This window comes from Chaetodon auriga, chromosome 3 (genome assembly GCF_051107435.1).
Source record: "Chaetodon auriga isolate fChaAug3 chromosome 3, fChaAug3.hap1, whole genome shotgun sequence".
Taxonomy (NCBI): Eukaryota; Metazoa; Chordata; class Actinopteri; order Chaetodontiformes; family Chaetodontidae; genus Chaetodon; species Chaetodon auriga.
The window spans coordinates 27,800,339-27,872,427 of NC_135076.1; the positions used below are offsets into that span (position 1 = coordinate 27,800,339).

General features: G+C 43.3%; 2 protein-coding genes across 2 annotated transcripts; both read left to right on the top strand.

The window, feature by feature from the left end:
• Positions 1–2,720: 2,720 nt before the first annotated feature.
• On the top strand, positions 2,721–13,313 carry lrrc8c (leucine rich repeat containing 8 VRAC subunit C). Its single transcript, XM_076727248.1, has 3 exons — positions 2,721–2,957; positions 6,908–7,050; positions 9,945–13,313. Exons 2-3 carry the CDS (start codon positions 6,913–6,915, stop codon positions 12,192–12,194), a joined length of 2,388 nt encoding a protein of 795 aa, XP_076583363.1. The 5' UTR covers positions 2,721–2,957; positions 6,908–6,912; the 3' UTR covers positions 12,195–13,313.
• A 1,111-nt stretch (positions 13,314–14,424) lies between these two features.
• On the top strand, positions 14,425–20,403 carry lrrc8db (leucine rich repeat containing 8 VRAC subunit Db). The gene is made up of 2 exons (XM_076726972.1): positions 14,425–14,857; positions 16,494–20,403. Exon 2 carries the CDS (start codon positions 16,496–16,498, stop codon positions 19,049–19,051), a length of 2,556 nt encoding a protein of 851 aa, XP_076583087.1. The 5' UTR covers positions 14,425–14,857; positions 16,494–16,495; the 3' UTR covers positions 19,052–20,403.
• Positions 20,404–72,089: the final 51,686 nt, after the last annotated feature.

A 72,089-nucleotide genomic window follows, 5' to 3' on the forward strand; every position in this document is an offset into this window, starting at 1 on the left:
TTTAATTTTATTCTTATTCTTATAATTGTTTAGACAAAGTCAACAATAGCCGTTTGAACCACAACATCCGGTCTGAGAGCGTTCTCCTCTCATCATATCAACAACTTAACAGTCACATAACGACACATTATTTAGATTTTGTACATCTAACCGTGAAGGCAGCATTGTCCCAGCCCGGATGGATCGTCTGTGAAGTGTTCGCTTCGCGCAGCTTGGAGAAAGACCTGGTTTTACAAACTACTAATTAGAGAAGTGATCTTATTCTTGTAACCCCCTGATTCAGATTAATGTAAAACAAACAGTCCCACCCCCATCGAGCATCCATCCAACCAAACAGCCCCGAATGCACTGTTGACATGACAGCATGATCAGGTGAGACAGGTGTGCTGAAAGGATTTTATCATTCTGTAAAGAGGCAATGCTCTTTAGCCTTGCATGTCTGCATTTATGGAATGAATGTAATTCTGCACAGGCACATGTTAGCACCATAGGCCTGTTGATTTTTTTTTTTATTGTTATCAAAATAGCTGATCACAACAGGCTACAGACACCCGCACACATTTACCCACAGCTTGTGAGATAAACGAACTGTTACTTTGGGTACAAACAGTTACCTTTTGAATCACTTCCTTTTTATGACTTGTCATTACTTACTGGGCTGGACTAACAACACAGATGTCCTGTACAAGAAGGGCCAAAATCATCTCCATCTGCGGAGAAGACTGAGGTCCTTTGGAGTGTGTAGGACACTGTTAAGAACATTTTATAACACTGTGGTGGCATCTGCATGTTCTTCACAGTGGTCTGCTGGGGCTGTGGGAGCTCCGAGAGGGACAGAAAAAGACTAAACAAACTGGTCAGGAGAGCTGGCTCTGTCCTGGACTGCCCCTGGACACCAGCAAGGAGGTGATGGGGGATGCTAGCCAAGCTGACATCAGTCAGGGAAAACCCATCTCACCCCCTGCATGACACAGTGGGGGCCTTAAGCAGCTCATTCAGCAACAGACTGCTGCATCCACTGTGTAAGACGAAACGCTGCCACAGGTCCTTCATGTCAGCAACTGTCAGACTGTTTATCTCCAGCATCATTTAATGTGGCACTGTGTTGATGCTGTTTCACATCAAAAAACTATGTTTTGCACTACTCCATTATTTATATGGACATTTGCTAGATTTTAAGGTTTAAACTGGGGTACAAGAATGAATAAGTTCTACCTGAGTTGAGTTCTTACAGTTACTTAACAGCATTGTGGCTTTTCACAAAATGTTGTGTCTAAGTGTCCAAGTTTATGTCCAAATGTCTTCTGTGAAAAGGACAGTTGCTGGCAAAAAAAGATACCCTCATTGACCTAAATGGGACAAAATATTAGAGACAGTGCAATGCAATTGGATTCAACAGAGCCACAAGCAGCAGTACCAGCGTTAAGGAAGGGCTGTTGCAATAGATTAGTTTTACCTGGGTGTACCTAATAAACTGGCAACTAGGTGTACGCTTGCGATTAACAAATACATACATATATTCCAGTATGTAGAATGATTTGCTGAGTGAGTGGAGTACTCCAAACAGCTGATCAGCCCTCTAAGTTCTACCACTTCCATTAAAGAGACGCTGTGATGGAAAGTAAAAGACCAGTGCCGTTCACTTACAGTGTACATTATTAATGTGACATACTGGACCAGCACCACTATCCCTCTGTCGAGCAGCAGCAAAAGAAATCTTCTCATGTCATTGCGATAGCTCTTAGGACATAAAGTCTGACAGTCCCAAACAGCTGTACGAGCTGACAGGGCTCAGAACAGCTCGAAAGACTTCCTGCAGAGGAGCAGATGGGAAAGTGTGAAGGAGAAATCCCAAACTTTAGTCAAATGATTAACAAAGCACCAGATTTACAGTATAACAGAAAAATTTACTTTATTGCTGTACTTAAGTACCATTTTGATGCACATCGTGTGCTCGGTTCTTTTTTTCTGTTACTTAATGTTTTCATACATTTCGGAGAAAAAGATTTACACTCCAGTTGATTTCACAGCTATACAGTGATTACTTTTCAGATCTAGGTTTTATATTAAAATAACATATGATGAGCTTATAAAATACATTGCTAAAGGTTAAACCAGTGTGTGTTTATTAATATAATGGAAAGCCACCTTTACTGCTCTTTTTAATTAATTAGAAAAACACAGAATTGATATAAAGAGTTGCTGTATACTGTAATATGTAATATATGCTAATACATGACAAGCGGTGTCTCCCTGTATCAGTCAAACTGTCCCACCGAACCTTTAACAGCTTGTTTGGTTTGAGAGTCTATAACTCTTAAACAATAACACATTTGCTCCTAATTTGACACGAGTATTTAAGACCAGTTGTACCTTTTCCTAAAAACAGTTTGTGTTTGTTATGGTCCTGCTGAACCCACCCAACAACAGTCACAGGGGGCAATGAGTACTGATGGTACTTCTGCACTTAGGTGGGTAGATTTTGAATAAAGTACTAATGGAGTACTTTTACATTGGTGTATTGGCACATTTAAGTACAGAAGATGAGTACTTCTTCCACCACCGGCGTAAAAACCCATTTCATATTATAAACTAAGAAACTCCTTTTATTCGCCAGGCTGAAAAGGCACGTGAAGCCATGCATTAGTTAAAAAACATACAGGATAATGGCACTGTTGTTGTTTCTGGGAGTATTCTGGGAAGCGAGCTGCAGCAGCTTTGGCCTTTCCCCCTCGGCTGTCTCATAAACAACATACATCTCGAACGGTGAAGTCTCAGCCTGGGCTTCCTCACCAGTCCACGCCCCTGTGGCTGACAGTGCATGCCTGCACGGTCTGGCCCAGGATCCAGGAAGGTTAGCGCACACGAAAGGAGGACCGCGCACATCATGATCCGAACCCTCAACGCATGAAAGCAGAGCTCTCAGATCCGGAACCGCAGCTCTCATCTGAAGGAAGGTAAATCACTGACTCTGTTATGATGTGGACGTGCTAGAGAGCTCATCGGTCCGGTACAGATAGAGTAATGTGGAGGCGGCGGAGCGTCTCACAAACTAGTTCCCACTGACTGACCGTTATTTTACCTGCTTTCCTCCACCAGCTGCGGTCGTGACCGGCTGCGCGTTAGTTTGCGCATCGCAGCCTAAAGACGCGTTCAAAGCGTTGCGCTCTCATCGTGGCACAGCTCAGATTCCTCCTCAGTATTTTAACGGAGAGCTCAAGCTCCTAACCGGATGACTTATTGATGGTTTGTGCTGATCACAGGATGAATCGCAGCTCCTCTGACTATATTCGCACTTTTTTTCAGGAGCTTCCGTCCAAGTCCACAGGAGAAGTGTTCCTCATTAATAACACCCGAGATATTTTTCTGCAATGCGGGTAGTTTTTTTCCACGTCCTTAACGAGACAGGACTTTTTGTGTGCCTGTGGCTGGGTGTGTTCCAAACATGTCTATTTTTGGATATCTGGGATTCAGACAAATTTCCTGTCAGGAAGGGACAGGATATGGCCTGGTCAGCTCAACTCAATGGCTGACTCATCCAGTGGAAAGACAGGATTTTTCCTAAGTAGCTAATACAAACTACAGGCTTCAGCTAGTGACCCAAAAGCCTCGTCAGCCCCATTTCTCTGTGGTATTTATTTCATTTTTTTCCCATGAATCCACCCTATTATTGAAAGCCTTCAAGGACTGAACAGTCAAAACCAAATTTTCTCACTCACCACTTTTGGAAGCTGGCCATCTAATTTGATTTTATTATCCAGAGTTTTAAGAAATAAGCCTCTGAACCGTATACCTTAATACAGTGAGGGAATTAGTTTGGGATGCTCCTAAAAATCTGTAGTCTGCAACTTTGGCTAGTCCCACAAAACACCAGTAGTAGAGGAAGTAAACAGATATTTTAGTCACACAAAGTAAAAGTTAAAGTTTAATACCAGTATAAAATACTCAGGTGCAAGTTAAAGCCATGCTCTGAAAAGTCCTGCATCAGACTGTGTTTAAAGTACCAAAAGTAAAAGTACACATCACGCTGAAAGCTCTGTTCAGAGTGTTGTACTGTATGTTATGTTTTTGGATTATTAGCACTGATGCACTGACATTTTGTTGTTGTAACTGATTCAGACGGTGCTAAGTTCAAGCACTTATATAGCACTGGGTTGTCTCATCTACTAGTTTTATGAGCCAGAGGTGCCAAGCTCGAGGCTGCAGGCCGGTCCTGAGCTTCAGAGCATTTGCATAAGGGACACAAGGGAATATATAGAGAACAAAGAATATCATTATATAACTCGGCTATTATAGGCTATTTCTGCAGTAATTACTTTGCAGTCTGTGCTGCAATTTTCTTTATCAGTCACTGTCACACCCCTCACAAAAATACACTGATTTTGAGCTAAAGTAGGTCATCAGAATGCAAGATAAGCAGTCTGTCATCAGCACCTTCCAGCATTCAGCAGCCTCAGAGACCTGAGAGGACACTGCACGAGTGTGGCCGAGGGGTCGAGACATTGTTGATAGAAAAGGTTTGGAACCTTTCATAGAAACTTATGTTTTGTGTGTAAAATCTCAATCTTTAAACTGACTCCTAATGAGAGCTGTCAAACAGATTTAACAAGCTAAAAAGACCAGTTTTACACTCTGACATGCTGCGGAGTAGAAGTATAAAATAGAATGAAGTAGAAATATTTGAAGTTCAAGTGTCTCCAAATTGTACTTAACTACAGGAGTTAGTGAATGTACTTGGTTACATGCTATAGAACACACTGTTGACACTTTTCATGGGGGCTATTTCTTCTGTCAAATGAAAACTGTTCACTGCGAGGTCTGTGGAGGATCCAGAATAAATAATTTAATAAACATTTTTCAGTACTAGAAACAAAATTCCACCGAGATAAATATCTGAAACCTTGGAACATCAAACTAATGGCTGTATACAAATCGGGCTAAGTGAGAAAAATGGCCCCTGTGATTTGGCTGAACTGGCCCTTTAAAGTCAACCGTCAGTAATCAGTTCAGTGTAAACATCCCCGGCACGGCTCTCCATCCCTCCTGTTGTTATGACACTGAGATGGAAGAATCGATGCAAGACATTTTGTGTTGAAAAACTTAACTGAAATATCAAAAATGTGATCTCTGAAAGCCCCCAGGCTTTTAGCAACCTATTCACTGATACCTTACAGCTAAACTCATTAATAATGAACTATAGTCTGAGTGTAGATGAGCATTCAGCTATTGACAGCGCCTGTCTTTTTGGCACTGTGGAGCTGCAGATGATATAAAACTGCAGATTATGTTCTGGCACCCTGTCGAATTTTCATTATACCTGCTTGGACTTTTAGACATACACAGCATGTTTGTACTTGGACACTATTTCACTTTTTTTTTTTTTTCCACCAGCTTCCACCAGCCTATCAAACACATCATGATGATAAAATCATGCTAAATATGTTTCACACTGAGATGTTTGACTATACAAACCACCAGTGCTTATGATTCTCATCCACGAGGCCTTTTAGTTTTCAATGACACTGCAGCCAAACTACTGCAAGACAAATTGGAAATAGGACACTTGCAGCTGTAGTAAGCACTTTACAGAAGGTGACCACAGAGAGTGTGAGCAGAAAGCAGCATCAGGCACGCTCCACTCTTCATCACTCTGCTGTTAACAAAGGCAGCTTTTTAATAGTCTCTTAAGAGATTAATAGCTTGCTGTGTGCAAACGACCAAAGGGCTGAGATCTGGTTTGATTCAGATGAAACCAAATCAGTTCTGTCAGTCACTGTGAAGCACTTTATTAATCCCGTTTGGGGAAATTTAATTGGAATTTTTTTCACACATAGGCCCAAAATGCACACACATCCACACGCCTGTAGACATCCATTAGTGGAGAGATGTCAGAGCGATGAGGCCGCCACATCGTCTGTGATCCAGGCAGTTAAGGGTTCGGTGCCTTGCTCAAGGGCACCTCAGTGGCCAACAACAACTATGACGTTAATGTCCAATCACTGTCACAAGCTCTGCAAAATTACATGTTTATTTAGTCTTTTGTGAGCACAGACTTTTAAATAATTACATTTCTAATGTGCATTTGTATAATGCTGAAGCTCCATTAGAGAAGGGTGATGCTTTAGCTACATGCTAACATAAGCATGCCAATATACTCTCAAGAGAATGCTAACCTGCTCACATTTAGCAGGTGTGTTTACTATTCTCGCCTTCTTAGTTTAGCATGCTATGCTTGCCTTTGCTCATTAGCACTACACAAAGTGCATTGAGGCTGACTGGAATTTCATTAGTTTTGGTATGAAGTCACTGTTAGTCATCATCATTTGTCATGGCAGCCGTGAGGAAAACACTGGAAATTCACATTACAAATCCAAATAAGTGCAGAGTGCCATGCTGGATGACGACATGCAGCAAAAGTTGGGGCCCCCATTTGGCACCTCCACTGTGTCGATGGACTGACTCCATTCAGATCAGTGTTGTTTTTCACACAGAGCTGCTGTCAGTCTGAACAGCAGCTCTGTGAGGCTGAATGTAGACACAGCAGTGCTTTGAGCTAAATGCTAATAGCATGCTAACATGCTTACAAAAATGCTGGACTAAAAAACACTGCTGAATTACTGATGCTAAGAAGGTATGTTTGACAATTTCACCATGTTAGTTTAGCTTGTTAGCATGCTAACATTGGCTGAACACAAAGTACAGCCTGATGGTGGCACTAGATGAAAGATTTCGCCGGTTATTAGAATTCACCTTGGGTCACTTGAATGAAGGTCAAGAGCTGTTGTGAATTGTTCTAAACCGGTGTGTCCTTCATACTATAATTGTTTCACCCGTCTATGGCCAAACCATTTTTCCCATTGTATGTCCTGAAAGTCCTGGGGGATAATTTTCCATTCTTTTCTTACAGGCATCATGATTCCTGTGATGGAATTCCGGCAGTTCTCTGAACAACAGCCAGCGTTCAGAGTCCTGAAGCCGTGGTGGGATGTGTTCACTGACTACCTGTCTGTAATCATGCTGATGATCGGTGTCTTTGGATGCACTCTTCAGGTCAGTAACAGTGCCTCAATGTGATGTCTCTTTGTTGTTGCATAAGTCTCATAATGGCTTGTGCTGCTTGTGTCTCTTCTTTTCAGCCATAACCGTCTCTTTGAAAGTGAAGGACAAATGTAGCTAATGCACAATAAGGTAACATGAGCTTGTTTATGAGATAAAATGAGTTGCCCTTCTTTTTTCCCATTAAATCTAGAGTAATTTAATTTGCTAGAGCAAGCCTTTAGACTCTCTGATACAACCTTACTGCTCTGCCTCCTGCTTTGGCACCAACTCAGAAGCACTAATTCCCTGGTTTTACAACCTGGAGTGTGTGCAGCAAAGGAAGCATTCAGCCCGTCAGGAGTTTACCAGTGGAAACATTCACCCACCCAGCCCCTCTTAGTAAACATACGATTCTGAACTCCATTGGCCGGGCCCTTAATGTCTCTGTTTGTGTGGAATAGGAACCATTTTTGGCTCCTGCAGAACTCTGTAGTGTAAATCCTGGAAATTATACCAAAACATTAAAAAGAAATGTTAACAGGATATTTATCAGGGTGTGAGCCGCTATTGTTTCCCACTCTTATTATAACAGTGTTTAGACATGATATAATAGTTAGTAAAACAAGTGGATAATTAATTACGTAGCTAAGTTTACTTTGTAAGTCAGAGTATTATCAACATGCCGTTTTGTGTAATTACTTCATTGCCTCACACAATAATCCCTGTATTCAGACTTAGAGGGGGAAATACAAAACAATCCTGAGTTTGCAAAATGCTGCAAATCAGCTCTTCAGAGATCACAGCAGACCTGACTTTGCATTTTAATCTGTGATGTGCTGCAGCACAGCTGCATTGCTCTTACTATAGCAATAATGTCATTTTGATTATTCATAAGTGGAGTTTGTTTGCATTTGTGCACTGTAATAGTCTCAGATCATGTTTTACTATAACGTGCTGAGTTGAGTATCAAACAGTTCAGACCTGCCAACCTTGAATTAAAGTGGCCATTTCCTGTTATTAGCATCACGGGCTGAAGCAGCCGCTTTTCATTATTTACGTTACAAGTAAACATTAACGGAATTTGTTGTTCACTGATGTCAACCTCTGGCCAGTGTTCAGTATGTTTGCATGCACTCAGTAAAGCAGTTACTCAGAGAAATCAGGTTTGCCATCAGCACAGGTGCAGAATACAAACATGCTCTCGCTCAGCTCCCTCAGTCCAAAAATAAGAAACAAAGAAGGCAAGAAGAAGAAGAAGAAGAAGAGGCAGAAAAGACACAAGGGTCAGACACTGAGTTAAAAAAAAGCCAAGAATGAAGAAAAAGTACAGAAATACAAGATAGAGGTACATTGAAATGCAGTATATACAGTGTCTGTGGTGTATGTCTGTACTTGTTGTGGTACAGGTTTCACCAGCAGGTCTGTTGCATGATGACTAAACACGGGCTGTTAACTACCTTACTTACCTATCTAACATCATGTGTGGGTCAGTGTGTTTGGGCCGAAGGCAGTCTGAGAGCACAGCATCTCCTCACAGCACAAATGTAGTATCCAAATGTACCGGTCAAATGCTTCTGTGGGCTACTTTGTTTTGGTTTCAGTTGAAGTCAGACCTTTAAAAGCGAAACGTATGCTGATCTCTCCTTTCATAACACTGCTGTCCTGTCACAGCTATCCTTTTCCTCTCTGGAGACTTTTTATTTAAACATAAAAAGCCGATTAGAAACCTGTTTTTCACATGGCCAGGAAATTGTCTTTCTTCAGCTGAAATCTAGCTGAGAAAATCAGGTTTCTATAAGTGCTCTCAAGACTGAAAACAGCCCTGCATTAAAATAATGCAAGGTGCTGCAATGGGGGGCACTGGTGAGGTGATGAAATACTATCCAGGACATCCAGTTCAGGAAATTGATCCTCAGGTCTGAAGGCTTATCACTCAGAAAATACTGTAAACCTGTTAAGAATATTATCAGAAAGGATTTTAGTGCTCTGGAAAGTTATCACGGCAGCAATCATGTTATCTTACACAACGGTCATGAATTAAACAGTAGAAATATGGCATCCATGCGACAAAATAACCTACCAGGAATGTCAGCTTAGACATATTTGATTGACCAACAAAGCACCTTACAGGATGAGGTTCACCTTTTTTATACTGCTGTTTTTGGCTGCATCGACACTCGTGCTGCATCAAGAGAGTGGCCTCATTCCAGTGAGCGAGAGGTGGCTTTCTCAAGCAGGGCCAATGTCAGTCTGAACACAGCCTAATCCCCTACCATGATTGAAGTATGGGCGATGAGGCCCCCATATCGTCTGTGATTCAAGCAGTTAAGGGTTTGGTGCCTTGCTTAAGGGCACCTCAGCAGTGCCCAGGAGCATGGTTTGTGCTGGGCTTGTATAATATTGAATATTCATTGGAGAGGGATGATGCTTTAGCTAAATGCTAACATAAGCATGCTAACATACTCTTAATGACAATGCTAACCTGCTCTTGTTTAGCAGGTATGTTTACCGTGTTTACGTTCTTAGTTTAGCATGCTAGGCTAGCCTTTGCTGATTAGTACTACACAAAGTACGCTGAGGCTGACTGGAATTCCATTAGTTTTGGTATTAGGTCATTGCCCGTCGTCATCATCATCGTTTGTCGTTGATGTCACAAAGTAGTCTAAATGAGTGCACTGCACCTTGCTGAATGAAGATATGCATTTTAATGCAGGGCTGGTTGGACTAACCTGATTTTCTCAGCTAGATTTCAGCTGGAAACTGGCTTGTTTACATTACATGCACAAAATCATCGTACTTGAGAAAGCTGACTCAAACGGGGTTACTTAAGTGCATGTAAACACGCTGATCTGCAAGTGTCTGAATGTCGCCTTTAAATAATATTCTTTTTTTTCATTTTGTTTTAGGTAATGCAGGATAAAATCATATGTCTTCCCCAGAGAATATCATCGCCTTCAGAAAACACAAGTGACGTGGAAGTGAAGTCACTGTTACACCTGCAATCCAATATTTCAGTGGTACCAAGAGAAATGACAGGCCTGAAAACCGATCTGGATCTTCAACAGTACAGTTTCATCAATCAGATGTGTTACGAGAAGGCTCTGCACTGGTATGCCAAGTACTTTCCTTATTTGGTTCTAATACACACTCTAGTCTTCATGGTGTGCAGCAACTTCTGGTTCAAATTCCCTGGCTCGAGCTCCAAAATAGAGCATTTTATCTCTATGCTTGGCAAGTGTTTTGACTCTCCCTGGACCACACGAGCTTTGTCTGAGGTGTCTGGAGAAAACCCCGAAGAAAAGGACCATAAAAAGAGCGGCACTCCCAGGTCCAACATCGCCTTGTCTCCCGGAGAAGGAAGTCTGGAGAAGACGCAGTCTCTCCGGTCTATCCCGGAAAAGATTGTAGTTGACAAGCCATCAGCAAGCGTTTTGGATAAAAAAGAGGGCGAACAAGCTAAAGCTCTTTTTGAAAAGGTGAAGAAGTTCCGTTTGCACGTCGAGGAAGGAGACATCCTCTATCTCATGTATGTTCGCCAGACAGTGTTCAAAGTGTTTAAATTCCTCCTCATCATTGCCTATAATAGTTCTCTGGTGAACAAAGTGCGGAATAGAGTACGTTGTGAAGTTGAGATCCAGGACATGACAGGCTACAAAGACTTTGAATGTAATCACACCATGGCGCATCTGTTTTCTAAGCTCTCTTACTGTTACCTGTGTTTGGTGGCTGTCTATGGATTAACAAGCCTTTACACCTCTTACTGGCTGTTTTACCGCTCGCTGAAAGAGTACTCCTTTGAGTATGTGCGGCAGGAAACGGGCATCAATGACATCCCCGACGTCAAGAACGACTTTGCTTTCATGCTGCACATGATCGATCAGTACGACCCGCTGTATTCTAAACGATTTGCAGTTTTTCTATCCGAGGTCAGCGAGAACAAACTGAAACAGCTCAACCTCAACCATGAGTGGACTGCTGAGAAACTGCGTCAAAGACTCCAGACTAACACCAACAACAGACTTGAACTTCAGCTGTTCATGCTCCCCGGGTTACCCGACACTGTCTTTGAGTTGACGGAGCTGCAATCACTCAAGCTAGAGATCATCAACAATGTCACCATCCCTGCTTCAATCTCTCAGCTGGAAGACCTTCAGGAGCTGTCTCTTTACCAATGCTCTTTGAAGTTGCACACAACAGCTACCTCCTTCCTCAAAGAGAACCTGAAAGTGCTTCGTGTGAAGTTTGATGATAACAGGGAACTTCCGAACTGGATGTATGGTCTGCGCAACTTAGAGGAGCTTTATCTCACTGGCTCTCTAAGCCCTGATACTTCCAAAAATATAGTTTTTGAGTCCCTGCGGGAGATGAAGTGTTTGAAAACTCTCTCCCTTAAGAGTAATTTGACCAAGATACCCCAGTCTATCGTGGATGTTTCCAGCCATCTGCAGCGGCTGTACTTACACAATGATGGCACTAAGCTAGTAATGCTCAACAACCTGAAAAAGATGTCCAATCTGATTGAGCTGGAGTTGGTGCGTTGTGATCTGGAGCGCATCCCACATGCAATCTTCAGCCTGACAAATCTGCAAGAGCTTGACCTGAAAGAGAATAACCTCCGCTCAATTGAGGAGATTATCAGCTTCCAGCATCTTCGAAAACTCACTTGCCTCAAACTTTGGTACAACGGTATCATGTATATCCCGGAGCATATCAAGAAGCTTGGTAGCCTGGAGCGCCTCTACTTCAGCCACAACAAGATCGAGATATTGCCTTCACACCTGTTCCTGTGCAACAAGCTGCGCTACCTGGACCTGTCCAACAATGACATCCGATTCATCCCTCCAGAAATTGGAGTCCTCCAGAGTCTACAGTATTTCTCTGTCACCTGTAACAAAATCGAAAATCTACCCGATGAACTCTTCTTTTGCAAGAAGCTCAAAACGCTAAAGCTTGGCAAGAACTCGCTGTCCATACTCTCACCAAAGATTTCCTACCTAGCTCTACTGACATACCTGGACCTCAAAGGCAACCACTTTGAGGTTCTGCCACAAGAACTTGGTTGCTGTCGTGCTTTGAAGCGCAGTGGCCTTATTGTGGAAGAGACACTGTTTGAAACTCTGCCTTCAGACGTCAGGGACCAAATGAAGGCTGAGTGAAATGCCACAGGATTGTAGCCACAGTGCCTGCTGTTTGTTCTGTCCACCAATTCAGAGCATTTGTTTTGTAGAAACTCATTACCATACTTAGGTATTATACTACTGTTAAGAAGGTTAAGAATTCTTCCTCCAGTTTCCTTGACGGAGGGAAAAATGACATATTCATATGCTGTATTGTCACATAGAGTGGCTGCAACAGGGATGCTTGCTCTGTTATTAACTTTTCACGTTATACAGCCACAAATCCTTCTTTGCTTTCTTGCTGAGGCTGAAATCAAAGGATTGGCCTCGATCTCATCTCTGTATGTTAAACATGAAGCAACAGTCAGAAGGTCATTAGCTTATCTTAGCACAAAGGCCGGAAGAGGGAGGAAATACCAAGCCTGGCTCTGTCCAGAAGCAACAAAATACAACTACCAGCACCTCTGAAGCTAATTAATTAACACATTATCACACATATAAAACTTGGTTGTTTAAGCTATAAGAAAGAATTAAATGTAAACAAAAAAAAAAAAAAAAAAAAAAGAGTTATGGCTTTACGGGGAGCTTTTTTGGCTTGGTGCAGTGCCTGGAGTCTCTTAATTGGTGCTGGTAGGTGGACATTATTGATAATGATTGATAGAGCCATGCTAGCTGTTTGCAACTGCTTCTCATCTTCATGCTAAGCTAAGTGTCTGCTGGCTTTAGCTTCATATTTTATGCCCAGACACGAGAGTGAAACCAACCCTCTCTTCAAAATCTCAGCAAGACAGAAAATCTGTTGTTTTTTCCAAATTATTTTTAAGTACATGTCCTGTCACTGCTACATAAAAGACATCTGAGTACTGAATGTAAATCTAAACTGAAGACCTCACTGAAGTTTAGGCCAGTAGCCTTACATATGCTGTATTTTATATATTTTATGTTGCTCTTATGAAGCTTTTGATTTTCTTAAAGAGACTGTTAGTTCACATGGGGCATACCAGGGAAAATGCAAAAAACAAAGGAATATCCTACATAAGTACATGTAATACTAAACAGTTGTGTATTATGGAAAGATGACGTTTTGAAGTGCATTAAACTTGAAGGACGATGTCATGCTGGTGTTTTTCTTCGGCTCTTGAAATGTGCATAAGAAGTTTGCAGCCAATTACAAAAATGTATTTTTATAAACAGTATGTTTATGTTGCTGACCAATAAAAACTCATTTGTGTAAATGTCATTTCTTAAGTTGGAATTTCTGAAAATTTTAACAGCACAAAATCCACTATTTAAAAAGCATGAACAGATTTGACACGAAAATTCAGTCTCTGGTGGTACTTTATAGCTGAAAGGGTAACTGGACAATGTCTGTTCTAAATTGTGTTGTGGGATATCACCTGCTGGCTGGTGAGGATTAATAAGCAAAGAAGATTAGTCTATTATTATCTATACACGAGGCACTGATGGAAAAATAAAGTTGGTCTTTAAAGTGTACAACAGCAATTTTAAAAGTTATTTTGGTAAAGACAAAGAGCTCATTTGGACACATTTCATTATTTTTCCTCCAAAATTGAAGAGATTGTGGCTGCAATAGGATCAGTTATTTAAAAAAAAATCTGAATTTTCCTCACCAATATGCATACACTAAGGAGAGTAAAATTAGGGAACTTAAGAGTCACATGTAATAAAAGCAATGCTAACTACACAGTGACATATACTAATATAGAATTAATAACTGAATTTGCAAAGGAAGCTGGGTTATACTAGCCAACTAAATATACTACAATTATTATTTTTCAGTTTTTATTTTTGTGTTGTAGTTTTCACTGGGGCAGTGTTATTGATGAACGCCGCTGTTAATGTACCATGTCGGTCAAATGGCTAATTGTCAGCTGTTGTTCCTAAGATTGGAATTTAGGCTGCATTATGTGCAAAGATATCAAGAACAAAACAAAACAAAACAAAAAAAAGGTGGTTTGAAGCATCTGTGGCAACATGAAATAACAAAGCTATTGAGGAAAACAGCAGAAAGTGTTCATTGGGTTATATAACATGTTAAAAGTTAGTATGAAGTGTTTCTGGTGACAAACAGGCTTTTCCCCTCATACATGTGATATTTAAATATAGAAATACATGGATGCACTGTGAGAGTTTCATGAGCAGTTCATCTGTTGAGTGGTTTCATGTGATGTTTTGACATAATGAAGGAAAGCTGTGATGTAACTTAAAAATTGCATCTTTTGCACTTTTACGACGGTCCCTAACTTGAGTGGGTCATCTGCCTCTCTGCTGTCAATCCGTGAGGGGTTTCAAAGCGCTTTATCCGCGCATCATAGCAGCCCCTGATGTGAACTTTAGGAGAGATTTCCCTGCACAGCACATCGGCAGTGTTGCCGGCCGATGGTCCTGATGAATCGTCAGGAGGATCAGCCTCAGCCACTGTGTGAATAACATCGAACCCGGCGCTCCCCCAGCAGCTGGTGCTGCCGCGCCGGCTGGGCTGCCAGTCAGAGGCGAAGGACCCGACCATCTGAGGCGGAGTGGGGGTAGTCGGCTAAGCTGCTTACAGCCCGGCCAGCAGGCCCACGGTTGAACAGATGCGAAGAATGGACGGCTTCATCACTGCAGCGGAACATGGCGTGTAAAAGGAGGCGTTGTTCGGTTCTGCTGGCATCGACATAAGTGGATCAGACCTCCAGAAGGTGCGTATCTGTGCCGGAGCTCATCTGCTGATATCCAAGATCTGCTAATAAAAGCGCTATGCTCCGGCCCAGCAGTGTTAGCAGGCTTTGTGGTGGAAGTGGAAGGAATCCGCGGGGTTGGGACTGTTTAAATGAGCCTGCAGTGGATTTGGTGCTCTGGTGAAATGTGAACGAGCCATGGTTTTGCTGCACGGAGCCCGTGTTTCGGTGCTGCGTTTAAAGGCTTCATGGACATCAGGTCCACCTCCTGTTTTGTGTGCGTGGATGCGCCTTGCTGCTGGAGCCGGTCTCAGCCTGCTCTGCAGCCTCATTGAAAACAGCGTGACCTTCATGTTTTCAACACACACAATAGAAATTAGTCGCAGGTCTGTTCTTTCTCTTATTATTGAACGTATTTTTATAATAACCTGCACAGAAAGCACTTTGCTGTGTAAGCTGAGTTTTATTCAGGCCTGAACTGACAGTATTTACAGTCAGCATGTCAAAGCCTCACCGGTATGATAGTGTCTCTGTGTGAGTGCTGGCAGGGTTCATGATTGTAAACTCTGAAGAGGGAGGCTCATCTGGAGGGAGTTTGTATGCACAGGAAAGCATGCTGCAGAGAACACTAATGGAAAGGGGGTCTTGTGCATAATTCAGACTATATTTAGGTTTGCAGAATTTGTGTTGCACATGGCATCTCTGCTGACAACTGTGCTGTGTCCCAGTTCAAGGGCAGCGTCGTCTCTAAATCCATAACAGTCTGACAAGGCTGTTCTCTCCGAGCCTCCTCCACATGGGCCCGGGAAATGTGGCCTAAAACCGGAGGACGAAACTAGTGTATCCTTCCAGTCCTCAGTCGCCCATAATCCATCACATGCTGTGACCACTATGGTCCTCATCAGATAGAAACGCTTCAAAATAGGCTGTAATTTCTGTCAGGTGTGATATACGAGTGACCAGAAAAATAGAAACACCTTCCCAGTGTAATTCAAAGCGACACAGTAGACTTACGTAAATGCCACCTTCCTGAAATGTTCCGTACTTGTCGAGACTTCCACTTCAGTTGTTCTCTCATGGACATTTTGAGGCTGTGCTTTGTCTTTGTGTTGTATTTGTAATGCGTTGCCAGTGACTGCTGGCAGTGACTTGGAGTAGAAACTAAATATTAGAAAGACATTACAGTTTAAGTAGAACAACATCACAATGTACAGTCACCTGAGAGGGTCTCAACGTGTCTCAGAAGGCATCATTTTATCTGAGACTGTTGGATTGCATTGGATTACAGGACCTGTGCACTTTGTTTCTGGTTTCTTTGTTCTGGTCACTCGGTGCATCTACTGAGCCAATGAACAAACCACTGTTAGCAGATTGGATATGTCCCGCTTCACCACATAGCCTGCAAAAATAATTAAAATATGAGGTTATATCTTTATATTAATCATGAAACTGGTGCATTTTTTGCGCTTCTCTATCATGTATTTAAGTGAAAAGTCACAACTCTTTAAATTCAGCTAATATGTAGTTTTTATGATGATCATAATGAAAGAAAGAATATATGGAAAAGACTGCAAAACTCTGCTGGGAAAATAATCTCATATTATGTATACTTCTTGCAATAATCAAGCTTCATGTTTATTCTTATTCTCTGTTTCAGGAATGTTCACCCTCACAGAAGTAGCATCCCTGAATGACATCCAGCCAACTTATCGAATACTGAAACCATGGTGGGATGTCTTCATGGATTATCTGGGTATTGTCATGTTGATGTTGGCCATATTCTCTGGAACGATGCAGTTAACTAAGGACCAAGTGGTTTGTCTTCCGATTCTGGAACAGACTCCAGAGGGGGCTGGGGGCTTCTTGGGACCCCAGCCACCGGAGACAGCTGATAGCTTGTGGAACAAAGAAAGCGCCATCGGAGAGCAAGCAGCTCCTTTAATGGCTAAAAGGCCTCCTGATAGCATCGCCCCTACGATTCACTTCACACAGTCGGGCACTTTGGGGCAGCCTCAGCCTACAGGTGTGAGGACCAAGCTGGATTTTCAGCAGTATGTTTTTGTCAACCAGATGTGCTACCATGTTGCTCTTCCTTGGTATTCCAAATATTTCCCGTACCTCGCTCTAATCCACACCATCGTATTGATGGTCAGTAGCAACTTCTGGTTCAAGTACCCAAAGACAAGCTCCAAAATCGAACATTTTGTTTCCATCCTGGGAAAATGTTTTGAGTCGCCGTGGACTACCAAAGCGCTGTCTGAGACCGCATGCGAGGACTCGGAGGAGAACAAGCAGAGACTGGCTGGTGCCTCCTCCCTCCTGAAGCATCTGTCCACCAGCAGCGAGGAGGGGAGTCCAAACCAGTCCGCCCCAATACTGACTAAATCTGGGGTCACGTTTTCTGTCGAGAAGCTTGTGAGCGAAGTTCCCTCCATGACCATACTGGACAAGAAAGATGGCGAGCAAGCGAAAGCCCTGTTCGAAAAAGTCCGTAAATTCCGCGCCCACGTGGAAGACAGTGACTTGATTTACAGGCTGTACGCCATTCAGACCGTCATCAAAACGGTCAAATTCATTTTGATCCTGTGCTACACGATGACTTTTGTTGCCTCTATAGATTTTGACCACGTGTGTGAGCCTGAAATAAAGCATCTGACCGGATACGCCAAGTTCCACTGTACACACAACATGGCGTTCATGTTAAAGAAACTCCTTGTTAGTTATATCGCTCTCATATGTGTTTATGGCATCATCTGCATTTACACACTGTTCTGGCTTTTTCGGCGACCACTGAAGGAGTATTCCTTTGAGAAAGTCAGAGAGGAGAGCAGCTTCAGCGACATTCCAGATGTTAAGAATGACTTTGCGTTCCTCCTCCACATGGTCGATCAGTACGATCAGCTGTATTCGAAGCGTTTTGGTGTTTTTCTCTCTGAGGTGAGTGAGAACAAACTTCGGGAGATCAGCCTGAACCACGAGTGGACCTACGAGAAGTTGCGGCAGCATGTGACCCGCAATCCTCAAGAAAAGCTGGAACTCCATCTTTTTATGCTCTCCGGGGTGCCAGATGCTGTGTTCGATCTCACCGATTTGGAAATCCTGAAGCTAGAATTGATCCCAGAGGCCAGAATAACAGCTAAGATCTCACAGATGATAAACCTCCAGGAGCTGCACTTCTATCACTGTCCCGCCAAAGTTGAACAGACTGCTTTCATTTTTCTCCGCGATCACCTCCGGTGCCTTCATGTCAAGTTCACAGATGTCGCTGAGATTCCTAGCTGGGTATACTTGTTGAAAAGTTTAAGGGAACTGTACTTGGTCGGTAACCTGAACTCTGAAAACAACAAAATGATCGGACTCGAGTCTCTGCGAGACCTCAGGCACTTAAAGATTCTGCATCTCAAAAGCAACCTCACAAAGATCCCGACAAACATAACGGATCTGTCTCCACATCTGGTCAAGCTGGTCGTTCATAACGATGGCACGAAGCTCTTAGTGCTGAACAGTCTGAAGAAAATAATGAATCTCGCTGAACTGGAGCTTCTGAACTGTGAGCTGGAGAGAATCCCCCATGCTATCTTCAGTTTGAACAACCTTCAGGAGCTGGACTTAAAATCCAACAACATTCGTACCATCGAGGAGATCATCAGCTTTCAGCACCTTAAGAGACTGACGTGCCTCAAGCTCTGGCACAATAAGATCATCACCATTCCACTGTCAATTAGCCACGTCAAAAACCTTGAGTCGCTTTACCTCTCACACAACAAGCTCGAGTCTCTACCCTCGTCGTTATTCACCCTTCTCAAGTTGAGGTACCTCGATGTTAGCCACAACTCCATCGCCGTAATACCGCTGGAGGTGGGCTTTCTGCAGAACCTCCAACATTTTGCCATTACCGGCAACAAAGTCGAGGTGGTTCCCAAGCAACTGTTCAAGTGCACCAAACTGAGGACCTTATGTCTCGGCCACAACTGCGTCACCTCCATTCCCGAGAAGATCGGCCAGCTGTCGCAGCTGACACATCTGGAACTGAAGGGAAACTGTCTGGACCGTCTCCCGGCTCAGCTCGGCCAGTGCTGCCTCCTGCGCAGGAGCTGCCTGATTGTGGAGGATCACCTCTTTGACTCGCTCCCCATGGAGGTCAAAGAGAGCATCAATCAGGAATCTAGTGTTTCTTTTGCAAATGGGTGTAAGTGTCTAAGCGACGGGCGGTAGTCACGTCTTACATTGCATCAAATGTCGTGCATTTAATCGTAGATGTAAAGAAGTCTTTTTTTTTCTAAAATCACGTCATTAGAAACCGTAGTTCAGGGTTCAGTAGCGGTACGCTCCGTGATGTTTTAGCAAATTATAAAGTGAACACACTGCAGCACATGCAGGGTTGGTACCACAGGAGAGATTTTAAATGAACTCTAGAGTTGATCATGGCTTACGTCATGCCTGTATATATTATTTTTTATTTTTCCATTTTATTTTTGGTTAACGTAGATGCATAGTAGCAGTTAAATCACTTTGCTCATATTTTTTACCTTTTGTATGCAGAAAAATCTTATAGTGGATCTACGGAAATTTGTATCATTTTAAACAATCCACCTTTTTATCTCTGTGATTTCACTTGGTTTTCTTCAGATTAACAGGACACACTTGAATGACCTCGATTTAAAGAGACGGTTCACTCAAATTACGTAAAACACATCTCACTTTCCTGTAATGGAATCCAGCCGCGGAGGCAGTTTCACTTTCATTGACCCAAGTTTTGACTCTGAGGTTTCTGCCTGGATGCAAATAGACTCGCAACAATAAAATGTGATGTTTGAAAACTCAGCAGCTTCATTTTCTTTCCAGAAACAGTGTCCACAGCAGCCTGGATAAGGCCTTGCAGTTTACACCCACATTTGATCAAAGAAGAGTTGTTAGTCGAACCTGTTTACAGCTTGCTGATTATCCAGAGTGACCAGGACACGACTGCCGGAACGAGACGTTGCTGCTGAAATCTTTAAAGCTGTAAACACCAGAAATAAAATGAAACTCCCTCACATTGTTTTGGGAATGAGGCAGAAATCTCACATAAACTTGAGCAAATAAAACCAAAACTATCTGCCTGACTAGATGCTACGATGACCCTTTAAAAACTTTGGCTTATTTATGTAAATCTTTGCTGCACGAATTGAAGAACTGTTTCGATATAACTGAGTATTATTCACCGTATGCATTCCAATACTTGTAATACATTTTCAAATTATGCACCAAAACGATGAAGGTGATCCTTTTCTCCACTCGGTGAAACGTTCTGAATCATGCCGTTGTTTTTGATACAGCTGTTTTTTCAGACAGTAGACTGTTTTCTCTCGCGTGCGGCCGACCCACAATGACGTTTCTCATTCGCTGTACTTTTGCTCTCATGTTTTATTACGTTTTATTCTTGTAAACAGTATATTTATCACGTATTTTGTGTGTTCTTTGTATGTATTTATTATCTCATTGTGTTTTACCTGTTCTCCTCTCTGCACAGCACTTTGTAAGTCTGGTTTTAAAATGTGCTATATAAATAAAGGAATTACTAATTATACTGTTATTATTACTGTTATTTAAAGCTAGAATTTAAGCTAAAATTGCACAAAGTAAAAAAAATTATTGTACAATTGAACCTTGATTCCTGAAATACCAGAAATCCCATAAACTTAACTGTGAAATGAATGTATTCATTGTTAAAACAGGGAACATGCAGCCTTTTTCTGAGTGACTGTTTTAAACACGGTGGATTCAGCTCAGGTCAGACTCATCTCCTCTCATGAGATCCTTTAAATTTGATGAGGTTTCTAAACATCGTGAACACTGTTGTATACACGTTAGATTTGTAGAAATGTTAATGAACAATAATGATATAATAAGACAGTAATAGATGTAATTTACTACAATTATGTCATTTACAACAGATTATATTTATAAAGTTAGTGTTTTGAAGTTGTACAAACACTTAAAATACATGAAGCAGTATGACACAGAGGTTCGATACTGTGGGCCAGTTCATTCAATATAACACCTGTGAGTGACATCATTTTTCTGGAATATAAGCGAAGGACCACTCGGCCATCGGTACGGTGTTATGTTTCACAAAACATTAAATTCACTTCATCACTGCTTTGAGTTCTAACCAGCTCGAACTTCAGAGTTTAGTTTTTTGTGAGTATTCTCACCTGAACTTGAACCTGAATGATACAGAGCTCACAGCTAATTTATGTCACTAACACATAACTTTCAGGTTTTCATTTTAGTTTGTTGAAACATGAAACATGACCTTAATACGATCCTTCGTATTTCCTGTGAACAAGTTGATAGTGCATGCTCTCTTTGGTCGTGAGCAGTTCAGATAAATTCCAGCAGTAATGTTTTCCAGAGGTTTCAGAGTTCCTCTATCAGTGAACTAGATTATTGCAGTATTACTACAGTATTTGTATGCAGTACTTACTATCATATGAATTCTCTCCACAGTAACGACAAACTGGGTTTTCTCTCACAGGAAGTCGTTGTCTTCTCTTTCTCCTCTTTGTCGTTTCTCCTTGATGGAGGTTAAAACTGGAACACTGACATTGAACATGTTAAACCTGAAGTCAAACACCTCAATACTTTGTACACTTGCTAAAAAAGAGACTGAAAATGAATATATGTGTAGTTTAAACTGTATTTGGTCCAAGACATGATAAAACCTGGTCTCATCAGTGACAGCTGTGGATGTGGCAGCAGAGACTTCATGCAGAACTGAACGCATTTCTTAGGTGGTGTCGCCCTCTGGTGGAGACAAACTGTTACTACACTCATTTTGCTCCTGACATTCTTTTGGACTCAGGCTAAATCTTAGCTTTCACCTGCCGACCAGACAGTTATTTTGTGCAGGCAATTGTTAGTAATTAAGTGACCTTTTGGTGTCCTCTAATTGGGAACTTAATTAGGTGAAGCAGCTATTTGTGGGTGTTTTCAGACTCAGACTTTCAGATATCATTTGACATAGATTATTTTAACTGAGAAAATCAAATCACATAATATTGTGTTATATCATACTGAGGGTTACAAAGGAAAATATCTCTGGTATTACACAGTTATTAGAATTATTACTGTTATCAGCTCTATTGATCCTTAAAGGAACGTAAAGTATTATGCCCTATTTTTTAATAACATTTGTAAGGTAGGATTCAATACCATAGATGAGAAATGTATAATAACCATCAATTTTCAACCACCTCCTGTGAGTTGGGATGTGCTCCAGGATGGATGGATGGGTGGATGGATGGATGGATGGATGGATGGATGGATGGATGGGTGGATGGATGGGTGAATAGGCCGATATCACAGGTGGTGATCAAAGGGCATTAGAGTTCAGAGTTAGAGTTTATTTAAAACTAATCTCTATACACAGATACTGTTGGCAAGAGGCAAAGTTTTGCCATTGGAAGTGTTCTGGTGTGTGTTTGTTGTCAGTGACCAATCACGTTTGAGTGTTGCTTTGTATGCAAACAGCAACGTCTGGGGCTGAAAAATGAAGCTGATGTGCCAAAAGCTGCAGAGTGACCACTTGAAACTGGCTCCAAAAAAGCGAGTCAGTCCACACAGATCCCGATATGACCCTCACAGACCCCATCGAAGGCTTGATAACACAATATAACATAGTTCTAATAATGTCTAATTATATTGGAGTATACTGACATTAAATAAGAGTTTTAACTGTTGACAACTCCACTGAAAAGCACTTAGAACTTTAATCTAAGTTTAAACCTGCTCTTAAATCTACACTGATGTGTTTTAAGTTTTAAATTATGAGGTTAGAAATGTCAAAAACTTCCACTTTATTTATTTATAACTTTATTCCAATGGCTCACTTCAGCCTCCATTCAAAGGTATTGACCTTCTCGTGTAGCTTCATCATGCTAATGTTATTGTGCTGCCAACCTGTGCAGTGCTGTAGGCTCATGTGATAAATGATTCCCCTCATCTGATTGGTCGAATGTATTTCACTGCTGGTGGGCTTTCTGTTGTAGCCTAGCATGCTTTTAGCCCGGTCTGCCCAGCGTACACACATGTAAACAAACACGCTCTGAGTTACGGGCAGGGCATGCATCATCAAACCGGACTCCATTGTGACCATTGTGCCGTTTGGCTCCTCGGCTCTGGGCTGCGAGGAATAAACACATGTCGTGACAACAGTGGATGAGCGGCGGAGAGGGAGGCTGCGTGACTTTAAGCCGGCCTGACACTGGGTTGTTAGAAGTCTGCCATCAGGTGGATGAAGAAAACACACCGCCTGCAGTCCAGCCTTCATTACTTCCTTGGAATCAAGCAATGGCCTCAGCGCTCGTCACAAACAGTTAGCATGCACTTTCCCTCACCGCCAGCCATGTGTGTATGAAGTGGTCATCATAGAAGCAATGGCCATCAACCCGCACTGCAACCTGGGGACAGAGCTAACATGATGTCAATTTAAAAGCTCCACTGGCTCCTCAATCTGTTTTCCAGAGCCGGCACATCAGCCGAGGAGACAAGTTATTGCTCTAACGACCCGCCGTGTGTTCTGTGCTGCTGGTTTGATGAGCGCTGCCTGCTTCGTCCTTGGCAGACAACATATTTTTAAGAAATTCAGGTGTTTATGGAGGATAATAAGCACTCGATTTAACAGCACGACAAAATCATTTGAATTTGGGCCGTTGAGGCTAATTTGTTTTCTTCCTGGTATTTCTGGTGATAAGACGAGAGCATTTATTTTGAGTAAGCACGGCTGTGCTGGGAGTTTTGGGTCCGTATGTGGCCCTCTGCTCCGCTGGCGCCCCGAGGACGGCGGCAGATCTTCAGCGACAGCACTTTGTGAGCACTTGCACAGCTGATGAGCTGTAATTATGTTTTAATTATTTCTGTAGGGCATCATTCTCTCCCGACGTGAACCCCCCCCTCGCTGCAAATTAAGACGTTCAGTATTTTGAAAACATTTGGTGATGAAACTCTCCTCAGTGAAGTCCACTAATTACTGCACAGCCTCATGTCAGCACCCATAGAAGGCAGCTTTGATGTCTGCTGCCCAGGATGATAATCAAGGGCACAGATCGCATGTGATTGGCTGTAATTGGGACAAGTTGTTTAAAAAAAGGGCACCGCATGACTTTGACGGCTGCTTTGCACAGCCACCGCTCCGAGACACTAACCCCACCCTCCCCCATCCTGTGCCCACGGGTTAGGAAGCCTTGTCACTTATTAAGCAGGCTGTTGCCATGAAGTGACAGATGTCCTGATGTGATCTGTCTGCATCTTTGGCCTCCATCTGTCTTGTTAGTACAAATAGTTAAGGATGGTGTGAGGAGAGAGCTGTTGTTCTTTCATATATGTTAAATGTATTGGAAGCTCTTGTTTTGTGGGAGCTGAATCGAGCCTCCCTGGCAATCCCTCCTCAGCAGTCTCCCAGCTCGTCTTTTCCACCCCTTGTTTTTCAAGGTTTCTCTGCCTCCTCCACCACTTCTGCAGGCCCTGATGTTTCGGGTTCAGTGCCACTGAACCATATCTGAATCTCCATTTTTGCTCTGCTTTGCTCCCTGCTTGGCAGAGAAAGATTAGGGGCTCGGGTCCTGAGGTGCGTATCCCACCCTCTCTCTGGTCCTCACACCCTCCCTCTCTTCACCCATCCTCCGAGATTCAAATCCTTTTAGCTTCTTCCTCAGGTAAAATTGCCAAGGACCTTGTGAGCCCTAGGTTCCCCTGGAGGTAAAATCTATAATGGAGTTTTGATTTGAGCAAGAACAGCCTTGAAAATGGACTTCTTTAACCAGGTAGCTGCCTCGCAGAAGGTCAACAGTACTCCAGGTGGACACAACATGCCACAACCGTGTTAGAAAAAGGCAGAACAAAGGAACAGTTTTATTCCAAAGAAAGTGACCTGTAGACACTGTTGTAAATAAAAAATCAAAGTGATGTGTTGCTTTGGTAAAAAAAAAAAAAAATAAATAAAAAAAATAAAAAAAAAATAATAAAAAAAATCCAAACTGAATTATTCACTTACAGTCTCAGCATCAGGTTATACACAAATCTCTTATTCAGCCTCATGTCCATCATAGATTCATGGCTGTACTTCAGAAAAAAAGAGTAAATATAACCACAAATGAATCCAAATGAATGAAATTGCAGAGAAACAGTTGATCAGTTTACATTTAGTCAATAATGTTTTTTTCTTTTTGCCATCTTGTCTCAAAGATAGAGGGCACCAGAGCCTCAGTTTTGGAAAGAAGCTGTTGAAACATCAGCACCGAAGATTTGAAGTGCTTTGTGTATTTAGTGTTTAGTGTATTTTGTAATTTCATACCAACTCTAACAGCTAGCCAGAGGGTTTGGACAAAGGTTAGAGTCAAGAGGTTTTCTATTTTGGATGAAACAGCTTTGTATCATGACAAAATAATTCTCTGACATGAAAAAACAGGTGCTAATAATAATAATAATAATAATAATAATAATAATAATAATAATAACAATAATAATAATAATAATAATGATTAGCTGTAGCTGCAGTCACAGTAATGGTATTAATGCTGTTGATGTTATTATTCAGTCTCGTTTTTTCCTTTTGGATTATTTGTGCTCATATTTGAAAAGGTGCTATTTAATAATAATCAAATAAACGTACACGAAGCTTCATCATAACACCAGATGTTATAGAAGAGTGACAGAGTTTCAGGATTAGAAATTTCACACAAATATGCTTCATTACCACTTTATTGATGTACCCTCTGCTGACTTTCAATTATTCATCAGCCACTCAAAAAAACTGTTTGCTCTGCCTCAATTTATGCCCGGTATCAAAACAGAAATCACATCCCTGCTGCAGCTATAATCTTAGTTAATCAGCATCATTTAATGCACTTAGCCGCAGTGTTTCAAATTCAAATGAAACACTTGTGCAAAAGCAATCGCCGTCTGCCCTAGTTCTCATCGATGGTGGGTTTGTCAAAATGATGCAATTGGTCATTACCTCACATCAGACGCCACGGAGACATAATTCTGCCTGACAGTTGGATTCCAGCTTTGACAGCCTCAAACTTGTTGAGTTTTCTCTAAATACTTGCCATTGCAATGAGTTAAACATCCCCCGGAGGCACCGCGGAGTTTTCCTTTTGAACAAACACCCGAGGGACGCCAAGCTGGGACTGCACGAGGAACTGGAGGTCTTACGGAGAGGGCTGTTTGGGTTTATCTAATGGTACAATGGGTAATTTCTTCTGCCACTGCAGAGGGAGGGGAATAAAAGAGGGATGAAAAGAGAGAAGAGAGTATGTTTAAGAGAGAATCTTTATCTGGGCTTAATATCCCATGCTCAAGCAGAGTGGAGGATTTTTTTGTTGTACAGATCTCTTTTGTCAGATCCTACCTACCCATGGAAGACCCAGGGGCACTCTAAGAACATACGCATCACCTAGATTTGCCTTCCAGCCCACTTCTCTCCAGCGATTGCACCCTCTCCCCGCTGGCTTCTTTGTGTAGAAGAGACGAGCGAGCATTTTGGAAATCAAATCTCAGTTTGTCGGAGTAAAACTGGAGCAGGCTTCAATTTGAATAGATTTATTTCTACATAACTCTTCTGAGCACATAAATGCGCAAAACCCTCCTCGTCTGCACTTCGCCTGGTCGTGATGCAAAACGTGGCTGAATGGGAGGCGCTGCGAGTGTCTGCATGACTGTACCATTGAGACTCCACCGCTTAAGTTATATATGATCAAAATTATGGTCTGAAATCTGCACCTCGCCGTTAGTTTTTACACTGTAATTGTCTGTCCGTGTCTCCGACACCCTGAGAGGCCTGAGACCTTGAACAGAGCGCCTGGTCTCTCAAGGCCAAGCCACTTTGCAAAGGGAGAATTCAGGCAGGTACAGTAGTCATCATTGTCAAAAAGGAGAGCACAACACTGCTGGGACAAAGGAAGGTGCTGGTGAAAACATGAGGTGAGTGGAACAGGCTGAGGTGGAGATAGGAAGGAGGTGGGGGGGCACGGGGGGAGGGAGGGAGGGGATGGGAGGTTGAAGAGAGTCCCAAAGCTCCCTGCCAGTGATGACCAGAGTGTCCATCAGCGAGGTCTCACGGGTGCCCGCTGAAACAGCAGCGCTGGCAGAACTAAAAAACACCCACCCTGGGAAAGTGCTTTTTCTCCCGCCAGACGCAGAGTGATGGATTGGGCCGGCCGGTGCACACAATGCATTTGTGAAGAGAGAGAGAGAGATGGGGGGGTGGGGGGTGGGGGGCAAGGTCTGTCAGAAAAACACTTCCACTTTACTCCTAGAATGCACTAAAATATTTAAGAGTTCGATATTTATTTCATTATTCCACACATCGGATGTGAGAATGGACATGCACAAAAATGGGAGCATACAACAAAAGGTTTAAAGTTCTGCGCCGTGGCTGAAGTCCAGACAAAGAAGCGCCCGGATGAATACTTCAACGCGGCTGCCATATTTCTGAGAGCAAAATCGGAAATTAACCACGATTAAACACCTCGAATGACAAGCGAGGGCCTTGGAAAGTTGGGAGTAGATTTCCAGTTTGGCTGCGTTGAGGTTTTCCTCCTGAATGATGGAAATGCTTCTTCTGAGAGGTACACACCAACCACACCTGCCAACCTCAAGAATCAACAGTATTGATTAAACCGCCGCATCCTCTCAAATCCATCCCCATTTCCTTTGAAGGCGAAAATCATCCTTGATATCTGCCAACAGCTTACTTACTTAGGGATTTCTTCCTTTCCATCTAGGTTATATTAATTAATGCATGCTTTTCTTAAATTAGCCCTCTGAGGAGCTATAACTCAAATTCCTGTATTTATGAAAGTAATAGGTTGGAAAAAAATGCTAAACTGAAATAATTATGCAGTCCAACACTTTGCTTTGAGAATAAACTGCAAGAAACCTGATGAAATATGAATGTGCATTGGGTGCAAAGATGGTTAAATATTTACAATCCTGTGTTAGTCCACAACCCCAGTAAAGATGCTAGTCAACTGCAATAATTGCTTTACTGCAAAACTTTGCACTTGATTCCTGCATTCACAGGGTGTTACACGAGTTCAGAGCGCATTTCTTTTTCTAAGGAGGTATATTTTTGAGACTGCTGATGCACCCGTACAATCCTGTATTCATTCCATTTTTCTACTTAATGCAATCAGGCAGGTGGTTGCATCTTAAGCAGGAGCCCATATTGCAGTTAAGAAAGGGCACACTGCAGTAAGATGTTGAGGGAGCCCCCTGAGGGACCGATCTTATATCAGGAGACTGTATATTTCTACGCTAAAGAGGCTATTCAAACCCACCAATGCTTGAATTATTAAAGACACTGTATGTTTTTCAAAGCCTTGATTTAGCCTTTTTAAGGGGTGGATGTGTGCTGTGTTGGTAGTGGTGTGGCCAGGGGTCGGGGATAGCAGGGAGGAGTCGGGAGGGGGAGTTGTGGGCTATCAGAGGCTGGATTGTTTCTGTTTTCACCCCTCCCACTGTTGGCCTCGTCCGCTAAAATGGCCTTTTACTTTCTAAGCATGCTTTTACTGCCTTTGAAGAGTTATTTTTGTTGATGAAAAGGATACGCCGCGCGGGTTAAAGCGAACCCCGGCTATTCACAAGGTTGTTGAATACTTTCCCCTCAGTTTGGCTTATAAATTTATCATCAGTAAAGTATACCAGTGGTCTCATGCCGTAGTACAGGCTTCAAGCTAAGTGGCTATGGTTGAGTGAGTGAACAAAGGACAGAGAGAGACAGAAAAACACAGAGACAAAGAATGAAAGAAAACGGTTTAACAGCGGTTGATCCCGTTGTGGAGTGGAGGAGTGTGTACTCGAGGTTTTAAGACATTAAAAGTCCTAAATTGGCTTTATCGACGACTCTCTTGATTCCTAGATACAGTACAGAGGCCTCACTTGTTAACAACTTGTATGTTAATGACTTGTATTAGAACTGATCAATCTACTTTGGATGCAAGTGTTTCCCATCGCTTTGAAGTGAACGCATTGATTGGTGAGAATATAACAGAATCAAACAATCGGTCCTCCTCGGTGCTGAGTGGAGCTGTCGGTTACTCTGAGCCCGTTTTCCTGCCTATTAATAGATCTCAAAACAACATGGCTGCCAGAACACAGATTAACACACTGACTGGAATGTACTCTACGTGACAGGGAGCGCTGGATTAAGGCCACCGCTCCGTGCAGGCCAGTCAAGATCTTCCCACCTCAGATGTTGGTATTGAACAACTCTGCAAAACTCTGGATTATGTGCAATGACGATGTTTTTAAAAAGCCTTCTGGCAAAATCTGCCCATGACAGCTGGATTTGCTGGTTTCTGTGAGCGTAGAATCGTCTTCTGTCGCATTAAAGCTACACTCATCAATTTATTATTTCTTTTAGCTCATTATTTTTTTTTACGGCCCACAACTTCACCGTTTTGATTCAGTCTCACGGCTCTCATCTTCCTCGTTTGCAGTGAGCAGCTGTTTTTAGTAAAGAAAGCTCAGATAAACCTGCGCTACACTATCTCTGGCACCAAACTGCAAGCAGATACAGTCACCAACTAGCAAGGGAACAGAGATGTTTCCCTCAGGACTTATGGAAAGGAAAAACAGAGCAAAAAGAAAAGTAAATTTTGAACTTAGATTCTTCAGATTGGCTGAAACACAACCCCAAGTGACTTCACTGCATGTCTGACTGCTGGATGTGTACATCACAGCCATTCAACATGTCAGTGCAGTGTGTACAGCTTGTTTCCGCTGCCCCCTAGTGGTCAAAAAATTAATGCAGGTTTAAAATTTCATTGACGAAGCAGCCAAGCCCAAACCATACAAAAAGCCTCCAACTAAGTGCAGAGGTGTCCATATATTTTTGTCCATACAGTCGTATTTTCTGTGATAATATATGCATGTTGGGAACAATCCCTCCCATAGCTTTCATCCACAGATGTTCAAGATCTTAGCAGTTATTTAGAACCCACCATAAGTGGTGTTAAAACTGACAGATCCTGCACATAAATACATATAACCTCCACCTCCTCCACCACCTCCACCTCTGCTCTCCGTGCCCTGTGCTGTAGTGCTGGGTGAAGCGAAGAGATGCTGTTTATGGATGCAATTCCAGGTGGAATATTGCTGATGCATTGCCCAACAAACAGATGTCTCTCTTGAATTAGTTACCTCAGGATCCTCCCTGAATACCAAATCAGGGGAAACATACAAGTTGTGCACAATTCTGATTTATTCATCCTGCCTATGCCTCATGCTTAGACAATAGCATGCAAATCAATGGCATTTGTAACCATTTCATGTTATATAGCACACAGAAGCATGGATATAGCAGTTTGATGCTTTATTGATTTGTCTCCGACAAGGATATCATAGATAAATAAATGATGCAGCCTTGAATTAAAGGTGGTGCTGCTGCAGCCGACATAATCACACTGTTGGGATCTAAGTGGCCGTTAAGAAATCTCCGAGCCCCCAAACAAAACGCAGGTTGCAGTTGTATTGCAGCGGCCTGACGAGGTGGTCTAGACTTGTCCTCTGTTCAATCACCGTTACATCATTTCCTCTGTTAAAGTGGGAGGGCATGAAAACAAGTGGAGCTCATGATATCGGCCCCCCTGTCCTCCTCCTCTTCCTCCTCCTCCTTTAGCCGACCACATGGCCCAGCCTTTCTTTATTGATAGTGGAATGCTTGACAAAGCAGGGTAATTAAAGCAATAGTGCCGGTTGGGTTTCATTGATAAAGATTGGAGCCGATGCACCTCTCTGTGGTGTGTCAGCAGCAGAGAGCTCCCGTCCCCTGGATCCCTCATTCGCCTTTCATCTCCCCCACTCAGCCATGAAAAATTCATCCAAGACCTCCAGAAATATTTATTGTAAAATCTTAGGGAGAAGTGGTAGCACTGAAAAATTCATGGCCTTATTCGCCTCCAACAGCTGTGGACCCCTTAATTAATTTGATTGCTCACATTACACAATAAATTCATTTATACAATATTTATCTGTCCTTTTCCTCAACTTGGTCTATTCAAACAGACATACAATCAAAGCCGGTCTGTTTTTTTATTCTTTTTTCCACATGCAGCGCAGAATGTATTTCTGTTTTAATTTGGTTTTCCAGTGAATATTTTTCTTTCACACAACATCACAGTGAGGAAGATCCTAACAAGCAGAGGTGATATACAGAATGAGAAACAGTTATTTCATTAAGATCACATGATGGCTGGAATAGAAAATAATGTTTTGGTCTCAATGAAGACTTCATTTCTACGTACTGTACGCTATTAAAATAATAATGAATACAATGTGCAATGTAATTTGTCTTTTTTTTTTGTCTCATTTTTGAAAGTTTGCATTTTATACCCTTATCAAAGCTTTTATTTTGCTCTTGTAATGTGTAAGGTGACAAAAACTTGGAGTTAATCAGCAGCTCTGTGCGATGCTAAAGTTAGCATGCTAACATGTTCCAGTGACACTGCTAACATGCTGATGTTTAGCAGGTGCAATGTTTACCAACTTCACCATGTTAAGTTAGCATGTTAGAATGCTAACATTCGCTAATTAGCACTGAACACAAAGCACAGCCGTTTTTCAGGTATTTAGTCACAAACCTATTAGCCTATTGGACTGAGTTTGATGGTGCTGGATGAATAGCCAAAGATGAAGAATTTTTAGGCCTCGTTTTCAGGGGATCTTGAACATCAGTACGAAATTTCATGGTGATTCTTTAGTCAGTGATAGTTGTCGAGTTATTTCAGTCTGGACCAAAGTGGAGGAAAGACAAGCGAGCGGCTGACGCTGCTAACATGGCTAAAGAAGTCCTTTCATGAGGTAACCTGAATATTACAATAGTTATTTATAATCTAAATACAATTTTTGACAGACTGTTAGATGAATTGTGATAACGACCATCTGTGCTATATGCCACTTTCTACTGGGATGTCCATTATTTTGCATTGTTTGATGTGTATTTTTCTTCTTTCACATGTAAAGCTTGACACACATCAGTGGGGCTGCTGTTTATAATGATGACTGGTGACAGTCACGTTGCTTTGTTAGTGTTCACATGTGTCATCACAGCTAATTCAATGCTGATATATACTGCAGGACAATCATTTTAGACTGGCCGTCTCTCATGTGCAGCACCGAGCTGGCATGTAACTCCACATACCTCCAAAGTGATTCTACATCACTTTCCAGACTCTGTAATTCTTTTGCCTCTTTAGGTTGCAGCGTTTTGTTTCTGAAATTGGGATTTGGGCATACACAAACAAAATTTTACACTTCAAGATTAGGTTTGTCATTTTTTCTACGCGTTCATATGAGCAGCAACCAATCTGTAGGAAGCCTTGACAGCTAGTAACAGCTAGTAACAGCTCCGTGTGACAGGTGTCTTCCTCCGCTATGTAATCACAGTGTGAGGAACCATGCTGTGCAAAACAGACAACAACAGTTTTTATAATGATGGGATATCTACAGTGTGCAGACTTAAAACGAGCACTCTTGAGGATGCTTCAGATGCACTTTTTGAATTTCATTTTTAAGTCAATGGCAGCGATAGGAGCAGCACAACCCTGGTAATAACACACTGTCTCCTGAAGGTTGAATTTACAGTTAGAGAATTGGAGTAGATGAGAGATAATAGGGCCTATCAGACAATTCATTACCCGTGGACCCCGGTATTCAGTCTTGCTGCCCACTGAGATTTGGTACCGGTCCAGTCCTGCACCAGATGTAAGCCTGAGGGGAGTGCTGGGTCAGGGTTAATGGCTATAGCATAGTATCATGTTCTGCTCTGTTGAAGGCCACCCCTTCTCCCTGCCAAGAGGGCTCAGAGGTCAGCGGGGACATTAGTCTCAGTCCTATTCTTCATTAGCCTTGCTAATTACAGGGCTCCTCTACGGGGATGGCAGCTCATGCCTGGGACGAGCCTCGCGCTCTTCTGCCTCCTGTCTTTACTTTACGGCACCACGGGCTGAGCCATATGCCGTGCTTTGGTTAGCGCCTACAAAGGAGACGGTTATTCTTGACTCAGTACTGCGCCGGCATGTCAACACATATCCACACCCACTTGCTGGACCATGCTCTCTGACACGAAGCCCTAGAATTTTGCACACTGACAGGCCTTATTTTCTGCTATGAGTGCGCTCTCTTACAGGTCCTTTGCACTGTTATCGATGGAGGGGTGGCCTGTGACATTGCCTTTGGCCTCGATCGCCTGTTGTTGTTATGTGTAAGACAGCTCTTCTAGCGCTGGCGGTGCTCTGAGGAGCAGCGCTGCCTGCTGGGCGAGGTGTCAGAATGATGATTGCTTTCTGACCTTGGCTGGCTCTCCATTACATCTATAATGAAACCTGCGCTTCCTCTGCAGCTGCCTCTAAATGGTAAAAGGTTCCTGGCTGTATGTCTTCGCCTTTGATTTCATGTGGTTGCTGGCATTTGATCCTTAACGTGTTTCCTCTTTTGGTGACCGTGCACCTCTGGGACCTGCCACCATGCACAGTAGTTGGGTGCCTTCATTCATTCATCTGTGGGCCCGTCTGCAGCCCTTTGATTTAACTCTGTGAACAAGCAGGAGGAACCTTTAAGACAACCTCATCTCTTAGGACTTAAAGCAAACTTGTGACCCTAATGTTGAAAACTAACCTCACTATAACTCAAAGAATCTCCTCTGTCGCTTTTAAAAGACTATAAAAATGTCACAGGTGTTGGTTGTGTCACCTGGGCTGAATGACTGGGAGTCAGTATCTACAGTGGTTCCAGTTTTCTGACCAATATTACAATTATTGTTATTATCTGAAATAAATTCCAGGTCTGTACTCGGGGTATATATAGCAAAGTAAAGTTGTTAAATAAAATGTTTACCACATAAAACTATTTTTAATTTCAGCAGTCCGTTGGAGTGAAATTACACTTAAAGAGTAAATTTAACTGTTCAATATTTGGTAAGATATATATTACAGGTATCAGCATGACTCAATAACATTTAAAGGCTTACATATTTATGATATGAATGGCTTTTTTAATTGGGACAATGTGCATCAGTGAACATAGATGAAAATGCTGCAAAGCTAGCTAAAATGTTATTTTACACACCTCGTAGGCTGCAGACAGATGTTAAATCATCTCTGGTGTCAGATTTAATGACTCGAATGACTCGACTGTGGTGATAATTTTGCACTTCCGCTGCGAATGCTACGTTAGCTTCACGGACTTTAAGAGTGAGCTGCTGAATCCTGCAGGTCTCCGAAAGATTTCAGCCGCTGTCAGCCGGTAAATCACGTGACAGCTACCTGGGAAACAAGGTGCTAACGGCTAAAGAAAAGGTTTATCTATGGAGAAGATTAAGACCTCAGGTGTTATTTTTGAGCAGCATAAAGACACAGTCCACTCTGTCTGTTCAAATATGGAGTTTCTTGCTCGAGAGTTTAATAACCAGACAACACTGACAGTTTTCACTTTGGCTAGCTCACAGAAATAACGTGAGCTCGCTACAGCTGACGGTTGAACTGACGGACTGTACTTTCGCTGAAGGCTTCTGCAGCTGGTGTGGACAAATGGCAGCTCCTGATTTGACCCTTTCAAACTGCAGTTTCGATATTAAAAAGATGAGCCGTTCATCCCTCTTTCCAACCTCCATCAGAGCAGCAACGTTTGCTTGTTCTTCCTAATTAATCACATCCTGTTGTGCTTTGAGGGTGATCAGTTTGAAACACATGCTAACGCTGTGAGTGGGCGGCGGGTCAGGTTCCGACGCCGCGTGTTGCTATCTTGTGCTTTCGGAGACAAGAAAAAGAGATGAGTGGTTATTAGCAAGTGAGAAAGTGGAAAGAGGAGCTTTTGAGCAGCTCAGAGGTACCATCCCATAACTTCTCTGCACATAGGCCTGTCTGAGACGTCCCATTGATCAGCTCCGAGTCTCTTGTTCAGCACTAACCGCTATCCCTCATCCCAAACTGTCACAAAGCCATCAAGATCAAATCCCGCTTCTCCATGGCAGGCCTGAGAGTGCGTTTCCCTCTGATACCATACAACCCCAGTAGACAGGGGAGCAATAGAAAGAGCCCAGTAGAAAACTAGAACTGCTGCCACATCTTTGGCAACCATTACTGCCTTTTTTTTGTGACACAGTTTTTGATATGTCACCTTCTGATCTGATGCGGGTTTCTGCTGGTCTCGCCTCAAGGGGTTGGGGGGTAGGCTGCGCTTGCAGAAAAGTCGGCGAGAAAACGAGCACTTTGCATTCAATTGCTCCCCGTTTGGTACTTCTTTCCCCGCCGCATCTGAGGAAGAGAGCAGACAAACAGATATCCAGAGGAGCTGCCTCTCCTTTTTCATCCCCATTGTCAAGTTAATTTACAGCCGAATCTTCCTGGATGCAGGATGCCATGTGAGTTATTGATTATTTTCCTGCCGCTCTCAGAGCCATCATCCCGAGCCTTGATGGAACAATGAGGGAGGGTTGGGCCCCAGAGGAGTGGTATGTACAACTCTGTACACGCCACTTTACACTTGTAGTCACTGCCGGGAACATACAGCAGAATTCAATTTACACTGCTTTTAGACAAATGTAAACATACCGCGAGTTCAAATCTCAGAAGTGTGGGGTCATCAGACGCAAGCAGGCAGGAATGTGAAGTGACTTCCACTAAAGGATGTGCAAATTAGAAAGAAGAAGATATGTTTTATGAAAAGTAAATCCTCAGAACAACAGCCGTGAAAACACTTTCCACTGGCTTGGCCGTTTTTACGCTGAGAGCAATACGACGGTAAACCAGCCGTGCATTATTAGCCTATCAGCACGCAGCTGTGAGCTTCAGGAGCTGTGCAGATCTCCCTTTGAATTGCTGTTAATTTAAAGATCAGTAAATGAATTTGCTGTCTAGAGAAAGACAGACTGTGACAGTATGTGAGCTTCAGGAGGAGAGTGAGGAGGAGGAGGAGGAGGAGGAGGAGGAGGAGGAGGAGGAGGAGGAGGAGGAGGAGTGACCTGGTGGAACACTGTCAGAATGTCAAAAAGCCTCCCTGACTCAACTAATCCCCTCGCCTATGAAGTCCTCCCTCCTGTGATTAACTGTCTAATGAACATGCACAAAGACGGCGATGAAATGGGTCAGAATAATGCTTCTGAGGCAGCTTGATAAGACTTTTGTCCTCTGATGTGATACAGATTAAAAATTCTTTGCAGATTCCCCGGAAGCCAAACATTTAACCAAAAGATTAGTGCAAATAAAACACTTGTTCACCGCTAATGTCGTCCATTAACTGGAGCTTCTACCTGAAAACAACTGGAGCTATGAAGAATATTTTTCAGCATAAATCCTCCTTTAAATGCTGAACACACTCATTTTCAGTTCATTTCGTCCCGTGGCTGCAGAGTCCCGTAAAGCACTTGTGCCGTTTGCATGCGTGTTTGCGAACAGTCGGCTCCATCGGTTTTATACTGTGTCATCAAAAGGAAATCAAACAGAGGGATTGTTGCTTTTGATGTGAACAGATTAAACCATCAAAGATTTTAATTGTTTCTAAAACGCTTTCAGATCTTTAGTATTCCCTTTGCTGAGACTGTCTTCCATCTGTCTCCCCAACGCTGTACCATGAAGGGGGATACAACACACACACACACACACACACACGCACACACACACACACACAGATAAACACACAGCAGCAGAGGACTAAGTGTACGGCTCAGATAATTAAGAGGGTGAAAGTTCTGTCCTCTCATTATTTTTTGATCAGGGATAATTGATTTACTCGGTATAAGATAAAGATCAAAGAATAAACATTTTACCTTTGATTCGTTTTTTGTCACATTCACACAGCAGGTAAGCAAAATGACCTTTCTTCCCTCACAGTGAGTCACACATTAATTTCCAGTTTACAAAAGAAAAAAATCTACTTCTGAATTAATTACTTGAAACAGCAGGTGTTAAATGAATAATTGTAGGTATCATCACACTGTTTCTAATGCCTTGAATAGAGTCGCATCAGATTTCTTAACAGTACGCCCTGATGTTTAATACATACCCTGAATCTATGGCCTTCAAACAGTTTCAGTGAGATTAAACTTCAGTGGGATGAGCAGAAAGTTGGCTAATTGTACAAAATAAGGACAAGAAATGATTCTGATTCAGGCAAAGAAAAGGAGTTTGGGACTCTTGTTTCCGAGACTGAAATGAAAAGACTGACATCTGCTTTAAGCAGGATGTGGTTAGCCTAGCTTAGCATAAATGTTAATGCTAAGCTAGGCTACACACATCCTGACTCCAGCTCTTACTAAAGGAAAACTGCGGTCTATGTCACTGAAGTCCTTCATGGACCAAGAAAACTATTGGATGTGGTGACGTGGACGTAGGCTGTCGTCGTCGGTCGGACGCAAACTGCAACGAAATGCAACGCTGCTACAGATTATGACAAAAAAATAAAATCCCTGGAGCTCGAGCACCTGCACAAACTGTGTAACTGATTAAATTCACAAACAGAATGCAGAAACTTTGTAAAGATGGACTGTTTTCATGTCCTCACCACCTCTTTCTTTAGTATGCATACTGACTTTTTTAGTATATGTGGGTTATAATTACACTGTTGACCTAGATTAGATTAGATTAGATTAGATTAGATTAGATTAGATTAGATTAGGCCTGTGTGTTCTTTTCCGAACCTCGGGGTTTGTTTGCAACCTGTAGGATTGCCTGACTGCTTGTGTTTTTTGCTCCTTTGGACCCAGTTTTCACAATGAAGCCATGACTTTTAGCTGAGATCTGTGCATTAACTCCGGTGAGTTCAGCATCATCTGAACTGACAGAGTGGCTGCAGATCTAAAATTGAACTTTTCTTTTAACACACGGCCCTTATCTCACTTTTGGAAAGCAAATAAGCATATTTTCCACAATCCCAAACTATAGCACGACACATCTTCTCACCATGGCTGTGATATCTGCTACCCTCTCCCAGCTCTATAAATAAGAGCCAAATTGGGGCAATTAGGAAGGTAAAAGTTGCAGGAGTGGTAGAAGTGCCAAAACTTAGCGCTGGCAGTAATCTTGGCTTCACAGCGGGCCTTGGCCCCGGCTTCAACCTCTGTCTTTTATCTTCCCTTTGTTGGCGTGGCTGCGTTGAAACAGAGGTTCAGCGCATCTCCTCCCTCCTCTGGTGTGGCTCCACAAAGATGATTGCCTTCTAGTAACAAGCCTCTGCCCCGCATCACCGCTACCATCACCAGCATACCTCACCCCACCTCTCCCCCTCTCTCCCTCTCTTTCTCCCTTCTCCCTTGTTCTCTCGCTCTATGCTTAGCAAACATCAAAGGGACCTATCATACCCCAATGGCTTAAATCTTTTAACAGGGAATAACAGCCGGAGTACATCCAGACCCCTCGCGTCCCACAGTCATGTCACCATGTGTTCCCGCAATGATCGCCAGGGGAGAGGCTCTGGCCGGGTGGAGATCTTTTCTGGTGGTGCGTGTTCTCTCCGCAGGACCGTGAGGGGGGCCCCGGCACTGTGATCAGGGGCCAGGCCAAATTCTGTTTGAAATGTGAATGGGCTAATTTTCATCAGCCTCCCTCACGCTAGGGGAGGTCCCAGGTGCCACAGCATGCCAAGGGTCATCATTAGAAGACGGCTGCCTTCAAAAAAATGAAATATAAAACAAAAAAGCAGGCACGCCACTGCATCTTGTGGCAATGTTTCTCTTCTATTCTTTTATTATTTCTCTGGTAAATTCATAAACATTAATGAACAAATTTTATACAACCCACATGCTCCGTGAGCGCGGCTCCCACATCTTCACTTCTTCTTTATCTGATTTCTTTCTTTCTTTATATTTCACCCTCTTTTTTCCTCGGCTGATGTATAAACAAACAAAATAGTGACTGAAAATGTGGAGACGACCTAGCTCCAGATATCGGGGTGGAGTTTGGGGGGGGGGTTCGTATCTGATTTGAAATTCAGACGGATTCCATGATCAAAGGAGGCTCAATATCTCTCAGCTGTTCAAAGGGACTCGTATAAAACAAATGTGATGTGACCAAGTGAAGAGGAGCTCTCATTAAGAGCTAAAGCAGATAATGACAGGTAAGATGAGGAGATGGCGCCGTGCTCTAATTCTCTCCCCCCACTGAACAGGCATTTGTTTGCTTTTGCGTGTGTTTTTGTGTGTCTTCCTCGCGCCTGCGTTTTTGTTGCTTTTGATATTGATTAGGGAGGGAATAGGAGAAGAGGTACACGAGGGTTTCAGGCGCCGCTATCCTGCTCCCTTTTGTCGGAGACAGCCCTTGAGTTCTTGCTGTTGTTCTCCGCCATGCGCCAGCGCGGGGAGTTTGGGTTGCTTTGCACACAAAGTCACACGGAGCTAAACGCCTCCCTTTAGGGTCTGCAGGGTATAAACCACCCCATTGTTTTCTCTTTTGAGTTGTTAGGAGAAGTGAGCGAATGCGAACTTTACACCCACCTCGTCAAGGCTTTCTATAATAAAGAGCAACTTGATGCATTTACAACTAGAAGGAAAACACATCAATCTAATGAACCAACTGTATCTGCTCTGGAGACGACGGGAGTCTCAAGTGATGTGCTGTTCACAAGTAATCCACGTACTGAGCTTCTAATCTACACCAACAACACGTGAAAGAAAAGTATGATGTTATTAAGCATTAGATGTATGTTTGATGTTTGCTCTTTCGCTCCTGCCTCTCTGTTTTCGGGTCCTGACCTTCAGCGAGCGCAGGGCTCCAAATGAGCCAGGTCAGTTTTGTAGTCTTTTTGTGCTTGGAGGAGCCATGAAATATTCAGGCTTAGTGCTTCCCTGAGACCAGGCTGGTGGCTGTGGCTTTGTTAGCACGCCTCGCCCTGCGCTCCCGTCCAGTGTCCACTCTGCACCTTGAACCATCGTCTTGAGGGGGCGAACTCGGGAGTCCGCTCCCTCCGACCATAATGTCCCATTTTCTGCTCGTCTTCACCGAAGCTTTTTCCTGCACTGCTCCGCGAGAATTCTCCACGCCGTCATGCAATTCCTCCCACCTCATTGCTTGATCGTAGTGTATATGTATGGCTATTTCCAGCAGGTAAGGGTGTGGGATATAGCTCTATGTGGACTTTGTCAATTCATGACCAATGGCGAGGTCCTGCATTATACACTAAGCTGAGCGGGAGAGCAGGTTTGTTTTATTCACAACCTTGTGGATTCAAACAGATTGCTCAGGCTGGGGAATTGACGCAGATACTATCATACAGGTCCAAGACATGGAGAGAGAACAGGTAGGAATAAACTATGTATAAAAGCACTGGTAAGCTTCAGCCTCAGGCAAAGCTACATGGGCTAGAATGTTACCCTCCCCAAAGCCACAATCAATTCTTGGCTTCACCGTATCCAAATGTTTATTTTTGCTCGGCTGAAATATAATGACACGTCGTTCTCAGATACAATTGTACCCTTGGCTCACATTGGTATTACAGCGCGCCTTGGTTAGATTTACCTTGGTTTGGGATGAGTTCATGCTGATCAAATTTAAACAAGTTCTAAATACTGAGACTTTGGGATTCACGTCGTTTCTTTTGCCTGTTTCAGAGCTGAGCGTGTGCAATGCATTTCTGGGGAAGTTAACAGCAGCCAATTTCAACAATTCAGATCACTCCAGACTCCAAATCCTGCATGTCAGAGCTAACAGGTGTAACATATTACTGCTCTATCCATCCTCTGTAAAATAATTCCCCATCACACCCAAAAATATTAGCATCTCATTCAAATTCATAACAATGAGGGCTTTCAAGCATCATCTATATAATCCTGGAATAATTTCCCCATGCGTCTGTCATAGCTGGAGTCATAAATAACTGTTCCGTGACAAAATCCTCTGTAAAAGGGCAGGATGTATGTGTGCATGTTGCCGCGATGTGTCCGTCCTGTGTGATATATAAACCGGCTATCTGCTCCGTCTAGCCTGACATGCTCTTAATCCAGCCTGACGAAGGGATGCACTCTGTCGGTTAGCGGGGTCTTCACTGAGGCGTCAGGCGGATCCGCAGCCCCAAATCCCACCTCCACCCCAATCTTTCCTCAGCCTCAGACACACTACATCCATAAGTATTCCATTAACCCCAGGCCTACCTGCCTGAAGAGCTGAACATGGCTAAATCAATGAGTATGTGTATGTGTCTGCTTATATGAGCTTTGTCTCTCTGTGTCTGTGTCTGTGTTAATGCATCATACCTGTACAAATGTGGCTTCATCTCTACCTGGCCACATGCTAACTCCCCTTTTTTGCGTTACTGCTGCTGGTTCCTTGTCAGCACTGAGAGCCTGCTGTAAACAAGGTCTACGCTGCTTATTAAAGTGCTTATTGGCTGCGGATACGCCCCAACGTCTTTGCTCCTTTACTGCAGGGCCCTGTAGGCCCTTTGCAGACTGCGGTCCCCTGCAAAGCAGCATGAGGTCCCGGGCTGGGGTGGGGGGGATTCACCTGCTCGGAGCTGGTATTACCTTTGGGGTTTGAGTGAAAAGGAATACATCACATTACTGCATGCACACAAACGTGAATCCATGTGTGCATGATGGTAAACAGAGCACCATGTTGGAAATCGCACTGACTTCCATGCTTTCATTGGATTCTTAGTGTAACCCGGTGCAAACATTAATGTGGCCGTAACCCTAATCCTGGCCCGGCCTAACCCCGATGAAGACACAGTCCATATTTTGCTGAGTTTAACTGCAGCGAAAGCAAATTTGAGAAGACGAATTATCCCCAATCAGACAAGCTATCCCCACTCAGCCGGTTTGAATACACAAACGCTCTCCTTTGGTGTCATTGCTCAGGAACACACACACACACACACACACACACACACACACACACACACACACACACTCCCAAAATCCAGTTTTGGATAATCATGCATTTTCCTAAATCTATGCATTGCATTCTTGCTACGATGCATCTCTAAGCACAGCAGAGTCTCCCACAGGAGCAGGCTGCCAGGAAGGCGCTGATTTACACCCGTAATACTGCTCACTCGCACTAGGGGGCAGTATGTGACTTAAAAAGATGGAGCCGGTGCCTTGACAGGCCCAATGTGCACGCACTAAAAATTAAATGAAAATTTAAAGTCAAATTGATGTTATCCTCTATAAAAGCAATCCTCACAGCACGCATCAGCAGCATTCCTACGAGCCATGTATATTGCGTGTGAATTTAACAGCCTCTAAATAATCGTATGTCCTGCAATGAGGCTCCGAACATGCAGCTCGTTCAGAAGGAAGCACAGCACAGAGAACCTGAGCAGGATTAGTGGCTAGTCTCTTGTTTTCACAGCATACTTTTACAGATACTCATTCACTATTGTGTAGTTGTATATCCAGAGGGGCGTGTGTGGAGCGTAATGAAGCTGTGCTGCTCATGGAAAAGGTTTTTTCAATTTGAGACCTGCATGCAGGTTAACAATAATGGAATCAGATGGAGAGAAATGTGCATTTTTAGGTCTACTTTTCATTAATTTAAATGTAATCCACTGGTGTAAGCTGACACTGTTGCTCAGGCTCATCCATGAAGTGAGACGCTTTCACTGTGAGCAGCTCTGTATTTTAACATGAGCGGACTCAGATAATTCACTGCGCTGCAGTCACGCACAATTTGATCCACTTGAGTTGTTTGGCAAAAAACAAATGATGAATGGCACAAAACATCCGTTTACGTTTCCATTTAAAATGCAGGCGGGCATGACCACCGCGCTGCCACGCGCGCCGCTCCATGAACAGAGTCAATTAGGAGCGGCTGCAGATTATTTCTTAATTAAATAGGGGCTACCTTAACCACAAAGGTACAGCGGCTCACACCTCACAGTGCAACACTAACAGCTGCCAGGCCTTGTTCTGCTGAGAGAGAGGGGGCTGTTCATTAAGCAGCGCTATCTCTCCTGGGCTTGTCCACCTGCCTTGATCACGTTTGCATTAATAATGCATCGCCGAGTGCAGTAATACAACCATTACATTCGCTGCTCCTCTCAGCCTCTCGCTGGCAGCTCTGCCACCTCAACATGGGGGGAAAATTGTAATCTTTTTCTCCTTTATCCAGGGCTCCTCTTATATTGCCACCCCAAAGAACACATTTCTGCAGCATGCACACACCAAAATGGCTTTACCCCTTCTCTTTTGGGTTCACTACACTCTGAAAACAATACGCGGCTTCCTGCAGATGAAAGTTGACCATTTGGAGTCTGAAGACTGTTCATTCCTCCACAATTCCTCATCTGGGGTGATATATATATTGTAGCAACTAAAGAAGAAGAGTGTTGTCTCTCAGAGCCGCAGACGTGCTTTCAAGGTGACCATGAATTTTAATGGTGGCAGGAATTGTTTGGGAAGATTCCCTTCAATTATTGGGCTCGCCTGATAGGAATAGATTGGGGAGATTTGCATAGATTTCAAACACCTGTAATTAAATCTAAATGTGGCGTGGCCTTTCTCAAACAGCGGGCTTTACGCGCGAGAGGTCCAAAAAAAAGCGGAGGAAAAGACGCCATTTCCAGGGCTCCGTTCTTGTTAAAATTCACAGAATAATTGTCTTTGTATAGGAGAACCGTATATCCAAACAGTCAATAGGAGAAACTGAAGCAGTTGCGGAGCACCCATGACTGCTTGCTGGTTGGGTAAATATTCCTTATTATTTTCTAATGTAACACTCCTAAGCCCGAGCTCAGATTTCCATTTGGAAGCAAACATTAAGGAGATTCAGGAGCCATCCAAATGGCCAAGTAATTAATGTTACCATGCACGCCCAAGATATTAGAATGTTAACAGTGTTGGAGCCATGTGATTCCGAATACAGAGTGAGGGCTTTATTACCGCGGCCCAGACAGGGGGTGACATCCCTCCTAATTGGGGACATCAGAGTTCCTGCTGCTGCGTCTTATCCTCAGTTCAGATCGCTCCTTTTTTTTTTTTTTTTCTTTTTTCTTTTTTTTAATTTATTCACTTCTCCCCCTTCATTCTCCTTCTCTATCTCCTGCTCCTTATCACTGGGATCTGCTCTCATTAGCAGTCGGCAGCGCCCCCCACCCCCCCATCGTTTGCATTTCAAGTGGCGGCGCTGTGCAGGAGCGGCCCCGCGTCACCGTCAGGCTGGAGGGGGGTGGGGGGTGGGGGGGGTGCGAGCAGGAGCCGTCGCGCGGGGTTGATGCTTCATCACGGCTCCGCATCCCGACATCTGGGGCCGTCTTTTTTTTCCCATGAGCACCAGCGTGTCATTAACAGGATTAATCTGGGCCCTAATTTCCTAATGATCGCTGTTTTAATGTATGTGAACGAGTGCAGTCTCTTGACTCATTACCGCCAATTTGCCTGAGACACACATAATCAGACTCTCTAACAACCCACCAACATTTATTTTTGCTAATATGATTTTTTTTTCCACTGTGGATAGAGCAAACACAGTTTAGTTCAGGCTGAGTGGATTCCCAATCAGTGCTGACTATAGGCTTTACCAACACTGATGACATGCAAATGAGCAAAATCTCATTTATCTGTGGACGTGCGGCCCGCAGAGGCTGCTGCACTCTTTCCTTACGTTATGAAGCACATTAGATCCTGACGTAACTGCACCGTGCACGTGCTGTGCAGAAAACAGGATGTGACCTCTTGCAATGGAGTTTTAGTGTTTCTGCGTACGCGTACGGTGCAGTGTGGGGGAAAACCAGTAAGCCCACTGAAACATTAACGTCAAGTGTGGTGTTGACTGGGGAAATGGTCGGGGTTTTGTGGCGAGTGGTACCTCAACGTCCAATAAACACACAGATGTATTCAAGCCCCGGGGCGGCTGCGGGGCAGACCTGTGAAACCTGGCCATGGTGTCTTGGTTTAAGGGGAAAGTCTCAAGGATCTTCACCCAGGAGGATCCTCTGTGGCTTCTGTGACAGTTGACCTTTGACCCCGCCCCCAGCCTCTGTGGTGGCTGAAAAAAAAAAAAAAAGAAGAAGGTGGTTCAAGTCGAGTGTTTGCAGGTCAGCAGCCCCTGTGTGATTTCAGAAAGCTGAACCTGGACAGAAAGTGAGGGTGACATTGTCTTTAATATTAATGTCTGACGAATTCGTCCACAAAGGTTTGTGTTGAGCTCCGGTGAATTACAGACAGACGACAATTCAAGTCCATTTTATTGTTCATTAAACAATAACTGAAGGCCTGCATGCTTGAATTGTCCTTCATTTCTGATCTTCTGGATACAAACACATCAGATTTTTGTTTTGTTTTGTCGAGTCTGAGACCGAAGACAAAGTTATGTCCTTGTCTGGAAAGAATTTCTGTTTTTCTACCTCATGAGCATCGATGGAACGAGATTCAGCACTTTCATTTAAGGAAGAGTATAAATACCATAACTCCTAATTTTATTTAGCAAAATTAGTGAAAGAATAGAAACATTAAACGTATGAAAAGTAAAAGTATTCAGTATGAAGGGTCTTTCCAGAGTGTCACACTATTATACATTTACCATACAATCATTTTATTATTACAGTAATGTAATAATCTGCTTCCACATTACTGTTGTATTCGGTAAAATTATTATTTTAACTACTAAGTTTGTATTGTTGGCTGATTTATAAAATTCATCATATTATACAAGCAAAATCATCAATTTTATATTTTTAAACTGCAAAATCAGAGTGATAGCTGTGTCCAGTATTTGCTTCTGTAGGGCAGAAATAAAAAGTAGTACAAAAAAAGAACTAAAACAGTCAATAAACCATAAAATCAAAGCAGATTTTCCAACATGAAATCATCAAGTATTTGCTGCTCCTACACATTTACCGTCACGCCACGCTGTCAAATGTAAACAGCAATCAATTGTCATTTGGGTCATTCAATAGACGTTTGTATGTGGACAGAGTGATGACAGCAGCTGCAAATGAAGTCCTTAAAGTGGTATTACATCCGACACATAGTGCAGCCATATCTAAAAGGTCATAAACGATGATGATTAAAAAAGTAAAAATTAAAATAAAATAATGCTTTTGACGTGGCAGGTTTTGGGCGCATGGGTCAGAGCAGCGATACAGAGGAGACATCCTAAAATATATCGTACTTTCATATGCACATAATTAAACAGTGCATGTTACTGTGCCACAGTGTGCAGGCGGCACACGTGTGAAAATGTGAGGTGTCAACAGAGGAAGCTAAATCTCCAACCTGCTGACGCACAGCTGCCAATAATGCAACACTCAGGACCCGGTATTTGAAAACCGGTGTGAAAGATATTTAAACATAATTGATATCTGATTTCATCTGTGACGAAATATTAATTAAAGTCCTTTAAATGCCAGCCTGCTAATTGGTTTGCACCTGCATACGAGGAGCAGATTTCATGATTAATATTACCCCCAACTCACCCCTCTATCCCCGGTAAAAACTCCTGGTACAAGTGGAGGAGTGCAGGGTAAATATTGAATCTTGGACTAAACTCCTGCCGTACGAGGCAGAGCAGGGGAAGAAGATGTGTGAGAGTTGAGAAGCTGTCCTAATTAAGAAGCTGTAATCAGGCTTGGAGCTAAGGGGTAACTCCCTGGGTGTCATTTGTGATATTAAACCATGCTGTCCTCCTCCTTCTGTTTGTTGTGCTCCACTGGCTGGAGCTAATCCCTTTTAATATAGCCGCAAATATGCAAATGGCCCTTTCAATATACCAAACCTTCGGCAGCTATCCTCTTTTAATTCAACACAAGTTAAGAGCAGGACCTTGTCAGTCAAACTCCCTTTCCCCTCATAACAATACTAATGTTTTCCCATTACGCACAGTCCAACTAATTAAGGGGAAGTTTGTGTGGAGAGGGATTTGCGGTTCCCAGGAGAATGCAGGACACGGCTTTTTCCACTTCTTAGGGCCGGCCTCAGGCGGATCTGAAAGTTGTTTGCTTACACTCTTCAAATCTTCATAAAATAATGCCAAACTGGAAATGCACATGCTCGAGTCCGGTCTAGACCAGCTCCCCTGGCAGATGCAATACTCTCCACACGAGCAGTCGTGGAATGAAAAGCTCAGCATCGCTGCCTGTGAATAGATGGTGCAGTTTGCGAGCGGGGTTTGAAAGGCCAAGTACCCCACAATGAGATAGCAGCATTTATATCCTTGCGACACAATTCATAAATAATGGATGAATCTGTAGATCTCTAGCACCCTGTGCATCTACATGTCACAAGTGACTCAATGATGATACCATAAAGCAGAGCTAAAGTGGTTTAAGGTCTATTCTGTGGAAGTCTCAGGATAAAGAGGGCTAAGAGAACCAAGGGACATACTTCCTCTAGTATTCCCCTGCCGCCTGTGGGGAATACTAGAGGAAGAAAAACTCTGCTCTCAGCTGCTTAACCTCCCGGCTAAAAGCAACCCAAGAACACTGTTACTGCCAGCTGATGGTGGGAGTTTCACAAACACAGGCCAGGTTGCAGCTGAATTCACGCCTCATTCCAGTAATGAAGTCACAGTGAGGTGGATAACAGTCGTATTAACGTCACGATGGTGTTTCAAGACAGAGCTGCAGGTAGTCGCAGGAAGTAGCTTGGTTATCTGTCATGTACGGTGGCCCAGAGAGCTCAAAGCAACGCAGCTTAAGAAACTCACACAAATGGACAAAATGCAATAAAATGAAGAAAAGATCTTCACTGCAAACTGGACAACACAGACAACACAAGCAAACATAGAAACATGCTGCAAATTCAGACGACGTACACCGACTTTGACCGTCGGCGTCACCACACGAGCTACTTCTTCCACAGAGATCAACTTTTACCGAATATTTACGCACAGTCACAGGTTACTGCTTGCTAATTAGCTTGCTGACATGTGAGCCACTTAGAGTGAAGAGTGAGAGGTAATAGGGAGTACAGATGGTGTTTGTGACCTGAAACAGCTGAATCTTGAAGATTTGAAGTTAAATTTCAGAAAAATAAGAAAAAGTAGCTAAAGTTATGACATAGGCCAAGAGTTTATCTATATTACTCCACATATGCAGACCAAAATAAAACTAAGTAAATTCTACATTTAACTGTAATTTTTGGAAGTTGTTCTAGCCGAACATCTCACTTCCTGTTTCCACAGTGAATGGCTCTTGATTGGACCGTGCTGCAGATGTCTTCTCACAGCCAGTTTACACATTATTAAAGTTTCAGTTAAGACCTTTTTTAAGTCTGATGGTGTCACCTCATCAATAGTTTGAAAACCAGCGAGTAGCTACAATGAAGTTAGGAAGGATTTTACATTCATATCTAATTAATGGATTGATGAACGGCCGGTGCCCAGCAGCAGCATACAGTTTAGCATGCAGGCTAACTGGGCTAAGCTAATGTGTCTTAGCTTGTTCGGTTTTTAGCTGTGCTTTCCTGTGGTTGTCCTGTTTGAATCTCTACTTTGTTGTCTTCTCTGGGTTCATTTTGCTTCATTTGTGTTGTCAAACTCCTTCATTTGCTTGTTTTGTCTCTTGTCTTCATTTATTTACTGCATTACGCAGCTATGCCTGAATTCACGGTTAGCCTCAGTCACTGTGAGACGCTAGTAGGCATTATGCCTGATTTGACAGTTGCTTAAGGTGTTACTGCTGGTAAAGTGCAATGCTGGGCTATGACCTGTTGATAATAGTAGTCAGATGCACCCCTATAGGTGTGAATGAGGTGAAAATGAGAATCGCTTAGAAACGGCTGAGACCATGTATTTACTGCGGGTTTGTATGTCATGTGCTGCTCATAACAGATTTAGTGGATGAGGCTCAATACAGATGCCCAAAAAAGAAAAAAAAATCCCACAGCCTGCAGAGTAGAGCATGGGTAAACTCCCCCTCAGCAGCAGCAGTATTCAGTCTGGCAAAGCTTTCCGACGTGCATTTTAACTTGCTGGGTAAACTCAGCCACCCTTGTGCCCCTTCAAATAGCTGTGGAAAAAGCTCCTTCAGTGGCTGTTCAATTATTGATTGACAGTAAAAAGCTTGTGGGTTCATTAAGATCATAGATGTGCTGGGGGTAATGCTCCAAAACTGGGGTAACTGCACAGCACTTAGTCACAGATGGCCCGGTAACAGTGCTCAATAGCTGGGAGGAAGGAGCGCAGACAGGAGCCTCGGTATCACACTGAACCTGGTATTGGTGTACCATTAAACACTGAGCCAGACTGTTTCTGCTAAGGATCTGTGTATCTGCTTGAGGGGAGCTCAAAGCAACAGCCACAGACAGCCTCCTCAAGGATGCCACATGAACGTCGCCTCTTACTCTTGTTAGAAGGAACCCTCTATCTCGCGATGCGGCATGTGAATTAAATCTGTCGTCTGCTAAAGCACGTGAATATCCATATGGCTGATGGAGTCAAAGCCTAACCGAGTTGAACGCAGAATGGGAATGTGCCATAGCCAACACGCTTCTACCCACATCTGCACTGAGCAGCAACAGCATTCAATGACATTATCTGACAATCTCGTGTGATAGGCGCAGACACCGTACCTCCAGAGTCAATTTATTGGGGGAGTTTACATTTCGGGGAGTCAGGCTGAAGGCTGGTTGTGACACGGTGAAGCCAGGTAATGGCTCTCTCAATGGGAGCAAGTGGAATACGGAACAAGAGACGACTTCATTAAAAAAAACCTGCTATCTAGGTCACTTGAACTAACTGCATAAAGATCACTGAATTATTAACTGTAATTGGGGCACTAGTTGAAAAAGATTGAATCAAATGAGGAAACCTTTAATGGCAAGTTTTAAAAAAGGATCCTGTTTACAACGCTGGCACCAATTACTGCACCGAAATATACACACAATGCATTCAGCCGCAGAAATACTCGCAGTAATTTGTGTTTGGTGACAATATGCTCATAAACAGCGCAACGACAAGCGATCATCAAACTGTTAATATGGGAGGATTTTCTTGACTTGCAGTTCTGTACGTTCATAATTAAGTCAGAGAGAGGACTTTTCCATTCCCCCTGAGATAGACCAGGTTAAATTGAGTTGAAAATGAGATTTTAGCATCTCCTGCAATAATAGCGGGGAGCTGAACTTGGGTATGATCTCTGTTAATAGAGTGAGAGCACAGGAGAATTTGGTGTTACACTGTGAATAGAGGAAGAGCAGGTGGAAACCAGGATCCTATTCATGAACAGGCATGAAGTCAATTAGACAAGAGAGAGGGAGTGTGAAGAGAGGTGGGAGGAACATGTGTGTATAGGCAGGAGGAATCTGGAGCCGAGGTTCGGGTAGACGTCACGTGACCGAGATGAAGCAGACGTGGTTCGGAGTCAGGAAAAGAAAAGAAATTCTGCTCCGACGAAAGCTGGTTGAATCGTTCATTAATTATTAGAGAGGCTACTCTGAGTAAGAATAAAATACCTTTTTCCATGTTTCCTCCCAATTAGGCCTTTAGCTGATACGTGTAAGTAACACCAGGGTTGTTGTGGGTCGATACGTCCACATTATGCATCTTAATTTGGGTTTTTCTCAGCATAGAGCTCTAATGCAGTGCTAAAACAGTAATATCTGTTAGCTAGCACGTCAGCCTTTCCATAATTAGATGGTTCAAGTCATTAAAAACATGTCACAGATATATGCTTTCATCCATAAAAAGGGCTGAATAATATCCTTAAACAGCTGGTCACTGTGGTTTTTAGCAAAAATCTCTCAAACAGGGTTAAAAATTGAATTTGTTGATGACAATTTGTAGCCACATATTTTGTGTTAGCACGTTTTTACTGCATGAGGAAACGCGTATTCAGCATCAGCTCAGAATAAACTACAGTGCCCTACTGGAGAGCAACACTGAGTTTCATGATGTGTTTTAACAGATAAACATTTAGACAACAGATTTAGACAAATCGAAGCTGCACAGAGCACAGAAACAAGACATGTGAGGCTTTGCTACAGCAGGCGATCGTTGTCATTAGGATCAATTCATTGTTGGTTTTGCTTTTTTGGGCTTTAGCGCAGCGTCTAACACAAATATTCTCACTGTCCATTAATCTGCTGATTATTTTTCAATTAATCATTTGGCCTACAAATGTTGAAAACGGTGAATCATAATTTTCCTGAGCCCAGAGTGACGTCTTTAGAGCCTGAGCAACAGTCAAAACCCAGAGTGCACTCAGAAAACCAGCTGATATTCACATGAGAAGCTGGAAGAATTTTGACATTTTTGCTTCATGGATCGATTAATTGATTATTATACCGATCATTTTAGCTCTGATTGGACTGAATATCTCCAGGATTATCCTTTAATATCCACATTGAACATATTAATCAATACTTTGCATGAACATAATGTTTTCCTCAAGATTATTACGCTCATTCATGCCGCGAATCGATAATCGTACACATTGAAAATAGTGGAATATTTGCTTTGTTGTTCGGTATTCAACCAAAACACTGATTGCTCTAAAGAGAGCTTGTGAAAAAAAATGGTATTAGATAAGATAAGATAAGGTTTTATTGATCCCACGCTGGGCAGCAACAAGAACAAGTAGAACAAATAGACAAAAACACGCTGATGACGAGTGACCACGGCTCCACTTGTTTTTTGATGCCATTAGTGTGAAATCCATGATCTAACCCTCTTTGATTCACCGCCACACGAGTGCAGATGAGATTGTTTACCACGCCGTCACTGTGGGGCTGCGGAGCGTCTTTCAATTAAACCCTTTTGTCTTTAACATCCCAAATATGCAATTACGCTAATTGGTAAGATGACTCTTTGTGATCCGTCGTGGAGGACGACGAGGGGCAGGTCTCATCAGTCCCCTCTCGGCCCCGTCGTCGGCCTTTCATTGTAATCTGCTTCACTGGGCGCACTCTTGCCCTCCCCATTAGGACTATCCCCGGTGGAGAGCCTTTTCCTGCATTACACTGTAACAGGCTTGTTAATAATACATTAATGAAGAGCTGCTCCTCCAGATTAGGTGGTGGCCCCTTGATAATGGGGAGCTGGAGGAGGGCCAGGCAATCACCTCACTGTTGTAATCTAACCTTGGGTTAAATAAGCTTTTGTTAGTGAGAGAGAGAGAGACACGAGGGGGGGTGACAGAGCACTCGCCCAAGGAAATGTAAATGACTCTTTTGTCTCAGACATGGTGAAAATATGAAACGGTGAGGAGGCAGAACTAAAACCGGCTGCTATTTGTGGCTCACCGTACATAATTGTATGGCGGGAACACAATTACCAGATACTTTAGGAGATGACAGGTGATCGCTGCTCCCCGCCTGTGAAGTGCTGCAGACGGGGTGAAAGGCAGCACTGTGTCAGCATGAGCGTGGCAGGGATCGCTCCTCATGTGTCACATTTCCCCCGTTCTGCCTGAGTGACGGTCCGCGCTTTCGCACGCTTCGGAATCCCTGCCTGCAAATGTATTCTGATGCCAGCAATCAACAAACAATAAACAAAAAACGGCAAAGAGTTTGGCTTAAATATTTTAAATACCCTCCGCTCTTTTTGAATGGTATTCCACTCTCAGGATGTATGTGCTTGTCGTGTCTGCGTGCTGTTTTGGCAGCCTCTTTCCCCTGTCTGTCTCCTAATAGAAATCTTGATAGAAATATCAGAAGGAGATTTTAATCACAGGGGTGTTGTGCATGCTTACTTATCTGAACCACAAAGGAAGAAAGGCTTTCCCGCCGACGCTGTCACCCCTCTCACACGGCAGCCTCTGTCAGGGAGAAATGTGCCTTAAGACACATCTCCCATTCAGGCTATGTAACACTTGCCAAACTGCAGCAAACTTAACAGCAGCCGAGAACAAACGGAATGCGGAAGCGATAGGAAAATAAGATTGAATGAAATGTTTCCTAGAGTCAAATGCAGTATGTTAAAGGAGGCCTTGAGAGAAAACATTCAGGGGGAGAAGGTAAACACAGCCATTAAGTTTCTAACTGAGACGGAGAGCACAGGGAATACCGACTGTGCTTTCGTCTCCTCCTTCTCCCAAGCCGGCTTTGTTTTGTTTTGCTCCTTAGGGTTTTTGATGGGGACAAATTCTAAAATCCACCACCGGAGTATTTAATTCGAACTTCTGAGGATGAACGGGCGAAACCCTTGTCGACACGTTTCTCTGCTCCTTCACCTCCACGGGAAAATCACGGCGGCATTGTCGCGAAGCTGCAGCCGTGATGTCCTCGTCTGTAAAGTTCCTGCCAAGAAACTCGACTAAATCCGAGACATGTCTTTTACTTTTGTCTGTAATAAATAAATAACGGCACAAATAAAACTTTGGGGAGTGGATTAAAAATAAAGAGGGGCTGTTGGAGTCAAGTCAGTCATGTTCAATTAAGCCCTAACAACCAATGTTCTTTCTAAAGTTGGGGTAATTTGAAGCTCCCTGATGTTTTCATACAGGCCTTTTCTACTCATCTCCACATAAAAGGGGCAGTTCAGAAATTGTTGTCCCAAAGTAAGTTCTAAAAGACCTTCAAATCATTAAGTATGAGTTTTCAAAGAGCTGCCGATTGAAAGCCAATGGGAAAGTCCTCACACTTTTATCTTGGATGTTAAAGAAAAAGATGAGGATCTTGAGCCTGGGCCTTTCAGATAAGTGAATATATTTAATTTTTGAAAGAATCACAGAGATGGTGTCTTTGGTCCTCATGCCTACTGGGACCAAGGCGTGAAGAAGTCAAAGTTTTTTTTTCCCCCTCTCTCCATCTCTCACCCTGCTGTACTCATAAAGAGGAATAGGCCCTGAAACCTCACTGGGCCTCTAAGTTGATTTATTTATCAGGTCTACTCTGCTCCCGAGTGATGGCTGTGTGTGATGGATACCCAGGGGTGGGTCTTCGCAGAGCATCCCCCCTCGTCCTCCTCCTCCTCCTCCTCGCTCCCTCGTCGTGGCATCAGAGCTCACGCCTGACACCGGGCTTTCATCGCGGGGCACGGCTCAGGCCTCTGCTCCTAATGAATGCCGAGCAGGGCTGCTGCTGCTGCTAGCATTTGCAAGAATGTGACTGACCAGGCCATTAAACACAGGCAGGTCAGGTTTTACATTCCCAGCAGTCCCTCGCCCCCTCCGCCACGTGGCTCAGACGTGGCGCCGAGCTGTACGTCCTGCCCATATGCCACAGCTGTTTGTTTAGCCCTGAGAGAGCGCTCTGTCACCCTGCCAAACCTGCACTCCGAGAGACGCCTGCAAACCACACGTGCAACATAACAGAAAAGAAACTCCCTCATCAGGCTGATACGGAAAGAGAGGCAGATAGACGCCATGAAAAAAACCTAAGTGCATGAAAAACACTGGCGCTCCTTCTCGGGAAAAACACAAGTTTGAGGCCTCCCGCGGCTGAGAGTCCCGAAAAGTCCTTTTGTTATTTGTTCCAAAATGGCTGCTGTTGGTAACAGAAAACACTTGTTTGTTGTTGTTTGGTTTTCGTCGCCGTGTTCCAACATGTTTACGGCACGGGGACCCGCTGATAGAAAGAACATCTGGCTTTTGTGCATAACTGAAAGAGCACACATATATTATACATGACGTTCTGTACATCTGCCAAAGAGCCAGCCTGTATGTTCCTCAATCAGCGCAAACGCAAGAACACATGATAACACACGCTTTCTCTGGTGTTTGGAAGCAGCCGAGCAGCACGAATACTGCATCACGTTCCGCTTTTCCAAATTATGTTTCATCCCGTTTAGTTTGGATGGTAATCTCTTGAAGTGAATCCTCAGCTCGGTGAGTTTTGTTGCAGACAGACTTAAATATTGAGTTTTCCAATCAGGGAAATTCTCAGGAAAAACTGATGGATTGCCAACGGTGTTACAGGCAGCACCTGAATTCTGTCGATAATTAGACCGCTGACTCGGGCTGGGAGGTAATCAACCTTTCTAATCTGCAGAAAATAGACCTTTGTGCTGCACTGTAATACTCTGAATTCATGTTTGATGAAGCTAAGGACACGGTCACCGTCCATCTAAGATTAATTAATTACCACTCGGCGTCAATTTATAGATGAATGATCATGCAAAAAAACGTCATTAAATGCATGAAAATCCTTCAGCCTGCCATATTTGAACACTAAATTGTCCAGTATCACATGCATGCCAGCCGTCTGAACACTCAACAGTAATTCCTCTGGGGTGTGAGTTAGTGAGGTTCCACTCACCATCTGCTTCATGACTGTTCTGATGACAGGAACTCTCCCGTCTCTTCAACACGGCACAAGAAAATGAAGCAAAGCAGAGCTGATGCTGTTTTCTCCAAGAAGTGAGATCAACACGAAGATCTGCTGATTAAAGCCGGAATCACGGTTATATTTGAAGCAACACAACGGAGCTTCATTCTCACAGTTGCCGAAATATCAACCAAAATACTCCCAAAGTACAATCCTCCGGGTTGCTCCAGTGGATGTGGAAGAAGTAAAAGTACAACCCAGACTGTCATCGGTAAACACATCACACTTCACAGAACAACCTCATGCTTAAACATCGAGTGTCCTTTCAGACATTTTGGATTTTACCACCAAACAAAGTGCATTAAGGGATCTTGAGACACCGTTTGAGACGCGAGGTCGCTCGTGTTTGCTGCCCTGTTGGATCTGTTTATGGCGATGCTGCTGCATTCTGGGAGCTCAGCGGTTGGACGGGAACCTGAGAGTGACGGAAATACAACTCAGGTCGTAATGAACTGTAGTTCTAATCAACTCAAAGCACCAGATATCCCGATATAACCACATGGAAAGGCCTTTCTCTGATGACATTTTGAATGATGTATGGTCGAAAAAGTCTGGCTTTCTGGTCTGCGTCAGACTGTTCATACCTCCACCTCGTCCACGCCGCAGAGGTCACCTGTCCGGTCTTGTCTGGGCTGGTTGGACACCTTCTCCTGTTTGAATGACCCCGCTCTGTGTCGCTGTCCTCCATGTTTGTTTGTGCTGCCTTCATGCAAAAGAACACAAAGCATCGTCCAAATGAGCAAAAATATGACATTTTTCTGTCTTCATGTGATACATATCATCACATGGCACAGCTCTGGAATATGTTCATTTTTTCAACACTAAAGTAAAATCACTCTCTCTTTCTTTAACCTGAAACTGACCATCGTAACAAACCTTCTTCCATCTTGACAAAATAACTGAAGCAAAGTGGGACCTTCTGAAGCTCAGTCAAAGCTAATATGAGGCTTAGCTTTAGGCAGGCTAAGTCTGCGTTCACTAACATCAAGTGTTCTCTGATCGGGTATTCAGAAGTTACTGTCCTGACTGTATGACGCTGCTGCCTTGAGTGTCCATGGACGCCGTTTCCTTGCTGAGCCCTGACGGCGAACCTGCTGGCGAGTTTGTTGCCGGGAAAAAAAAACACCAGCAGTGAATCTACAAGCGGCAGCCTGGATGAAGATACCACTTAATTTAGCTAATGCTGAAGGATTCATGAGATTCATGTTAGCTGAAATGCAGGAGGCATTGTTACACAGAGAACGTGGTATTTGCTTTGTGAGGGCATCATTTCCAGTATTTCCTGTATGGTGAGTAGAATGATCACAGGAAGCAGTCAGTGTGCTTATGGGATGTGAGTCTTACATAAAGAATTAACGACGGCTTTTCTTCCACAACACAGTGAGCAGAGCCTGCATATAAAAGTACTTTGCAGGACCGTATTTCAGGGTATTTAATGATATTCTTGACAATTCAACAAAATACTGAAAAACATTGTTGGTTTAGGAGTCGGCCTTTCGCTTTCAGCCATGCAGCAATATGACATTCAGAAGTCAGAATATTGCCATTATTGCGATATGAATGTTTTTAATCATCATTGTTAAAGTACTGTAGTCTTGTTATGATGCGGCGCAGCTCCTCACTGCAGCCTCACGCCATGTACTCACAGTACAGATTCTAAATAGATATGGTAAATTCAGTACAGCGAGTAAAGCGCCTCACTGCCGGCTCACAGTCCACAATATGTCATATTTCCTCCTGACATAACGCAGCACACCTCTTGCCTTATGTGTCACATCTATTTGCTGTCAACTGGGGCAAGTGTGTTCTCAACACGTAGCATGAGCCGCACTTCTGTTCTCACAGGAAAGTTTCACTGTTCCACGCCGTCGAGCCGCGAGAGTGATAATTGGGTAATGAGTAAATAAACAGCTGGAGACTCTGTGTTTTGGCTCTTCAAGTAAAAATGCTTAAATGTACGAGTTGAACTGTGTGTGAGCGGCACGAACGCGAAGACACACACAGTCCTCGCCGACGCGCCTTCCCACACGACTGAGGTGAACTTGTCAGAGGCGGCAGCTATTCGGGGGCCATCTTGTTGTGTGCGTCTCCTTGGCTGAACTGCAGGGAACAATGACAGGAAGGAAGCAGGCTGGAGGTGAGCGAGGTGTGAGAGCCCTAAGAGTGTGTATCCAAGCCCTAATTAACTCTCTGCTGCTTCCTCCCTCCCTGGCATTCCTGCCTTCCTGGGGCACATGCCAGTTACACGGATGGTGTGTATTTATGCATGTGTGTGTGTGCTGTAGCGCGTGTGTGTTTGCAAGCACCATAATATCACTGTCACCATCGTTTGTTCCCGCGCTCTCCCCCACCCTCCCCTCCGCCCGCTCGCCTGGCACGCCTGCCCTCCTGTGTCAGGTTTTGTGAAGCGTCCCGGAGCCACCGGATGGAGCATAATTACCCTCTGCTCGCCGTGAACCCTTGTCCCCAAACAAGAGCTTTCTTAGACTGTATCCATAAACAAACCAGCACACACACCCCTCCTCCTCCCCCTGTGCCACCCACTCATTATGGGTGTTCTTCTCACTGCAGACCTGGTCAGAGAGTGCCCCCGAGTCTGACAGCAGCTTTTTAATGACATCTCAACATGGTAAATGTTCTCTAACAATACTGTCTTGTACAGTCGGTTCTGACCCTCGTCTTTAAGCAGGAAAGTCAGCTATAAGTATGACCTCCGACGGGGGACTGCTTACTGGAAATGTATACGACTAAAACAAAAATAAGAGATTTATTTATCCCAAGGTGCACCAGCCGCCCGGCCCCTCATTTTGCTAAGGCCAGTGCTTTAAGTAGCCTTGTCAGAACTTGATGCCAGCCATTAAAGGCGGTAATGATGCACAACGGCACCCCCCCCCACCACCACCACCACCACACACACACATACACACACTCACACACACTCTGACAGCCGCACTGTCGCCGCCAAGCTGCAAAGCTTTAATACATGACTAGGAAGGCGTCCAAAGACCAGAATAAATAAAGGAGGGAAAAGATGAAATACATGCGACAGTGGGGCAGACAGCTGAACAAACGCAATGACTTAGAAAATGGGCCTAACAGCTCACTCTTCCCCCACTCTTTACACAATCAACCATGTAAATTATTGAGATATCATGAAAAATAAATAGTCCAATAAAAAAAAGGCTCTGCTAAGGCCCAATTATGCAGTTTAGCTGCATATATCTGTTTTTCTCCTTGGTAATGAATGGCATGAAAAAGACTATTGTTTGTGCAGAAAAACAGTGGAGATCTAACAGATCGTGCAGTGTCTCGGAGTGTGGAGTGGATCCAAAGTAAAGAGGGCTCAGACCACCACATAACACAGCTCGCTGCCAGCCTTTATCTCTCCATCCAACAAGGTTATCTAAGAAATCAAATCAGGTGAACTTGACGTGGCTCACTTCCAATCCGAGTCAGGGTAGCTCCGTGGCGGCGGCGGCGCTATCTTTGAAGCGTTAGCCGAATGAGTCCTGGAGAAGGGAGAGTGCAAAGGCTGTGTTAAATGTCCATTGTTTTAACGGTTTGAGGCTTTATCCCTGTGTTCTCCAGTGGCGCTTCCTCAAAGAGTAATACCCTGGGAGTCCAGGCGCTTTGAGCTGGGACTAGCCCTCTTCCTCTGGTCCTTACATGTGATCTCCTTGATTTTAATGAGGCCACATGGACCCCCTGTGATGTGCTTTGGAGGATGGGGAGATCCCGCGCTCGCTCTGAGGCCGTGATGGTGGTTGAACACCAGTGACCCCGTCTCCCCCGCCCCTCGTTTCAGCCGGGCCTCTCGGGCGCTTCTAATGTTTTATTAACCAGGTTCACTGGTTCACACTCTTCTGAGGAAATACAACAGCCTGTCAATCATCCATCTGGATAAAGTGCACCGTGGCTTCACAATGGGGCCTGCATGTATCACATGCACTAGATCGATAATAAATCTTTCTGACTGCCTCACTGACGATGTTGACAATGTTGCTGCACCTGAATATTAAACAGACCTTGGGAGTCCTCTGTGTACGTTCACAACACAATGGCAGTAATTATACAAACCCACTAATTAGTCCTGTCATGTAAGCATGATGAAAATGTCTAATTATGCTTGTAGATGATGGCTGAGTTTATCGGCAGCCCCAGATCAGCGTCAGTACCACGTGACTGAGGAGTCACAGCAGGTCGTCCACCAATCAGAAGGTTGGTGGTTCGATCTCGGCTCCTCCGGTCTGCATGTCGAAGTGTCTTTGAATACTGAAGACACTGAACTAGACCGAACACCACCGGTGTGTGTGAACGGGTGAGAACAGAAACATCATGAGCTCTAAAGCATCTTTCAGCTCATTGTTTTGGTTTTGCAACCTGTAACTTGACTGTTTTGGTTCAGTCTCACCACCAGTGTTTGGCACATTGAAGCTATGTTACATAAAGAAACGGCTGCCTGCACAGCACCCAACACAGTTAGCAACTAGCTGGGAAACATAATGGAGCATTTAGCACCTAAAGAGCTGCTTTTCTCGGGAGCTGGTGGAGACCAAAATAAAGCTAAAAAGAGAGCTGATATTGGTTGTATACTGACCTGCTGGACAGAAGCATAGCAAAGGAATGCTAATGTTGCTTCATGTCTACTAGATGTACGAATAAGCATCTTTTTGCTGACACATTCGTCATATATTCAACTTTTTAAGGTGATAATATGTATGTTTGCTGTTTGCTGTGCTGCCCCCAAGTGGTCAAAAATCAATAAAGCAGATTTAAAAAATATAATTTCCACTCGATCAGAACTTTCATTGTGAGCTGATCCAAAAGTCATGGCTGGATTTCTCTGACATGATGTTCTCAACTCTAATCTTTTCTCTAGCGCCACCATCAGGCCAAATTTCCCACTTTCACATAAGAAAATTAAAATGTAAACATGTTCATGATCCCTAGAAGATACATCGTTGTACTTTTCAGGCTAAAAGAATAGAAAAATCATTACTATATTTCTGGATTTGGATCATTTGTTAAACCAATATTACAGCCTTTATCTTAGTGTGTGTGTGTGTGTGTGTGTGTGTGTGTGTGTGTGTGTGTGCATCTGTTGTATCACTTGTAAGACAGAGAACGAAAGCGTGCCAGTGTCACAGTATTGTGTATTATAAGTGTGTCCTTTTATTGTGTGCCTTCACACACCGAATGGCACTGAGTCAGAGGTGACACTGCTGAAGGTGAGACAGGAAGACAGGGGTAAGACATGGGGGAGAGGGAGCAGGCTGAGACAGGATCTAAGACGGGCCTGTCATGTCAGCATGGGGCTCCGCACCGTCTCCGACACAGATTCACACAGCGACACCGGGACACTTAGAGCTATAACATGGAACATTTCTGTATTAAAATGTCTGAAAACCACTAAGATAAGATAAGATAAGATAAGATAAGATAAGATAAGATAAGATAAGTCTTTATTTATTCCACACCGGGAAATTCAATTCACTTGACCCACAATAGGTTCTATATATTGTTGTGTCCTTAGATTATCCCAAATGTCTCCAACAGTGTTCAAACCCAGAGAAAACTACAGTTTTATTCAGGTAACGGTGCTTTTCTTTGGTCACATGTCGACGGCGTCACATCCCCTTTACTCGCTCTAGCTGCCATAACTTCCGGGAAACACAGGAAATGAAACAACAAATCAGAGAGCGAGGAAGGAAGACGGCGAACGTGACGAAACGTTACGTGAATAACACTTTAACACGTTACCCCGTCTGTGAGCGTTTCTCCCAGAGTCTGACAGATTTTCATGGCTGTTTCACAATGAAGACATCAACTCCCATGATCCCACGCTGCTTCACGGCCTTCATTAAACTACATGTTTCCTCATTGTTTTGATTGAGAGACCCCCAGGAGAGGAAATGACAAACTGTGCATAATGTTCACTTTCAACCTTCCATTTTAGGAATCCACATCTGTCAAAATGGAGTTTTGTGTAGATATTAATTCTAAAAATGTTAATGTTAATGTGCACGAAAAGGAAGGTTCTATGTTTGTCTGATTTACAAATATGATGGTCATGATTATTTTACTCCACTTTTTCTCCACTGGAATTTAAGAACATTTCTCAAGATGATGAGTGCAGTAAATACCATCGGATGACATCTACAGGTGGAGAAAAAGTCACATGATAACAGTGCATAGAGAGGCTAAAGGCTAAAGGCTAAGGACAGACGGTGTAACGTTAGCAGTGGCTTTGATAAAAACATCCTCACCCATCCTGCAAAAACTGACCGATCCAAAGTTTTTGAGTTGCTAAAAGTGCTCCGGCTGAGTACTGTCAATACTTCGCCCATCAGACCTCCAAATGACATTAGCCAGTCCACTTTCTCAGCATCCTGCAGCCTCAACAAGTCAAGGCAGAAGACCAGATATGCGTCTAAGCTTGCAGACTGCATACATCACATCTAGAGAGCTAAAGTTAGCTGCAGTTCAGAGTTTATGATTTCTTTGTGTCTGTGCTGTTTGCGGATGTCTGGCTGACGGCCAATAGCAATGCTGGTGTCTGCTTTATGTAAATTCAGACTGAAATAAAATGTTTCGATGGGCTGGATGTAAAAAAGCTCTGCAGCTACATCGATGACCAACAGGGAATCGGCTGTGCACTGCTCTTTAGTCTTTGCTCCTGTAAAAGCAAAACTTATTGTTTGAAAACACCTCCAATAAAGCATAAATCTCACTGTGTCCAGGTTTATTCGAGTCTGCTTCATTCTGGCACACCAGGCAGCACTATGCTCATTACTGCCCCTGAAGGCTGGAGGACCAAAAACACCCAGTGGTGCTGGACTGTTGGTGAGAACTGCAGCTGTAGGGGGGTGTATTCCCCCAAATGGCCACAAGGGGCAACACTGAGCCAACTCAGTGCTTGAAAAGTGACACAAAAGTGAAATCTGTGTTTCATCCCACGTGTTTTTAAACCGTTTACACATTTAGGTCATTTTACTAGTCGTGGGAAGCCTGTGAATCAGCCTGATAACGTCATCAGGGTAAGAACAGGAGTGAGTGTCCAACACTGCAAACACATCTGGATGCTTTACACCAAACAGTGTTTGTTTTTCAAGGTGATTCCACCCAAATTTCTTGGATATGGTACGATATCATCAGTGCACTTTATCTTTAACCCTCATGTAATCAGCTGTGCACTCACTCACGAGTCGCCTGAATGTGGCGAGGAGAGTCTAATAAATATGCTATAGGTGGCATTATGGGAAATTTAGGGTCCTCACCTTGTTTCTTAATCACTGAGGCCTTTCGCAACGTATGCCAGTCATGTGTGCGATTTCAATGCACAGGCATGTACAACAAGGCCCAAAAGCACCCGAGTAGTTAATGGATGCTGAGATGACATTAACCTCTTCTCATGTATGCAGAATGAGGCGTGGAGTCACACACGTGCAGCCTTCCTCACCAGGCATTGTTTTGCTTTATATGTGAGGACACTGCTTTACGTTACAGTACAGCATTCATGGCTAACCATACCAACAACCACCGTACGCCTGGAACTCAGCTACGAAAACACCAGACAGTCAAAACTGGTCCCCATAAGGACACATTTACCAAACACACACACCCGATTCACAGAAGTCTGAGAAGTCTATAGGAAACATCTGTTCCAGTCACGGCTTCTCTTTCTCAATTATACCAACATTTGAATCCACACAAGTCATTACGGCTGCGCTAAAACAGCATCAGCGAGCAGACGAAGGGGCACGCAGCTCAACACTTGTCGTAAATCTAATTTCATTTTGAAACTCGGCCACACTTTCCGGATGGGCTCAGCGACGGTCTGCAACAGCCTGTTTTCAATTGCTATTCTAAGTGGATAAACATAAACTTAAAGCAGCATCGAGAGTTATTGAGTTCAGCTCAAACGCAGCGAGATGCTCCATAGCTGTGTTGGACTATATGTCACTGCTTTTGCATTTCCAGTTTGCCTCATGTACCACTGAAGATTGGTGCTATTAAGTCTGAAGATTTATGAAACAGCCCACTGACAAGTCTTTGTCATTCCAAGGCCAGAAACACATCAGTACAAACAGAGCAGCTTCCATTTTATTAAAAGAAAGAGACCTTTTGACTCCACTCAGGCTGTAATGTTTTCATATATATGCGTTATTCTACCTCAAAATATTTTTAAATTCATAGAGTGAAGGTTGTCTTCTCTCTGTGAAACTACAGATGGGACTATTTTGGCGCCTTGTGTGTTATTTTTAGAATGTAGTATTGATATTTGATGAACAGAAACAGTCACATGATGATATTTGTTCTATTTTATTCTTTTCTTGGGTCTCAAGTAATAATAATAATAATAATAATAATAATAATAATAATAATAATAATAATAATAATAATAATAACATCAAACAAGTGTGCCCTCACTAATGTTATTAACCTTGACCTAAAATTATATGCAACAAATAAAAATAAAATTATCAACGCACAAATGCACTCAAACATTCAGGAGGATTCCAGGAAATGAAGTAAAACTTTCCGAAAACGTATCCTAAAGAGGCCATAATTCCTCTGATTTGTCCTGCTTTTCTTTCGATAAATATTGCACAGAGAGTAAACAGATGAAGACGACAGTAATGGCCGGAGCGGCGGGTTTACATTCTGCCTCTCTTTTCAAATGGACCCTCTGTGGAGGAAAAGGCTGTGACGTGTCCCACAACATGAAGGGCAGGCTCAGGAGAGGAAAGTGACATTTAGGAAGAGCTAAAACAATGGAACAGTAGTGCTTTAATGTCTCATAAGAGACATCTCTAAACATGGCTTTTCCATCTGAAAGCATCTCCATGCTGAGTCAAGTGCACTAACTGTGCATGAAAGAGCTCGTTCCCTCAGGACAAGGCTGCCTGATACCCGCAAGAATAAACTGGCCTTTAACTGCCAAGCTCCACACAGCACAAGACAGACTGAAGCTCCCTGCGCTGAGGGGACAAAACAACACCGAAACCAAGGCCACAAATCTGCGAAGACCCCATTATAACCTCCACTGAAGACCTGACAACTACTGGCAGGAGTAAATCTTTCATTTCTATTTTTTTTTTGTGGTTTTCTGTTCATAAAATGTAATTATGTGAACAGAAATATGTTCCAGATGACAGAAATGTTTGAGTTCGAACAGCTGATGCTTCATAACTGTGAGTACATACACGCAGAGATTGTGGTTGAAGACTTTGAGGGCAGCTGTTACACAAAATAAAACCTTGTGATAGAGGCAGTCAGACGGCGCGACATCGCTGTCATACTGAACAATGCATTGTGGGAACAGTCCATTTGACTGGGAAAAGGGGAAAATGGATCAAAATACTTCACATAGGAGACTAGATTTGACAATTTAAAACAAAGTTATTCAAGTAAAAACTGTGACTTGGACACAATTATGAGATGGTCAAAGTTTGGCAGTATGAAGACGTGATTATGAAATAACAAATCAAAATCTCACGTGTTTGACCTCATAGCTTTGACTTAACCGTGATTTTGTTTTTCTACTAAATAACACAAAGTGGTTACAACTTTATGGAAGCTCGTCTGCGCCAGTGAAAGGTCATCTAGAGGTCACGGATAGATTTTAGAGGCAACAGAAAGCAAAAACACAGAGAGAGATGATTTTTAAAGCTGTAAAATCTTTGTTTCTGTAGTAAACAGTGAAACAAGGCCATTTTCCTTGAAAACAAGAACAGTTATAAAATGACAGTAAAAATACTCTTTCTAAGCACGGGAGTACTGACAGAGTAAGAATTATAAGATATTATTAATAATTAGTAATATCTATGAGATCAGTGTGACTTTTTAAGCAGAATTCACAGGATATGAAGCAATATTTTGAATGAGTTTAGTCAAAATTATGAGAAACTAAGTCAAAATTTAACGTACAATCTCACATTTTGCAAAACTTTTGACTTGTCTCATAATTACTCAGCATAAGTACCTCATAATTTTCACCTCCCTCGAGTATTTTTGTCATTTCTAACTTCCCATCTATTTTTTATGTAGTTTATTTTTTTTTCCTCTTTTAGCCAAAAATGCCAAAACACTAAATAAAAAAGCACTTTCAGTGCAAACTTAGTCTCATAATTTAGCTTTTTTGTCACATTTCATCTGCTTTTTTCTTTTCCTTGCAGAAATGGTCTTTCATACGTTTAGTGTTGGTGCTTCATACGGCGAACATCACTCCGTATGAGCAGAACAGAACAGGCCTTCACCCGAACGCTGAGCCGACTTGACCTCTGAATTATAAACACAACACTCAGAGTTTTGTCGCAATTTCGTGCTCCATCTTTGAACTAATGCTTTCCAAGAATTGCCTTTTCTCAAGGTAAGATTAAAATTAATGGAAAAGGGTCACCCCACGCCCCGATGGATAGCTCACAACAGTTTGGAACAGGCTGCTCAGGAAAACAAATATTTTTTGCCAAGTGGCTGTGGTTGTGAAGCACATACGTCCCGCAGCTCTGATTTTACATCCTGTCACATTAATGATTCAAAGCACTCAATATAAATATTAAAAGTAATAGCTTCACTATTCAGCTATTACTCCATCATTCCCTGAAATCATCATAAAACATTCAGAGCCTTTTAGAAAATTTACACACTTGAATTTGATGGCAGGGAAAGCAGGCTGTCAGAGTGCGAGGTCCTGGAAGCTTAAATAATAGTGGAAAGCTGTTTATGGAGCATGCTTTATTTATTCATCGTCTCAGAGTAAGGTCTTCAGTTTAGAAGGAGAAGGAGAGACAGAGGGAGGGCGAGGCAGAGAGAAAGACATAGAGCAACATACAGAGAGGGAGAAAATCAAAGTAAGACCCATCTGGGGAAAAAGCTGAAACATAACTCTTCCCACACTGCAATAAAAGAGGGGAAAATGCAGAGTCCATGAGATTCTCGGCACAAGGTCAATCAATGGAAGGACTCTGGGTCCAGGAGCAGCTAATGGATTGTGAAGACGCGCAGCAGGGTTATGAATTTTTAACCAGTTCCTCCTTCAGCCCAGACCTCCATAAATCAATGACGACTTATTGGAGAAGATCAATTATGCAAACTTAAAAACATTTAATGACAGATAATGAAGAGGTCCCCGGAGGAAGGCTGGCCGGGTGGAACCTGACTCGTATCTCACGAATCATTCGAGCAGCGCGAGCCGAACCGGCTTCTGAGCGCAACTTTCAAGGCCACGACTCAAACACCTCGCCGACAACTGGTGGAGATTACTGATGTGAGCATTGAACATCGGCATCTGAGTGAGCAGCCGCTAGTTTTAACCAGCGCCCCTGCAGAAGAAAGTGAGACCACCTTAAAGAGCTCGGCCTCTGATTGGCCACGTTTTCCAAAGCTCATCATAAAAATGCCCTCGGGCCGCCCCCTGTGGTCCTAATCTCAAATCACTGAGCTCTAAACAATGTTAAGCACAATAAAAGACTCTCTGCGAATCTGTCCCTTCCACTCACATCGCGCACGACGCCCGCGACCCCGCCACCACTCGCTTTTATGTAGACCGTGTCCTTCCAACAATTCATGTTTAATGTATCACGTCTCTTTTACTTGTCTGGCCACCCGAGCAGGCTGTTCAAACGATTGTACGGCAGCTTTACAGCTTGTTACATCTCTATAGGAAGGTAATAACGCGCCATTTGCTTTTTAAATTCTGATATTAAGACGCCTTTAAACAGGTGTTCGGGATCAGCGCCGGTGAGTCGTTTCCTAACACCTGAGTCCGTTCAATCTGCGGGACTGTTTGCAATTATCGACTGTGCACAATCAGTGTGTGCACACTGCTTCAGAAACGCACGAGATGGAGAGTGAGGAAGACACAGATATGGCGGTTGGGGGGCGGGCGGGGGGGATCAAAGCGGATCTAAGCAAATGCATCATGGCTCAGGTCATTTGTGTTTACATCGCGGCAGGGAAATTCATTTTTTATTACTCTAGGTACTGTATCAAATCCCATTGACAATTCCTTCCAGATGTGTTCGTATCCCTGGGGTGTCTGAGTGGCATCTACAGGGCTGATGGAGAGACTTACAACCAAGCTCACATCTGTCCCTCTCGCCATTTTTATTTTCTCTGGGAGAGCAACCTTTTCATCACTCTGACAGAGGAAGAGAAAGTGCTCTCCGACTGTACCGAATCCCTCTGTAAGTACAGTACATTCGGAGAAAGTGTGTGTCTTTTATGAGTGACGTGTTTGGTTTGTTTCTGCCCGTCCATAATGCCAGAAGGTCATTTTTTTCCCCCTCGTCTCTCGTGGCTGAAGGAGGTAAAGAGGCGTTAGCCGCTGATGGGCTTTACTTCAGACAGGCCTCTCTTTGCCCCATTTCCTCTCGATTTTTCCAAATGTACCTCTGAGACATGGAGTCAGATAATTACATATCATTTGGAATGACATTTCATATACTCATTGTGTTATGGTGCCACATTTTCCAGATACACTGCATTTTGTAAAGCAACAGTAACGTTGCTGTGATGTTTTTTTCTGGTTTATGAGGCTGTTTCTGTTTGTTTATCCAAATTTGACTGGATCGGAGTTGTTGTTGGGGCGCTACCCGAGGATGACGCGCTTGAAATAATGTAGATTTTAACTTGCCAAAAACAGGAAACCTCAGATTTAAAGGAGACGAGGTGAGAAAACTCTTCAGAATCCAGGAAATATGCATGTGATACAGGATGCATCATCACAACAATTAAGAAGGAGGCGGCAGGGCTAAAAGGAAAGTCTGAAGTGACTAAGTCTGTCTCGGGGTTTGTGCAGGTACATCTTCATGCTCTGCTGGGTCTGGTCCAGACAGGAGAGATGACCCAGAGTCAGGCCAAAATGTTTACTGGCAGATGTGTTTTAAAGGAGCTCTCCTTAGCTGGTCATGGCAGCGGAAAATACCCTGCTGTTCAGTGCATCTGCAATTCGCTGCTCTTCCCAATTCCACCTACAAAATCCTGACCTTTTAAAGAAATGATGGATGAGCTGGCCATGCTACTGTTTCTTCCCCTTTCTCATCCTTTTCTTTCTGTTTTTTTTTCCATTCCATTGAAGATTGAAGCTCCGTCTATGCGAGGCTCCGAGGCAAATTCTGCCCCTCCTTTGCTCACTGTTTCAAATCACTTTAAAGTCTGATGCTGGCTTTGGCCAGAGCCCTTTGGCACTTGGCTTCTGTGCAGCGGTTCGCGTCAGGAGCTACGATTTGTGATTTGCAGATGACATGAGCAATGCCTCGCTTGTGGCTGTTGAGGTGGTTTTGTAAAGCAAAGTCAGTAATGTGCGATATGATGTGACTGGGCTTCACATCTCCACCGCTGATGAATTGATTCGGTTGCTAAAAGCACAGTTTTCTGTTAAAAATAGTCAGTGCACTTTGTTTATGATGCTGCGTGTGTGTAAGTTATTTTTACATGTATTTTATATGTCTGTGAAAGTGCTGTTTTATTGAATATTTCTGCTGTGCTCTGATGATGCTGCTGTGATACTTCGAGTTGCTTTTTCATTTGATTTAGTTTGAGAAATGTGACATCACTTCTGTTCATATGAAGACATTCTCCTGATGCTCGACGTCTGTGGTAAATTTCCCTTTAGCACAATGCTGCACATAAGGCAAGAAAAGCTCCTTTCTTCTGGTTAGCGTGCTGGATGTTCACTTTTTCAGCCAAAGTTATGAATATATTTAAGCTAAAAATGGAACTTCATTTTTTTTACATCAATACTATTTACAAAATTAATAGCAGCACCATCTGACTTTAGTGTGGCAAAGACTGGCTATAAAATGATAATCTGTGTTTTTAAGCTCTTTCCAAGATTAAAAGGTAATCATTCTGCGTGCTAACTCTGCTCCTGACCGCCTGAAGAGGCTTCACACACTGATGAACATCATCAGTGTGATGAAGCTCTCTCGCTCTGCAGGTCTTTCCACCAGCCCCTGATCAGCTGCAGTTTGCTGCAGAATATGATATAATCATCAGCGCTGTTATTACCGTCTGTGTGTAGAAATGTACAAACAAGCAGCACAAACTGAGCAGATATGTGGATAAACTGCGCCTGAATGGAGGTAATCTTTAGCGTTCAGACGCAGACTCTCATGTCTGCACAGCTAATATGAAGCTACAGTCAGCAGCCAAGTAGCTTTGCACAAAAGCTGAAGGTAAGAAACCCACCTGCTCGCCCCCCTGGAGCTCACTGATTAACATGTTATATGTCGTGTGTTTAAGCTGCACAAAGCGTAGAAACAACACGCTGTATTGACTGTGGGGCTTCGTGTGTTTGGTGGGAATGAACGTACATTAGAGTTCAGACATGCAGCCCCACGCAGATTTCTAAACAATATCTAAATAATATAACAGTGTTGGTTTTGGTTATTTGCCAATTTCACTGATACAAAAAGGCACATTTACAGACTTAATTTTAATTGATTACTTATGAGTTATGCATTATTTTCATCCTCTATATTTACACTGGGGCCATCATTTCTCTGTGCTAATAATCTTTTCATGCTATCCTCACTTTTTAAAGCCTGTTTAACGCGAATGTTATAAATTAGTCACTGATCTGATGTTTAATTATGATGATTGAGAAATCACTGCCGGTTTACACGTGCATGTGATGAATTAATGGTTCTACAAATAGCCACAGTGGTGCTTAATGACAGCTGCATACAGGTGATTAAGTATGTTTCTGCATCCATCTGTGGCAGAGTGTGTACACACAACTTCATAAATCTGACAAAAATCAAGTATATTTCAGTTCTTGTTAATAGACTTTTAGTCGTGAATGTACACAGAGGGTTATGCATGTGGCTGCTGGTTATTTGGTGACCTCATGGTGAAGTTACTGCAGCAGGCCAACAAACAGTCCAGCACAAAACACCCTGTAAAACCACAATTAGTCCTTTTAAACTTTGGGTTTTTACAGATTAAACAAACGACCTTCAGAGCTGCTGGTAGACACATTTTTTTTTACCTTTGGACAGAACCTGGCTATCTGTTTCCACCTGTTTCCACAATTTATGCTAAGCTAAGCTAACCAGCTGGGTGTAGCTGAGTATAGAGTTTGGCATCAGTTTTCTCATCTGACTCTCAGCGAGAAAGCAGTTATGCATACCAAATGTAGAAATGACAATAAATGAGAGACTGGCATATATTTAGACTCGTGAAAATCAACACTATGCACACGGACGTCTAACTGTGCTGTACAATCATCAGTGTTTGGGGAATTGAAGCATATCTTACTTTGGCCAACGGTCCTCCTGAGAATACAATACGCCCAGGGCATTGTTTAGTTTGAAAAATCCTCAACAAGAGCTTTTGCTGGATTCTATTGGTCCTTCTCTCAGAGATGGAATTGACAGAGTGTGTGAGAGCAAACGCGAGAGAGAAAGCCTTGACAGCGTCCCAGACAGTCAATCCCCAGTGACTGTGTCCGCTGATAATTTACTTTTCGGGAGGAGATGTGTTTACCGAGGGTTACAATTGATGTGCTAAAATATTGATAAGGGACGTTTTATAAGCTTGGGAAGAGGTGGGACGATTGACCCCACACAAGGGCTGGGAGGGCAGAGAGAGTGTGCAGAGCCTGCTGATCGCTGCTCTTACTGCACTGTATGGACAAACACGGTGTTTAGTATGTACGGTGGCCCTGAGGGCTCAATGTACCCAATTTGAAATACAACACGCTAATAGACAAAACACGAGCAAATTAAGAAAACTAGCTTGAGTAGCACAGACCGGAAAATTAGCTAAAATCTACGCTTTTTTTGGTGGGACATCAGGCTGCGTCCCCTGGAAACATCTTTGGTTGTGTTTTGTTTTTGCAGCATGCATCTGTGTTTGGTTACATGCATGAATTTAGCATCAAAACTTTGGGAATTTTCCACCCGCGTCTCTGTGCATTTTACATAAAACAGTTTAAAAGAAAGTTGAAAACGTCACGAAACTGCCTTTGCTCTTAGTTGAGGTTGAAGAGTTGCAGTATGAGAACGACGGGATCGGTGAATAAATTGTGACGTACGTGAATCACATGACATCAGATCGACGAGGCGAAGGTAGCGTCATATGAGTTAACATGTGAAATAAACATAAACATCACATTTCCATTGTTTTGCACCGTTTAAGGTTCGACCGGCACTCCTTTAGTTCCATCATCTCTTTGTTCTTTTCTTCTTCTGCAGCTGTTTTAATGGTAGCAGACTGGAGTGTTGACACCACCAGCTGTTTGTCTCCATGAACTAATATTTGTAACAGTTTTTTCTTTGATTTTCTATTGATCTCATTTTCAATCAGGATTTTTTTTCATTACCACTGTAATGACATTCAAAAAACATGATGCCAACATAAATATTTTTGAATCCCATCTGCTGCATCCAAACGCTGACAGCGGAGAATCTACCAAACCTTTTATTTCTGAAGTGCAAATGTGGTGACATGGTGGTATTGATGGCTGTGCTGGTGACACATGTGGCCGGGGGCTAGGTCAACCACAGTGAGCCCTTCATTGTAATGCCCGTTCTGCAGGGACCCTCGGACACATGCCTCTGCCCCTCCAGCTGTTCTCCAGCGGCCGAATCCCCACAATCCCCCTCTGATGAGGCGTAGACGCTGCCGTCTTTGTCTGCTGGCCTGGCGGATCAGGAGGTGTTACCCTGGCTGTCAGAAGAGGTGAGCAATATTGACTTAAATAACTTGACCCGGCTCATCCCTGATGGCTCTACCTTTTCACCCCAACCTCTGAACTCTTCCAGCCACTGCATCATTCTCACGGTGCGTTCGCAGTCGAGCTGGAAGCCTGCCCGGCCTGCCCACAGGGTCGCCCACAGGGTCGCCCACGGGGTCGCCCCCTGTCCAAATAAATTAAACCACAGGGTGGGAAGAAAACGAAGAAAGGGCCCATGTCTCAACAGTTTAATTATCCATCTGAGATTTCTGAGGCCATGACAAACAGCAGGTTTGATTTGGGCTCCTTAATCCCAACCTGCCGTAAACACATCCCAGATCTCCACCTGACTCAGAGAGGGAGGACTGGGTGGAGGGTATGAAGGGCCCACA

Coding starts and splice junctions, on each gene's coding strand:
- lrrc8c (XM_076727248.1), top strand. CDS start 6,913: ATGATTCCTGTGATGGAATTCCGGCAGTTCTCTGAACAACAGCCAGCG. Junction 7,051..9,944: donor TCTTTGGATGCACTCTTCAG/GTCAGTAACAGT, acceptor ATTTTGTTTTAG/GTAATGCAGGATAAAATCAT.
- lrrc8db (XM_076726972.1), top strand. CDS start 16,496: ATGTTCACCCTCACAGAAGTAGCATCCCTGAATGACATCCAGCCAACT.